This window comes from Rousettus aegyptiacus, unplaced genomic scaffold (genome assembly GCF_014176215.1).
Source record: "Rousettus aegyptiacus isolate mRouAeg1 unplaced genomic scaffold, mRouAeg1.p scaffold_m13_p_2, whole genome shotgun sequence".
NCBI lineage: Eukaryota > Metazoa > Chordata > Mammalia > Chiroptera > Pteropodidae > Rousettus > Rousettus aegyptiacus.
This window is the reverse complement of record NW_023416295.1, coordinates 36,487,823-36,551,526: the sequence shown is the minus strand read 5'-3', so window position 1 is coordinate 36,551,526 and position 63,704 is coordinate 36,487,823. Positions and strand designations below refer to the sequence as shown.

Genomic DNA, 63,704 nt, shown 5'->3' with positions numbered 1-63,704 from the left:
CTAAAATCTTGAAATAGTAAATATTTGACATTGTAATACCAGCGGCTCCCATTTTGTTGAATACTTACAATGTAGCAAACACTGTGCTAAGCATTTTACATGTGTGCTCTCATTTACCTTCACTATCATTTCACAAAGAAGAGAAGATTAAGGATGCCAAGGATGACTGAGCTCAAATCCAACTTGATCTGAAGCCATATCCTGTGTTCTTTATTATCATATTTATTTATGCGTTTTGTTTTATTCTTCCACAACCCTTAAAAGTTCTTTGTATCTGACAGTTTATTGACTGCCAGTACAGGTAAGAAAAGCTGTGAAATGTACTGGATTTGAAGATTTTCTTCCTAATTAAATGATCTTGTGTGTGTGTGTGTGTGTGTGTGTAGCTTGTAAAAGAAAAATAAAAGGAATATGCAAAAATAAAAAAAAAATTCCTAATATGTTTTTAGCTTTACAATTTTAAAGACATTCTTACTAAACAGTGGCAGATATTTTGAGTAAAAAAAGGATAATTGTTAATTTCATCTCTGGAGTAGCAGTATCTCGGTGAGATGGATCATTTAGGTAGCTCATAGCTGTTCACATTTTGAAACTCTGGCGATTTCCCTAGAGCGATTTACAAATTTTGTGGAACATTCTGTTGAGAGTGGTGAACATGTTTAAAAAAAAAAAAGTAAGATTATTGGAAAGTCAAAATTTTTGCTTTCTGTTTCCAAAAATTTACTAAGAGGAAGGAAGGAGCAGTTTCCTTTGGCTTCTAACTTGAGAGAACCTGCGGCTTTAAAAAGAGAGTTTAATAATTAGAATTATACCATTTGTGAAAATCCAAATTAAATGTGGACAACAACCCAGAAGACACTCTGGTTCATAAGTCACTTAACCAATGTTATCTCATAGTGAGTAAAGCAAATCATCAGTGATGTTGGCAGGAATAGATTGATTTAGGATACTAAGGATTTGCTTGAAACTTATTAGAATGAATTATAGAATGAAAGAAAAGATTTTGGTACTAGAAATAATTTATCCCTTACTAAATTTTGCTATCTCTATCAAGAATAATTTAAAAAGAGGTGGAAGACTTTCGAAATTGTTTCAAAACTTTTCATGAGTTTGAAATGCTTTGGTGACAGTGTAAACCAGAAGTACGTGTATTATTTTTCTCTAGAATATGTGTAATATTGAGGGAAGCAAAACCCAAATTTTAAGGCATATAAAATCGCCCAAAGTGAATGGGGCCCCTTACAAAGTATTAACTTGGAACTTCTGATGTTTGGGAATTAGGCACTGAAGAAGGAAATCTGTTACAGCTGTGGTCAGCTTGGATATTGCAAGCTGCATCAACAGAGGATAGATTGGAAGGAATGTAACAGACCACTGAAAATGACCACTTTATGCTACGAGGGACATGGTTATTACCAAGTGAAGAGCCTAGCCAATATTGATTTTTGTTTTTCAATCACAAAATATCTTTACATTTTTTGGCTTACCCTATATTGTTATTTGTTGCTTTTAACCAAAGAGCATTCTCATCTGCCAAAACTGTAAGAATTCTTCTAGGCAGTCTAGTCAAAACACTCATTCTAAATATAAGTAAATGTGGATCCAAAGAAATTAGATGACAAGTTCATCCACCAAGCAGTCTCAGTATTGATACATGAAACAATATCTCTTAACTCACACTCCAGAACTATTCTCTAATACCTGTGATGGAAACTGAAAGCGTTAAATATTTTATATAATTTTAATTATTATATTTTAGCAAAGCACTACAGTCACATAATTGAAAGCTCAATTAGCACTGAAGGCTTATAATAAGTAAATAGCTATTCTCCATTTCTTAGACTTCCGCGTTCAACTTTATTCTGGCTTTTTCCATTCTTGCCATTGAGACAATTCCATTTTTATTTTTATTCGTGGTATGTGACTTGTTCATCTGCACTCTTCCCTGTCGTTTACGAATTTTCTTTTCATCACTAGTATTTAAAAGTGCATGTGTGTGTGTGTGTGCGTGCATGTAGAGGATATATTGAGTAAGTTTTCCTTCATTGGGTGCAATATGCCATTTCAATAAACTTATATCTGTAGTTATGTCTTAAGTTCTATTAAATCTCCCTCCCTTCTCTTTTATTTCTTCTATTTTTTTGGACCATCTATTATTTCAGAGTTTGGCTCCTAAACTGATTGCCTCATTTTCTTATTTTTTTTTCCCACCCCAGTTTTTTCCCCTGTGGCTTTTTGTTTCAATAGCTTAAAGGCTTCTTCAGTTTTTCTTTTACTTTTTCATTTAAAAAAAAGTTTATTTTATAACATCTGTTTTCCTCTGTCTAGTGTACTTGTTTTTTTTCTCTGTAAATACTAATTATAAGGGTTACAATAATTTTTTAAAAACTGAATTCTTTTTAAGTCTCAAGAGTAAAAATGAGAAATTTTCTTCATTATGGATTTTGCTTTATTTCTGATATAAAAAAAATAGTACTGTACAATATTACCTCAATTATTCAGATTTTTTATGTCCCCTCAAATTTTGTGCCCAAGGCAAATACCTCACTTGCCTCACTCTAGTCCCAGCCCAGCCAGTTTACAAATTTCAGACAGTGCTTATACTAACTGTGTATCTGGGAATGTACTTGTGAATCAAACTGGTCAATCCAAAAGTCACATTTCTCAAAACATGATGTTTGGGTCACCTATATTGAGATCAGGATTTTTTTAAAAAAAATTATAACAATTTTTTTAGAGCAGTTTAGGTTCATAGTAAATTGAAGAGAAAGAATGGATTTTTCCCATATATCCTCTAACATTACACATATGTATAGCCTCTCTCCTTATCAACATCTCCCACTAGAGTGCTACAATTGCTACAGTTGATAAACATACATTGACACATCATGATCACACAAAGTTTACATTAGAGTTCACTTTGGTGTTGTACACTCTATGGGTCTGGAAAAGTATGACATTTATCCAGCAACATAGTATGATGTTGAGTATTTTCACTGCCCCTGAAACTCTTTTGTGTTTCACTTATTTATTCCCTCCACCCAAGTCCTTGGCAATTACTGGTCTTTTATTGTCTCCATAGCTTTGCCTTTTCTAGAATGTCATATAGTTGAAATCATACAATATGTAGCCTTTCCAAATTGGCTCCTTTCAGTTAGTAATGTGCATTAAGATTCTATGTCTTTTCATGGCTTGGTAGCTCATTTCTTTTTGGCACTGAATAATATTCCATTGTCTAGATATATCAGTTTATTTACTCATTCACTCACCGAAGGACATTTGGCTTGCTTCCAAGTTTTGGCAACTATGAATAAAGTTGCTATAAACATTCAGGTTTTTGTGTAGACATGAACTTTCAAATCTTTCAGATAAATACCAAGGAGTGTGATTGCTGGATGGTATAGTAAGGGTATATTTAGTTTTGCTAGAGACTGCCAAAGCGTCTTCCGAAGTGGCTGTACCATTTCGCATTCCCACCAGCAATAAATGAGTTGCTCTTGCTTCACATTTTCATCAGCATTTGTGGTGTCAGTGTACCTGATTTTAAACATTCTAATAGGTGTGTGGTAGCAGCAGCACTGGTTGTTTTAATTTGCATTTTCCTGTTGACAAATGATGTGGTTGGAGCATCTTTTCATACGCTTATTTGCCATCTGTGTATCTTCTTTGGTGAGGTGCCTGTTAAGGACTTTAACACACTTTTTAATAGCTTTGTTTTTTTTTTTTTTATTATTGACTTTTAAGTGTTTTTTTTTTCTTGTATATTTTGGATAATAGTCCTTTATAAGATGTGTCTTTTGCAAATATTCTCTCCCCACCTGTGGCTTGTCTTCCAATCTTTTGATATTGCCTTTTGCAGAGCAGAAGTTTTTAATGAAGTCCTGCCAATCAATTATTTCTGTCATGGATTATGGATTATGCCTGAGGCCAGGTCTTCAATTCTTGGAGGTAAGAAAGTACAACCTTTTCTAGAAAACATTCCCCTGAAAGGAAGTGTGCCTTAAATTCAAGAAGTATCTTGAAACCTCGTGAAATTAATAAAAGCAGAAAATGTTGGGAAACAGAATCAAGGGTGAAGATAAAATGAGTTTTGGTGACAATATGAGATCCTGAATCTATTCACACTGAAGTTGAAAACCTCTGGCCTTTTCAAATTCTGTGATCAAATATATCCCTATTTTGTTTTAGACTGTTTGAGTCTGATATTTTCTCATCTGTGGGCAAACTGATGATGAAATTATATTCACTGTCATAATGCTCTATTTCAAAGTATTTCATATGATTAAATGCTTGCAAACTCCTCCCTTTTCTCTCCTTCCTCTTCCCTCTCCCTCGTGAAATGGATTACAAGATATCACTACGTCCTTTAAAAGTGGTCTGAATAATTCTAGTTAAGACACCAGCTATTTAGAGTAGTTCAGACAGTGGGCCTGAAACTGATAAGATCAGTTTCCTGTTCTGGATAGCAGAATACAGGAAAAACAATTAAGGTGAACCTATGCTAAAGTTCTTGAGAAAGAACTGAAATTCAAAAGTTGAAAAAGCTAAATATGAATGCGAATTTCATAAAAATCATATGAAAGCAACTAGTTAAAAAAAATTCAATAAGTCCCCTAAATAGGGCTACTTTAGTGTCATTTTCTTCTTTTTTTTTGGTATGGAGATGAGCCAGGCTCACTTCAATAGTCAGGATTGAAAGTCTTTTATATAAGGTATAGTTATGTGATATATATTTAATACGTATGTCATATTTATACAATTATATAAGAGATGACTGGTAGAATTGCATAAGAAATAGAGTTAATGTAGAATATATATATGTAATATATAATAATAAGACTACACTAATTTGACTAATAAGAAATCATAATACGTGGACGCACATTTGTAATTGAATGGGGATTATTAGCAAATTTAATTAAAGAAGGTACAAGTTGTGTTTGGACTTTTTATCTGTATGATAACTAAAGAACAGTAAATTTTTCTGAAGTATGAGAAATTTCATAGGTACAATAATCATATTTTATTATTCAACATAAAATCATATAAAATCATTTGAGCAGTTTTCAGCATGATATTTTAACTTTGAATAGAAAATAAACAAAGTTAAATAAATACATATATGTGCTGTAATGTAATTCTATATAATTTTACAGCTAGATGTATTCGAGTATGCAAAACAAAGCAAGACAATACCACCAGAGGGATTATTATTTAAAAACACAGTGAAAATAATATTCACATGCATTAAACATTGTAAACCATCTCAAAGTATGTCTTATTGACTAATTAGTGAACCTATAATGGTCATTTGGGAAAACAATTAATTAGTAAATTCACCAATGTCCTGTTTTTACATCCTTGATGACACCTTGTCTCTCAATCTTAGGAGACCTTTCTGTTACTTAAAGCCATTGCCATCCATGTATACATGGCAAGAGAACATAGTTCACAAGGGATTTTATTTCCAAAAGTTTCAAGTTCCAGAGCAAAGATGCAATTTACTATTTGAAATCAAGATGTAAAATTTTTCTTAAGTGAACAAGTTAACACTATTTTGTAATGATATAATTTTTATGCCATAGGATGGAAAGAATTAGTAACTGTCTGTAAGGACTTTTCATATTTTATCTTAAGGCATAGTGATCATGTTACTCACATCAGCTGGACCCTGACTTCAGATGAATGGTCTGGAGGAGATCAGATTTTTAAATAGGAGATCAACATGAATAAGTTTAGTAATTAAAGATATGGTCAATGAATAGTGAATACCCTTTAACCAAATTTAAAAAGTCATGAAAGAGGGTGGTGTAGGTAAGTCCAAATACTCCAAATATATATGAAATTATAGGGAGCAAGGTGGGGTTAAGTATCAAATAGTCCTTGAAGGATTTCGAGTGGTAGAGAAATATACTGAATTAATTCTTAGGAATTATCAATACTGAAGTGAAGACTGCAGTAGAAACAACAAGCCTGGGAGTTGGACGAACTTCACGTAAAATGAAGCAATAGTGTTTGGAGACTGATTAGACGTAGTATATGAGGGAACAAGGAGAATTTTAATACTGTTGCTAGAGAGAGTGTTGTTATTAAGCTAAACTAAATGGGTGCAGTGGTTAGTTGTTTCCAGATGACAAGTTTAAAATGTGAAATTTGAGGTGAACAGTATAGAAACTGAAATGTCTAGGAGGTTGTTGAATGTCAGACTGCACGTGGCTCAACTGAGAAGGAAAAATATAGATCTGGACACAGTAGATTAACTCCAGAGAAATGTTGTTTAAAAACCCTGACAGTGAACAGTGCATGAATTTTCTAGTAGAATCTTTCTTTCTGTTAATTTTATTTTCCTCTTCTATAAAAATAACGTCTTTTTCTTCTTTTTTTCCTTTTAAGCATGAATTACCAGTTGCATTGTATGCAAAGCCTAATGATAAATGAATAGATTTCAGGGGGTTTAAATAATCTTGATGTTTTTAGTAAGAGAAAATTTTGTCAAACAAAAAGATTAGAAAATATATAAACAGAATTTCCTTTAAATTGTCATGAAAAATTTCCCTTTCACACCAAGTGTTTTCTTATCATGATCTGTATTTAACACACAATTATTCAACCATCTTTATTGATATAACAGACTATTAGCAAACAAACAAAAAAGTTAAATCCAGCAAAATCAGGCAGGCATATGACACAGAATTGATTCTTTGTTCAAATATGGTTTGGCTCAAGATCCATTGAAGAACTGGTTAATGTGAAAGGAAAAACAGTGTGCCTAGGGAGGGAGGCACGTGATACAATTCCCTATTCTCAGCTCTTTCCAAATACACAATTGGGTGATCTTTATCAGAAAAAGGTGATTATCACCATTTTAGAGGTGAAATCCCCAAAGCGCTTGTTTTTAAATAGCTGTATTTTTAAATCTGGATGTAAGCTATAAAGGAGATCATCATATACGTGATCAAAAGAAGTGAGTGACTATATATTATCAAATAGATGATCACCAAATGCAAAAACAAACTGATCTGATGTGGTTAGCAGTCTGATAATTTGCAGTGAAATGGTAAATAGTTAGGAAAGGATCAAGAGAATATGTAAATTCATAGTGATCAGTTAATAAATCATAGCCCTAGAATAAGCAATTTTACTAGATTGGAAAAGGAACGTTGATGCAAATGTATTAATAGCAGGTAATATATGCATACAACATTCATGAAAATATTAATTTAAAAAATTTTAGGAAATAAAAAAATCTTGGTGAAAAGCTTCATCTAAATATTTAGTAGAATGAATGTTGTAATAATATAACACATTTATATCTTTTTAACAAAAATTTTTTCATATACTATTTTCACTGACTTCTTTTTTTTTCTTTTGGTTTTAATTAACCCTCCTTTTGATATTCTTTGGATGAAACCTGTAAAAGGAAGAGAAACAAGTTTATGCATGATAAAATGTTTTATTGTGTTATTTCATTTAAAATTTCCTTGAATTATCTTTTAATGTTTAAAATACCCCAAAAGTGATTTGTTTAAAAGCCTTTAATTTGTTTATGTCTTTGTACAGAACAACCCATTTCTAAGAAAGTCACTTTGCACATACGAGTTAGCAAAAATGATAAACATGTTGATTTTTATTATTTTCAGTAAGGAATTCATGATCATTTTTTATCAAAAACATTTGGCTGTATATGATTGGTGGAATTATAGATTATTATTTACATGTCACTATTCTGTAAACATACATAATTTTCATATTCAGAAGAAAATTAATACATAATTTAATGCATTATAAGAAAGCTTAAATATATTTTGGTATAATCTCTTAAAATGAAAGCTTAGTAAATATTAAAAGAATAAATTGATGATGTGTTTAAAATTATTTTCCTATGAAGACAAATTAAGAGGAATTGCAACTAATATATTCAGCAATATTATCTAAATGTAGTTGAAAAGGGAGCATTAATTAACTAAATTATAACACTTTGTTTCTTATAATAAAAAGAACTCATTTCATAATATTTTTCATAGATTAAAATTCATTTATAATTATAATCACTTTCTTAAACACTAGTGAATTAATGGGAAGAATGTCTTCTATACCTTTTTTACAAGCCTTAAGACATGCTTTTTTAGAAGTAAAATTGTTCTCATTCCCTCCACATCCACTGTACTTAAATGGGCGGCATTTCCCAATAACTGAATTGTAGTAGAATCTGCTCTCGTCAGCATGACATAGTCCTCTGTCTGCTGGGGTCAGACACCAGGAGGGGCCGTAATAGTCTAAGAATATAAAGAAAACATGGCAGGTCATATGTAATAGTTAATCTGAGACTTTCATATTATCGTTTATAGGTTAGTCTTGGGGTATGTTTATGTAAAACCGTAATCGGAATGAATAAAAGTAGTACATGATAAAATTTACATATTTCAGTTCCACAAAAATGCTTAACCAATCTCCAAGCATATGCTATACAGAGACCTTTCTCCAATAAATAAAAAAGCAGATACATTTGCTAAAGGAAAGTGCTATGATTACACTTTATATGAGAAAACTCGTAGGTAAAAAAAACAACCACTATTTAACAATTTAACTTCTGAAAATCTGTTAACAATATACATTAAAAAAGACTGTGGTTTACATATCATTTGTTCCTGAATGTTCAACTTTTTAAAAAAGTGCCGATGAATAAAATCCTTATTCGTTGTCCAACACAAATACTAAAGCTGAGGAAGAGTTTCTTTTCTTGACTAAAAAAGTTCTGAATGGTGTAACAGAATCACAATTTAAAGTGCAGGAATTCAAATTTAAAAAATTATAACTTTAAGCTTTAAAGAATAAGCCCAGAAAAGATAGTTAGACTTAGTAATAAAGTTTTCTCATAAATTGAAGCATGAGTTCTAGATGAGTTAGAAGTTTTTGAAAAAGAAGAAATATTACTAAAAACCAGAAAATAAAATACTTACATGTTTAAACCAGACAGGCTGGTCTATCATTAAGAGTAAATACTTTCAAAAGCAGAAGATAAAAATGCAACTAGGAAAACAAAAGGGACACCCATTTCCTTAAGGCATAACAGAAAAATAGATTCAACCCAGTGGTAGTATTTAGTGACTTTGGGAATTCTTGTCAGTGAGGGGATGCTGGTACTCTTTAGTAGCAGAGCTAAACTGCTTGATATTAGCAATCCAATATTGCAAGTACATTGGTAGCTGTTGAGGAATCAGTATAAGAAAACTTTAGTGGCTTTGCCAAAGGTTGAGATGTGGGTTAGCGAATGCAAAGAGGATTTACTAAACATTCAGCATTGACCAAAAATAGAATTTTGAGGCATACTGTAACCAATGAAGACAAATAGGCTATGCAGAAAGCAAGAAGCTATCAGATGGCAAGTGAACCCCAAATGAACAGATTGTAAAATGAAAAAATAAAATAAAACAATTTGAAAAAAAATGAAAAAAAATCTTAACTCAATATATATATTTTTATGAACTTCTGCCTTACAGATATTTAAGTAAAGATTAGAGTGTCTTGATACAATGGTTCATGTAATAGAAAAGTTCCAGAAATTATAAAAGAAAGCGTGAGAATACTATGGGAAGAATATATGAGAAGACATTTTAGAAAAGTGATATTCTGTGTCAAAATCCAAGAACTGTAATCACATAAAGAATATTAAGTTTTATTCAGGTCCTTCACTAGGTCTATAAACATTGTGAAAATATAAAAAGTCTCCCGTTACCAACAATGGTTTTATGTTAGAGGATTTTTCTAACAGTCTAGGAGAGATATATTGTAATTGAGCCCTACTATTGTGGAAACTTTTCCAATGCATGTGCTATGGATTGTCATCAACCCACAGCCTAGGATATGAAATGGTTATTAATTGTCACTGCTATCTCCATGAGCTTCCAAAGTCCTCACCTATATTCAGAAATAAAAGAAATAGCGTATAAGCAATTAGTCTTACTTGAGAACAGAAAAAAAGGCAGAAGAAATTGCTATTTTTTTTTATTCTCAGCAAGTACCTACAGATGCTTCATAGCAAATGCGTATGATGAAATAACATGATTCTTATATCTATTTCAGTTTAGTATTTTGTGCATAAAATATATTAGCCCATAGTAAGTTGTAGATAATAAATGTGGACATAATTGTAAGTTATACACTTCTTTACATATATTAGTTATGTCTTCATAAGAATGTCCTGTCTACAGTTACTTATTTCTGAACAGAGTTTTCTGATGAGAGGGAGCAAATTCATCCTTCTTTTCCTATAAAATGCAACCTATAGTAAACTTGACCCCATTACAAAATTAAGGCTTTTTCAAAGTGAGGACAAGTTAGTTTGGTACATCTGGGGCTACAGTTCCTTGACTAAAAATAACAAAGGATGAACCTCTGATATAGGTCAGGAGCCTGGAATACCAGGTAAAACCTAGAAAAAAAATGGGGCTCTCCGATACCATGGTGGGTGGCAGAGAGATGTACCTTAGATTCTGTCTTCCTTGGGCTGCCCAGTATTCTGACAATTTTGCTGCTGAACAGATCTACTCAGAACCCAAGAGAGTTTCCCTATAATGTGGAACAGGGCAAAAAGAAGGCAGGGGATTTGTTTGAGAGCAAACAGACAGTTGACAAGCACAGATGCCATCAGAGAGAATTTCACTACCAACTAAATTGTTCCAGGCATTAGACAGCTTCTACCTGAAATTGTTTTTGTGACTTTTGAATCAGAGAGTATCTGGCATGCTACTTCTGACAGCATGGGATCTGGTGCACAGACTTGTATTATCCCAGATACCTGCTTCTACTCAGAGGATGTCTATTCATGACTGTTCATCTATCTTACTTTGCCCTGATTTTAATCACTACCTACACAGATCATCAAATACAACTCACCTTTGACCCAGATCAATATCGAGGTTTCTAACACTAGAAATAATATTTCGATAGTGGGTTAAAATTTGAAATGAATTATTAAGGATGTTGTATTATATATAGTTAACATCTAAAAGGTTCTAATAAAGCAATAAATTATCATCAGTTGGAGAGTCTTTATAAGGCCATTACTCTTTAAAACATGAATTATACCACATATGTAAACTAATCCATTTCTCCTCATAGCATTTTAACTCTAAGCAAAAATACTATTATTGAGTTACTCTAGCATAAACAACAGCAGAAGTAAAATAATGAAGCAGATGGTTACTTAAGGACATTTTAACTCTAAAATTTTCTGAGTCCTTAATTATCATCTTGTCCAATCTTCAAAGGTGAGAAAATTAAAATTTTTTGCCCCTACTGAAGAGATAAGCTTAACTCTTTTCAAGTAATATATTTATTCTAGATAAACATAGGCACTCACCTATTCAAAATCCAGACTTGTATATCTACAATGAAAGAAAATATAAGGTTTGAAGTAGTTGCACATGTGAGTTTTGGGGTCTAGATTATAATTATTCACAGAAATTTAAGATAGAATAAAAAAAAAAAAAACACTAACCTGACTTCTGTTCATTTTCCAAAGGGACTTTAATAACCAAATTCATTCTGTCTTGATCTTGCCATTAATAATAAGTTGGGCAATTTCCATCTAGAGGATTTATGATGGGTTTCAAAATTCAGGATCCGCTTATTTTCTGCCCGGAACTGCCATCATCTAGTATGACTGCTAAACTGTAAGGTGGCGCTTCAAAGTCAGTTTTATATGTGAAGTGGCTTATATGAATTTTCTTTAAAACTTATACAGTAAACTTTTGAATCTTATACTCACTTTGAATCTTTACTGTGCTGTCTTAATGTTCCCATTTTACATTCTTATTTAGGTTTTTATGTTACTGATCTAATTAGGCTTTATGAACCACTTAATGACCTGGTAAGTCAATTATTTTTTGTGTTCTGAGACTATTTTAGGGAATTGAATAATAAATCTTTCCTTTAAATACCAAATTCTTTTTTTCCCATCATTTCATAGTGAAGAAAAATATAAACATTTTTATTTTATAATTATATAAATTTATATTTCTACATAGGTATTTAAAAGTGCCTAAATATTGTTTAAAAAATATGGAAGTTACTGCAATGTATATTTTTACTATTTATTGCTTTTTTTTTCTCCTACCCACAAAAGTAGAAGGGTACTATATAGAACTAGTAATTGCTCATAGCTTCTCAAATCTACAAAATACAATTTATGTAGAATCTAAATTTTACTGATTTTAAGATGCACAGTTATTTTATGCACTGCTTGTAAAGAAAGGGAAAAAATCCACATCACTGCACTATTACACACTACCAGTTGTAAGCTTCACCATGATTTAAATAATGTTAAATGTACAAAAATATGCATCTTAGAATCAATAAAATATAATAATTTATCTTTTTGTGTCAACACACCAAGCTTAAACACATGCATACACACATATCCATATACAAACACATAGATACACATACAAACACAGAAAAATAGGAATAGAAATGGTATATGCCATCTATTGGGCCAAAGTCTGAGAGGGAATACAATCAAAAGGAAAGATAATTACTATACAAGTGATTTTAGCAGGTACCAAGCTTAACAGTTTGCTGGGTTACAGCTCTACAAAATACATTATTTTATGCTGAGCTTATTCTACACCGTTAGGGATACTCCAGAAGCTACTTCCAGTCTTGCATTTTATTTACTTTGTGATGATCTAGAAAACAATAATAATAAAGAAATTTTTAAAAAGCAAATAAATAGTAAATGAATATGCTAAATTGTTGGCAGTGATCATTTCTGTGTAATGAGAGTGTGACTGATATTCTTATTTTTTCTACTTTTCTGTTTTTTTCAAATTGTATGTAATTATAATGCTCAAATTATATAATATAATGTATTATATAATATTAGAAATAATTTATTATTAATAATATATTATTAAGTAATTATGTAATACTATATAATAAAAATATTTTTATAGTGATCCCAGTGTCCAGGTGTCATAAAGGAAAGGCTGGACATTGAGATCTGTTTCTGATTGGGAATGGGTGGTAAACCTATCACCTATAAATTGACTGTTTACATGTAGTAAACCTGTACTTCAGGAAAAGCATATATCTCCATTCATTAAAAAGGGAGAAGTGGTGTTAAATGGGCAGAAACTGACATTTCACGTAGAAAAGAAAAGAGGGCAGGGAATTGAAAAATGATTACTATGGAACTTTTTGTTTGTGTATGGGGCCACTTCACTGAGTGTGACATGTAGAAAGTGGGCTACTAGGGCACACGAAACTAAAACGTCATAGGGGAATAGACCACAAGAAAAAATGCCTAGACAGGGAAGCCTTGACATATTGAAAAGAAAGAAGAAAAATTAGTAGATGTTTATTGGGTTGTTCTAAACACTAGGTTAAAATTTTTGTATATGTCATCACAATCTTCACAAATATTTTACATAACAAATGAGGAACCTGAGGCTGAGAGTTCTATAAGGCCACAGAGAGAGTCAGCCAAATAGCCGAACTGGATATTAAACTCACATCTTTCTGCCCATAAAGGCAAGAATCTTAACTACTATGATATGTCATCTGAAAACTAACTAGAAAATAAAAATAACTGAGCAAAGTTATTTTAATAATTATCAGGTAAAGTGAAGTTGTCACAATCCAATCCCTCAGTTTTCTCTTCTTTGTAGCTCAGAATGTCTTAGATGCTTCTTATACTTAGTTATATACATAAAGCTGGAATTTATCATGTTTGAACAGAAGAAAGATATGTAATCAAAATAACTCATCAAACAAGGAGGCTGGAAAGAAGTCTTAAGAGTAACAGTGCTGAGCCAAACAGTATGCAGAGAACTCAAATATTTGAAAGCAAGAATTACTGGGACAGCATTTTAAACCTAGACTGATTCTAGAAATAACAGATGAGAAAGTTCCTAGCTTTTATGCATTCTGTGGTTACATTTGTACTGGCCATTCAGGTCCATTTAATGTCATTAAGATGTGACAGAAAAGAAAGGCATCCCTAGAAAAGAAAGCGTTGGGATTTTCTTAATCAACACACTTTATAGCAATGCTTCTCAAATTTATTCTTTCAAAGATTTTCCAGTATTCCAGAAGAGAAAGGGCAGTCGTAGGATTATATACAACATAGAGTACCACACATGAGCCTTTCTAATCTATTCCTGCCTGACTGCTAAACTGCCTTGTAGTAGTCAAACCAAATTTAAATTATAATAGGAATATTTCTTTTAGCAAAAAACATGTCATCAAATTAGAATTATTAACCTATTATTTTTATTTGTATTCATTGGTGGATAATTTTTGATTTATAGTTGTATATGGCCACAGTCATAAAAGTTTATTCTTGCTATTTTACATGTTCATATAAAATTAGTCATTCAAAATAACTGGGTTTACAAATTAGAAGTCTGTGGATTTTTTTTTAAGGTACGTGTATATTATTTGAGTTTTAGAAATACTTATCTGGAGGAATCTTATGACTGGGGCAAAAAATTTACCCTTGTTAAAATCAGATATGGTCCAGGAAGGAAGAGATTAGCAAAAGTAGTCAGTGGTCACCTAGGGTGACTGTATTTGGATGGCAGCAATCTTGGCAGAAATGAAGTGCTATATTTTTGTTTCTCACCAGCTCTCCTGCCAGGAAGTAGAATGTCTGATGAATCCTCTTCACAAGTTGTTATCTATTTTTAGAAAGCCAACTTGTCAGAAAATCAGCATATGAAGTACCGGATTCACCATGCGGACATATGTAGATTATAAGGGAAGTTCCTGTGCTTGTGGTCTGAGAGCACATTATGAAAAGCAAGATACTTCTCTGGGACTATGGAAGTGGACTGTTGAGAAAGTGAGACTTTTCGGAATTGTTGACAGTGCTAGTGAATAATCGTGGCATGCACCTAACTATATATATTATATTTATTATGTATTACACATAATATCTGAGTTATTTCTGATCTCTTGATTATCTCTCTATCTGCCATCCATCCCTATGCCACCTGTTTTTCCTGAGCCAGAATTAGTTCATGCTTATTTTTTTTTTTTGGCACAACATGTCCCAACATATATATGATTTATCTAATTTTTAATATAATTTTACAAACTCAATTTCTGGCAATATATACATATATAAAGTAGATAAACAATCTGATTTTTTTTAGCATCCCTCTTTTATTTTTATTAGTGTTCCAGTTTGGATTACATATGATCATTGAGATAATCTCCACATGAAGGATTATGATCTGAACAAAACAGGTACAACTGAAAATTGAAGAGATAGAAATGGATATTTCATTGATAAAAGCAATAGAATTTAATGACTCATTAGAAGAAAAGTGATCAAAGGAGATTACCAAGTGCTCTTCTGTAATAATTTAGAAAATAGTGACAAAATTATGAAAGTTTGGAAAGCTGAAAATGTGAAGATAAAGAAAAATTATACAAATAAAACTCTTTTGGCTTTGAATCCCCATGATACCTCTGCATGCCAGTATTCTCAACTCAAATAATTTGTTTTTTTCTGCATACAAGGATATACTTAACAAAGCATTTTACAAAAATCTCTTTAAGAAAGAGGCTCAATCTTTGAGGTCACCTAAGTAGCCTATTAATATTAAAACATGGAAATAAAAGGAGAAAATTAAAATTTAGTTGTGCTTATAAGCATTCAACTATCTTGAGTCAAGAGCGCTCACTGGGAAAAAATTTCTCAAGCTCATTTGCAATATTATGGGAGTTAAGAATAAATAGCAATTAAAAAAGAATTACCAATCCATTTTCTAGTAACATTGAATAGAACTGCTAAAGACTTTTCTAGTGTCATAATAAAGAGAAACATTAAATATTTATAGATATTTCACTTACTAGTAACAAAATTTAGCTATATTTTTGGAATATTCAAATTATTCAAGTACTCTACATAAGTATTATTATTTAATGGAAAAAATTAAATGAATGCTATTCTTTTTGTATTTGGGTTGTGTTATTACTCCTGAAAACCAATCAAAACCTTAAAGGATTATATCATTCCAAAAATAACCTAATATCCACAGAGAAGCTTACACATTTACTAAAACTTAGAACAAGGTTTTACAGAAACATAGAACTGTGTATTTTTTAATTTTACTAGAACATTAATGTAATTGTACATAGTGACAGATGTAATCATTTTAGAGCTGGAATATCAAAAGTGCATTTATAGACCAAAGCCCTTCGATGAAGTAGAGGATTAATCTAGATATAGAAAGAGTGGGGGCATAATGGCCTTCCTATGTTCTGCCACTTGACAGGATTGAGAAGGCATCATCTGGGTCTTAGATAGCAGAGAATGATAGCTTCATTCCTAAATTCTGCACCTCGGATGGGGCAGACAAGGAATCCTGAAGGTTTTAGGAAGAATGGAGGCAAAGCTTTATTGTCACCTTTTACCTTCTAAACCCCCCTTCCAATCAAACTTCTCATTGAAGTTATTGCAATATTATTTCATGTTTTAAATTAGATTACAAAACAAAGGAAAATATATGCATACAGAAAAAGAGAAAAAGATTAAATTGACTAGAGGAATTTAGGTTTTAAGGCAAATATGTATAATAAAAAATAAAATAGTTCTAGACAAATAAAGGAGACCATATTTTTGATTTTATATAAAGTTACTACGAATTATCCCTTGAATGTCTATTATTTTAAATAAAAATTGTCTTAATATTATTTCCTTTTAAATTAATGTGAATTTTTACTGCTTCCTTAATCATTTACATTTATAACCATTAACTTATTTATTACACTTTTAGTGTGCATCCACATAGGAACTTAGAGGTGGCATTTATTAGTATTTAAAACTCATTTATTTTCTCACACTTATTTTATTTCCCCCTTTCTATGTTGGTAGTGCACCTGCACCAAAAATCATGATCTTTATACAATGCTTTATAAAATTTCAAGGCAAAATTATTTCCTAACCCATTCTACTCATTTTAATGATAAAGACTGAAGCTCTCCATTTGAATTAGCAAAGTAACCCAAACAAAAAATATTGAAACATAATGAAAGCTGATTTCATATTTCTTTTATTTGTAAATATACTGTATCACATGTAACTTTAAACCCATTAATATGTTTGTCATTCTGAACTTTACATCTTTCACAGCAATAAGATTTAGCATGCGTTTCAACACGTGATATTTAACCGGATAAAACAAAATGTCAATGAAAAACACAGGGCTGAAAGGACACAAAGAAACAAAGCAATGAGATTACTTAATTTTATAGATAAATAAAAACTACAAAGATACTTATTAATAATAATAATTATTATTATTACAAACAAAGTCATGTTTAAAAATTAAAGTCAAATTCATCTGGCATTGAATTAACTGCCCTCATTATAGATTCTAAGGACCTCAAGACATTTTGAATATGCTATATTGTTCAACTCCCACTGAAATTTTGCATGCCCTTTATAACATCTCGAGTGCTATTCGAACACTGCTTAAACAACTACAATTTAGAGTATTTAATCCCTGAGGCACCCATTCATTTTTTAAGATCTCGCATTAAAAATAAATACTTTAAAGAAAGAAATTTATACTTTAGATAACATGCATTAATCCTGATTCTTAGGCTGAGCTGGGGAAGAGAAGAAAGGATTGAGATGCAGGGTGCGGTCAGGGTTGAGATGGAGATGACTGAGGGTGATAACATTAGAAGTGAAGTCTATACAGAACTTAATTCTCCTTACATGACAACATTTGAAGTACCGAGAGCATATACGATGTTTGCTCTTGATTGTCATGTCTCCTTACACTTTCCAGTCATTCTATAAACATGTTTCCAGTTCTCTGTGTGACTTCTAAGCTATGGCTTTCAGGACTGACGCAAATCTTACTGACACAATCAGGTCAGTGTGGGACTGAGCTGGACATTTACATCCCTCATTTAAGAATAAGTCATAGTCAACGATTGGCAGTACTTTAGATCCACCTGGGCAGAGGTTTGTTTTGTTTTCTGTTTGTTTGCTTGCTTATTTGCTGCTTGTAAAGAGAAATGCTCAAAGACATTTTGATTCTGAACCCCATCTCATTCTAACACGTGGCTAGGGTGAGAACCTCTAGCCTGGACACTATGTCTTTTTTTACCCACAGATTGCAATTTTAATAGCCACAGAAAGCTTTCAACTCATGCCAAGTTTACTTCTAACACTTTCACATGGTCTACTTCTAAGCAAAATCACCAATTCCTGAAAGAAAATACATGATTTTTTTTTTTAATTTATGTAGAACCTTACATTATCCTGTTAACTTTTAGTTTTTCAGGTTGTTTTTAACTGCCAGGATATTTGTGGTTTCTGCTTATATTTTCCAGTATTTTTACTATTTTCCCTGAGCTGTAATTTTGTGGGCATATTTTCTATGTGATTGTTAAAATTTGAATAATATGTTACAAAGTCAAGCCCAGAAAAGAGTTCTACAGAAGTCCAAAAGAAAATTCTCTTCAGAGTGAAATAACTTCTGGAGATGGTTATTCAACAAATTTCTAATTGTCTTGTAACTAACATCAGAGACCTTGTCCAATGCCGTGCTCAATTTAAGAGCACTTCAGACTGCCTTTGACAAACTGCTGCCATTATAGTGATTTACTCTCAGACATTGAGGCTGAGAGTAAATTCATAGCATTATTTTATAAAATAAATTTGGCATAGAGTTAAATATCACATTAAATATCTCATGTGATATGTAATCAAAAACCTACTTCAAAGCATACTTTAAAATAGATTAGGAAAACTATTTTATGGGATTAAATGTCTTACACTTTTTGAATCTTAGTATTTCAGCACATCTATTATTAAATAACAAAACAGATAGAATTTCTTTGAAGCATAGTTCTAATATACATTCTACTTCTATTGTTTCCCTGATAATATTTTTCTGGAAGCAATTTTTTAAAAATGAGACTCTTACCCAAAAAGCTGGGAAGTTTGGTAGGCTGGAGAGTCAAGGAGTCATTATTCACAGGATCAAGCTGGGTTCTGTAATCATCCACCTGGAAATCATTCACTGAAAATATGCAGCCAAGTAAAATATGAGACACTGTCCCAAGCTCATAATTACATACAAAAGCAAAGCATAGTCGTTTGGTTAAGACAAGTAGACTTCTAGAAATTTTATTCACATTACTATGTTAAATTAGCGAACAGCAACTACATATGCGCATACACACATATATGTGTGTGTAATATTTCCATGAGTAACTTTGTGGTTTTTAATCAATAAAAGGATTATGGTTAATGTTTAAGTCACTCCTTTAATAAATTTTATGGTCAGATAAAACCGATTGATTTTAGGTGGTATGTTCCCAAAAACTATTTGCCTGCAAATTGTTATAAACTTAAGGATTTCAGTAGTCCTACTCTTGTACCTAAATTATACTACAGTGTTCTCAGGAAGGAATATTAAATAATGGAACCTGAAAAATACAGTGTCAGATCTATGGAAACAATTTTCACTATAGTTAGATTTCTTAAATATCTGCTTTTTAAAAACACAGTGACTAATTTCTATCAGATTTAATAAATACAAACGTACCTTCATTTGTATGTCTAAAACAAAATGTATGTAAACCTGACCATCCTTTAAGATGCCTTATTTTTTAAAAAATGCCTATAAATGAAGTAAAATGAGAAGAGAAATAAACTTACATGTATCCTCACAGGTGTTCTTACATTCATCCAATGATTCAAAGTTGTTTAGATTGCCAAGACACCCACCGTACTTGAAATGTTCACACTGCCTTGACTGATTGTTATAAAAATACCTAGTAATATAACCTCTACAGATTCCAGGATCTTCTTCCAAAAAGCAGAAATCTGGCTTTTCTAGAAATTATAAAAGTGTTAGAAAGCAATATTCTTTTTTGTAAATAGCTTCATTATTTTTATTAAATTTATAAATGGTTATTTAAGAAGTAAACATGAAAAAGTTAAAGGTAAAAGGTAAAAATACATCTTTATCCACAGCCGTATGATATTAAAATTATTTATTATATCTATCATAACATTTAGAATAGGAAAGATGCAATTATCACACACCATTGCTATGGAATTTCAAGTTCTAGATTTCTTGTAATAAATTAGGGCATTGACTGGTTCATGATTTGAGAGAATAAAAGACATTGGGTTATTTTACCCTAGGTTTGGAAGGATAAAATATTATGACAAAAATCTGACTTAATTATTTTTATTAAGCTACGTGCATCTACAGTTAGGAAAGATTTACAAATATTTCATATTTTTAGGTGTGGGGGGTCTCATTAGGGGAAAAGTGTAATTAATGTATTCTATCAATAAGAATAATTTCAATGAAAAAAAAATTGGAGAAACTTTGAGGGGTATAGAAGCTTTTCATGGCTATTCTTAGAAGTTCCTGAATTCTTATGCTGGAACTAGTATCTGTGTAAGGTATGACATCCCCACCACTGTGTTTCTTATTTTTCTTTCAGTTATTGGAGTGATTCCAACAGTGCAAAGCCTGAAAGGAAATACATATTCAGGGATCGGAGAGACTTTTGAGAAAGTCTAATACTCATTCTTTGTTAGTGGTCCAAACAAGGCTAAACACAGCTGTCACAGAAGTTGTGCCACTGTGATCCACATTACAAGCTTCATCTACTCTGTAAATAAGAGAATTAAACTTATTTTTAAAACATTATGATCTCAAGACTTTGAGCTTAGATTTTGGGGGCCAGGGGGGAAGCTTCAGTTTCTTCATTTTTCTCCCAGCAACTATGGTACCATAGTGGCAAAAATGATCCGTAGTATCCTTTTACATCTTAAAGTAATTGGCTGTTCTATCTCGAGTGTTTTACTATAAAAAATAAAAGCATGTACTTAATAATGATAATTTCTGCAACAATTATAAATCTGCAGAAAAAATGATGAAAAATCGTTATCAAATAAAACAACCCACTTTAATATAGTGTAAAATATCTATTTTCTATAACTTCTCAAAGTACCGATTTGAAAGTTAATTTATTATGAATGTTACTATTATTCCCATAATAACAATTTGTAGATAAACTTATTATTGGAACAAGAAAAAAAAAACAAGTATTTAATTTGTATAATACTCTTATAAGAGAAAAAATATATTCAGTTATTATCACTTGGATTTGTTTTGGTCTTAGTACATACTTCTTATGAAATTTTAAATCATCTTAAAGGATATAAGAATTCTACATTCAACAAAAGGGAGTAGGTAAAAATCTTGCACATAGACAATATAAAACAGTAAGAAATTATGCTGAAAAGTACAATTAAAAATTCTACGTCTGGAAGTTGCTATTATTTATATGAGACCCCATTCTAGGACATAAATTTATTTTGAGACAAAGTTGAAATTGCACACTTGCAAAATATTTCTGCTTAGGCCGATAGTTTAAAATATTTAGGGTTACAAATCAAGAAATTCATGCCCCATATTCCTCAATAAATAAATAAAGTAAATTCGTATTGAATGTGCATACACAATCCTTGCTCTAAATTGATGCCCAGTTAAAACTAAGTAATATAGAATGCATACTTTAGCTGCACTCTAATTTACACAAGCTACATGATTTTCACTACTCACTTATTTGGGGCTGCATATTTAAGCAATTACCTTAAACTAAACTTACAAAACAACAAAACAAAATAAAACAAAGCCCATGACCCTTATTCCTCAGATAAAGTAACATTCGTATTGAATCTGATTTAAAACACTAAATAATATTGACAAAAGCAATTGCTTATTGTTAAATACCTCTGCTTTTGCTCATGATTGTTGATAGCTCAAAGACATGTACCTATTCAGGGTAATATTGGATGAAATTTGCTAAAGCCACACAATGCTGAGCTTTTCAAGGGATTAGAGATCAGAGAACTAAAGACAAGCAATGTCTAAATTACTATTTGGGAGATGTTAAAGTAGCACGTGTGTGGCCCTGGGTTGTTACTGATCTAATGCAAGATAGAATGAGAGTTAATATAGCACTTGAAACCTTCACTACCAAACATTATACATGTTTTTTCTAATTTGTCATTACATCTACAGAAACCATTTCAAAGGTCACATGGATTGATAATGAATCCCATATCAAAAAAACCTGAGAATTAAATTTGTAAGTGCCTTACATGAATTTTACTAATGAGCACACAAATAAATGTTCACCTTTTTGCAATGTTGTCTTTTTCCTACCAGTCTTCTTTGGATAATCTGCAAGGAAAACAATATATGTTTATGTTTTACATCAATTTATAAAATAATGCTATGAATTTCAATTTTACAAACTAGGGTAATGTATTTATTATTATTAAAATTATTTTTATAAGAATGTCAATAGCTACATTTTTTAATTTTCTCTAAACATTAGAGTATTTTAATTTTAATTATGAAGCCATTTCATTTTAACATAATAATGTATCAAAAACTATGTTAAAAGTTCTAACATACTTACAAAAATAAGAATTCATGGTAAACTAAGTTTGCTGTTCAAAATACTTGTGTTCAAAACAGTTATTTATAAAATAATGCGAAAGATGAAAGTAACTCAAACAGCTTACTTTGCCTATAGAAACAGACAACTTCTACAGGGAATTAGGAATAGGGATGGAAAGAACCAGAACTATTTCTTTTCCTGATTCTTTTCCCTGCCTCATTGTCTCAACCCAATTACAAGCATCACTATTTCCAAGTACAGAAGAGAAATAAAGCAAAAGCCATCTGGGTTTAACTTACTCTTCTTTTTCTAGTTCCTTGAGGATGACTCTTAAAAATTCATCTTAAACTTTTAATTTTTCCAATAAATATTTATAGTTAGAAATTTATCTCTAAGCACTGCTTTAGCTATATCTCACAGATTTTACCCTGTTTTTATTTTTATTCAGCTCACAATATTTTTCATAATTCAAGTATTTCTGGTTTATAAAGTATTTTAAGTTGGTAGATAATGTCTTTTGGGTCTTCTCTATCCATACTGATTTTCTGAATACTTGTTTTATTAATTACTAAAAAATATGGGTCAAAATATGTAACCTACACTGAGGAATTATCTGTTTCTCTTTTCATTTCTGTCAGTTTTTTTTCTTTGAAAATTTTGAAGTTTTATATTTGAAGCATATATTTATTTAGACATTGGGGTTTGTTATGTCTTTTTGATCAATGAGCCCTTATTCTTATACAATATTTTTTCTTTCTCCTGTTAGTATTTCTTATCCTACAATATATTTTTACTAATCATTCTTATTAGTGTTTGCACGGTATAACTTTTTTTATTCCTTCACTTTTAACACGTGTCTTTATTTTTAAAATGTTTTTCCTGTAGACAACATGCAGTTAGTTCTTAATTTTTTTTATATGAAGTCTATTATCTGACTTTTAATTGGAGTGAGTACATCATTAAATAGTAATGTAATTATTATAGGTCAGTAAAAATCCCCAGCTATTTGTTTTCTGCTTTTCATCTGCTCTTTGTTCCTGTTTCTCTCTTTCCCAATCCTCTTTAAGATTATTTAAATGAGGATTTCATTTTCATTAATTATCTATTTCCTATACTTCCTCTTTTTTTTTAATTTTTTTATTTTTAGCAGGTGTCCTGGGCATCTTTAATTCATGACACCCTAGCTTCAGGTAATTTACAGAACTTTCACCTATAGGATCTAGAGCCTTATACACTAATATCATATTTTTCCACTCCTTTCTTGTGCATTAGTTTTAAATCTTTTAGTATTACTTCCAGTGCAAGTCTGCTAGCAATACATTTTCTCAGGTATGTTTTTAATCTAAAAAGGTATTTATTTTATTTCCATTTTAAAGATATTTTTAATATATCTAGATTACTAATCAGAAGTTTATTTTTTCCTTCAGCTCTTTAAATAAGATATTCCATTTTCTCCTGTGAATTATTTCTTGATGAGAAATTTGTGATTCTGTTGATCTTTGTTCCCTTATACCTAATGTATCTTTTTTCTAAATCTTTAAAATTTACTTTTTAATCCTGATTTTTAGCAATTTGATCATTATATTCATTTATGTAGTTTTTCTTTCTTGTGCATTAATTGTGTTTTAAATTTGTCAAGGCTCTTGGTTTTATAAGTTAGTTTTTATGAAATGTAGATAAGTTTTTCACCATGATTTATTCACATATTTTTTCTGCTCTACCCCTAGGATGTCAATTACACAGTTTGGTGGATCTCGATAGTATGTTATTGGTTACTGGGTTATATTTTGTTTGTTTGTTTGCTTATTAAGTCTCCCCCCACCCCCATTATGCTTCATTTTGCTCTGCCTATATTGCTCTGTCTTTAAGTTTACTGATCTTTTCTTTCATAATGTCTAATCTGCTCTTAAATACATCTGGTGAATTTCTTATTTTATATATTGTATTTAGTTCTTGTCTACTAATTCTATACTCTCTCATTTCTGGGTCTGTTAGAATTTAGTAATTTTTCTCCAAGTTGTGGAACACAATTTGCTTTTTCTTTGAATATTTAGTATTTCTGAGGAATTGTGAATATTTTTAAATATCATGCTGTTGGCTGCTAGATTTTATTGTCTTCCTTTAAAGAATGTTGAAGTCCCTTTTGACAGGTAGTTAAGCTACTTGTGGGTCAGCTAGATCTTTTAATGTTTTCTGTAAGCTTTATTATGGCAAATCTAAAATAACCTTTTAGGTTTAATTCAGTACTATTACTGAATTAAGTGCTAAATTTCTTTTAGTAATGTGAGAGCTCTGGAATTGCTTCACTTACAAAGCCCTAATAATTATTTTTTTAAACTCATAGAAATTCACCAAATACATGCAGTTTTATTATTTGGTAACAAACTCAAAAGAATTTCTATCCAGGTTTTTCTAATTTTTTCCTACATAAGCCCATCCTCTCCCTCATATTTTTTCTAAAACCCCAGTCACCTCAACCTCCTAATCTCCAATCTCCATATCCTCCACCATAGGGACCTTCATGCTGTGCATGGGTGTCTGCCCCTTAACTGTGGTCTAGAAGTGCCAGCATACAGAAATTGGTGGGGATTAGATGGCTTGCCTCACATTTTTTCTTCCTCTCAGAAATCAAATCCTGTACTGTCTTTTGATCAATGTCTGAAAACAGTTGCTTCACATACTTTGTCCAGTTTTGTAGCTATTTATATTGGAAGAGAGGATTCAAATCCAATTGCTTATGGCCAATGATGAAATTCTCCTTCCAGGTGTTTTTTTTTTTTTTTTAAAGAGCCTAGCCATATTTTTTTTCTGTATGTGAGCTATATCTTTAACAGTAGCTTACTGTATAACACTCAAATATACAAACAATAACGCCAGGTGGCTTTTGGAGAGAGAATGAGATGGGGACATGACTCTTACATGCTAGGCAGTAATGATCTTTTAGAAGACATTATAAGCGGGGCAGTCGCTGAAAAACAATGATTATAGTTGATTAATTCCAAAAGAAAAAGGGTAACTTTTGCACAATGGTGAAATAAAAGATTTGTAAATTATTAAAAAAGAAAAAAAACAGGTATGTAATTCAGGGAAGAGATAAGTTGATGAAAATAAGTAGGCTGCTAAACAGGAAAGTGAGGCTTACAAAGAATAAGGCCACCAGGCCTCTAGCCAAGGTGCTGAACCTGAGTGATATTCAACTCAACACAAAACGATACTTGGCCCAGTACAGAAGAGAACAGCTTATAGAAATCTGTAATGAATGGAAAATGACCAGGCAATCACAGAAACTAAAGGCACCACAGAAGACCACTGAACTGGCTAATCTGTGTTAGTAACATTTTTAGCACATCTATGGAGAGGAAGTAGGGAAATTAGTGCTCTGAGGACAAAGAAATACAATGACATTTCTTTTCTGTCAGCTCTGAGCATACAACAAAACATTTCAGAGTCACAGAGGAGAAAAATCCTCTCTTCACCACATAGAGATTTTCCCACACGCCTAGATCATCATGGTGCCAAGGCTGTTTTGTAAAGCTACTTCAGAAAGCCTTATCAAAGTGAGAATGCAGAGCTGCCTGCTTGAAAAAAAAAAAAAAAAAGACACCTAGTATTACAAGCTAAAAATACCATCTTTATAGTATTATAATTCAGTTCAACTAGCTCTAAGAATATGCCATGGGGAAATTTGGAGGTATAAACTGGTGAAATGAAGACAGCTCAGCTTCTTCCATCCCTCAAGATGCTCACAATTCGGAAGACTAAAACTGAAATAAAAACATTCAAAATTTTGACCATTAATTATTTGGAATTTATCTCAATAAGAAAAGGTAAAGCCACGTACAATATTGCAATATGTAAAATATGCAAAAAGACTTAATTAGATCAAAGCAGAATAAAGTGTTTGGTAAAGTTGAATAACAATATATGATGCACTTTTAAACCTTATTACTTAGTAAAAATATGAAAAGAAAAGTTGAAGTCATTGATGTCTACATGGGTTAGTATGGATGATATTTTCTACAGTATTTCAAGTTTTCAATGGGAATGCTTTAACTTTATATGCATGTCTTTGGTTTCTGATGCAGCAAGGAATTTTGTAATTGGTAGCTAGTGAGAGCCTCAAAGTAGATTCTCAGACTCGTTGCCTCCACAGGGGACAGCAGTGAGATCATTGTGTTAATAAAGTCTAAGTCACTGACTAACAATGTCTTTCTTGCCAACTAATAGCTACCGAATTACGCTCACTTCATTGCAGATATAAAACCTGTTGTGCCAACTTAAAGTGTACAGGGTGATAAATGAGGCTTAATATACTTTATAAAGACTGATATGAAAAAAATAAAAAATAAATAGTTGGAAACAAACACCAAAAATGTGGGAAAATGTGAAAGAAAGATGCCTTCAAGTATAAAAATAATTTGCACTTATGTTTTTCTTAAAATTATCAAGTCTATGATTAGTTCTAATAGCCCTAAAGGCTCCTGGGAGATAAATGCCGCCAGAAATGTACCTCTTGCACATTTTTCTTTGCACTCTTCCAGGCTTTCAAATCGATTCTGATTTCCTTCACATCCTCCATATATAAATTCCTCACACTGTTGAGTGTGAATGTTGAAAAAAAATCTCTTTAGCATTGCTTTGCATGGGCCATCATCTGCTTTAAATCCACAAAATGGATGTTTAAGTTTCAGTGGCGGCAACTCAGCAACTACAAAGTAAAAATAAAAAATGTGATATATCATCTTTCATCAACATTGTAATAATGTCCTGTATTTCCTTTTTATTTCATTTTTAATATATCCCAGAATTAAGAAAAAGTACAAAAACCTATAAAAAGTTATTTGACGCTATCAAAAAAGGTAAATAAATTTTATAAATTCACCAAAAGACAGGTCTTATCAACTATTAGACTTGAATAGTTGATTATTTGTAGAGATTAAAGAAAAATATAGGTTAACTTTTATAGACTTGTGATAGATATTGCTTAAATCTGTACCAGTTGACCGATATGGCATTGAGCAGTAGTTGCAAGGTAACCTTTTTGTTGACATTACAAATAAGTAAAGACCTCTTTTTTAATTCAGCATTTCTTAAGGGAAAATGTTAATTTGAGTTTCTCTCCCTAATCCATAATCGTGTCACTTTTACACATAAAATAAATCTTTAAAAGCAGCAGTGTATTCATATATATATATAGATATGTATATATCTATATATATATCATATATATATGTATATATATATCATGCTGCATTAAACTATTCCCTAATTATAAAAATGTAAGTGTTTGATCCATCTATCTCATCATAAATTCTTTTACTTACCATGATTATTTTTTTAAAATATCGAAAAAATTAAATGCTTTTTATGTTTAAAAAGAATGAGGCTATTCTCTTGACCTGGAATTATAACTTTTCCCCTAAATAGTCAATCATTTATTTTAGTTACAGGAGAATTTTCTATCTTGGGGAGGAGGGACTTGTACATACAGAAAACTCAAATAAAATTTTTAAATTTGATTTTTATTAAGTCTAATAATAATGGAAGCCTAATTTTAAATAAATTACATTTGCTTACAGAATCTACCAATAAGATATACACTGAAAATTGTGATTGGTACAACCAAAATAATAATGATCAAAGAATGCCATATAATGCTGCCTTTTCTATACCATTCAATATTCACTGTGATCCCTTATGGGGCTATTGAAACTTCAAATTAAATCAATTTGCCCTATAGGGTGAAGAGATATCCTATTAAATTAAAACTGGTAAGTATAAATATCTTTTAAAAAGTGTTTTAATGGACTATAAAATAATTTACTTTTTTAAAAAAGGCATGAATAAATGTCACTTTAATATTTTTACATAAAATATTAAAAAACATAAAAGATAAATTAGTAAAAGTATGATATTCTAGAAGACAAAGCAATGATAAATTTTTCTGTAGCTTCAAAACTTCTGTGAATTTTTGAAAGAGAAAGTATCATAAAAATTGGATTAGGTAATTTTACCAAGACTCCTATATCCTTCATATTTTGTTATCCTAATGATCTATAGAATTAATTTCAAGTATTAGTCATATTTCAATAATGTTAAAACTATAACAAAATAATTTAAATGTTATTTTTAATTTTCTATATGAGTCTTAAAGTGATAAGTAGGCCTTGCAATCTTGGAATGGTTAAAAATATGGCTTTCTACACATATCTTGGTATTATTACACTATTCAATTCATTCGACACTTTGCATGAACATGTCAATTTTATCTCAACCACTAATTCAGCTTAAAATATATATATATAATTTGCAGAATAGCATATCACCATTTTGATTTCTTTGATAACTAAATTAACCAATTTTTCAATCGATATAAATTTAGATAACAGAAATAATAGAACAGTAAACTTGCAAACCTAAAATTTAATAAGGTAGAATAAAAGAGATTTGTTATTATACATACATCTTTATCTATAAAAGGCAGCACCAAATCCAAGTTGCCACATCAGGAAAACTATTTCTTATAAATAAATAATTTATATAAGATTCTTTCTCATTGATGATTCCTCTACTTTTTACTCTTGACATATTTCATAGTTCTTATCATCATGCCAAATTTTTTATTTTACATTTTCTGTATTGACATATTCACCCCAAGTTCAACCTGCTATTTTGAAGTTTTGCCACCAGGTGGAGGCAGTGCATCACAAAAATGAAAGCCAGACCACCAGTTGTAGTTATAATAGTAATAACAGCTAATGTTCTTCACTGAGTAATTACTATGCCTCAGGCATTTTGTAATTATATCATTTAATTATCACAACTAACTTCTGAGTTATGCATTAATATTTCCATTTTACAAATTATAAAATGGCATTTCTGAAATTAATTGCTCAATTCACACTGTAAGTGATGACTTTAAAATTGACCCCCACATGGTTTTATAGTTGATATCTTGCACATTCTTAGTGCTATTGTTACAGATCTATGTGACTAAAATTTCTAAAGTGGCACTTAGGTGAAGCATACGAACTAATTATATAATTTCCACTCAATTATTTTCTAAAATTCACTTTATAGAAACTAAAAAGCTTTTGATGAAGAAAACAGGTAATAGTTTTACACCAATTTCCTAAGAATTAACTTAGGAAATGTTTCTAAGAAAAACATTAACTTTTTAAAACTATATTTTATTAATTATTAGCTAATTATTCAACTTTACCATTTAACATCATATATTGCTTCCATGAATCCTTAATTTTGTGCGGTGAACTTGAGTCACACTTGAACATAGCATCCCTGAAGAAGGAAAGTGATCAGGTGTGCCCTGGTGGACACCACGCCATGCAAATTCATCCAAAAGGGATGGAAGTCTATCTTATTTTCATTTCTTACTTTGGATAAAACTTTTTGAAAGTCAGCAGTCGTGTGTGATCATTTGTCAGGTACTGTTCTGTCATGGCAGATATGATAGTAGTACATGAGGTGGCAGCCGTCCCTCCTCTTTCATAGTGCAGGTAGGCACTCAAGACTTATAAATATTCAGGAATTCAGGGTGCCGTGCGACTGTGTAATAAGACACTTGAGGTTGTCTAAGGGTGTCAGGGATAACTTCCTGAGACTTGCTACTGAGACTTGAAGAGAGGCTTGACTATTATAAGGATCGAGCTAAGGCCATGAAATTGGAAAACACATACAGGGCAGTGTAATAGGAATTCAATGTGAGGCAGCTAGATAAATAGATGTATGGTTTATAGTTAGCCATTTTTGTCATTGATTTCTTGTATTTTATGTCTCACATGCTGAGGATTACCATCTCCCTCTCCCCTCTTCCTGTCCTAGGATGTCGGATGGTAGCTCGTGATAATATTTGGAGATGTGTCATGTCCTTGTTTGTTAGAATCCTCATTCTCCTGGAATGTGTTTGGGAACCTAGAGCTTTAAGGCAGCTTACTACCTAAGTCTACATATTGCTTCACTCGCTGACCAAAAGATTGAATTTCTCTGGAAGAAAGAACACTGTCATGTACTCTTCACTTTCTCTGTGTCAGAAAATGTATCAGATGCTTTTTGCAGTTGCTGTATAAACCACATGAACACAGTTATTTATATCACTTATTTATAGGTTAGGACACTGGGAGTCACAGAGTTTACATAACTCATCTGATTTTGCAAGGCTACTGTGTGGCAAACCATACATGCAAACTTAAGTCTGTCTGGTTCTACATCTTTAAAAGATACTTGCCTCTCTCTGAATGTTGCCTCTCTCCCAGTCCAAAGGAATCTTTAAAAAGCTTATCATCACTGTTTTTTATTATTCATTTTGTCTTTTCAGGAAGCTTATTGTATTTCATCCTACCTGCAGGTTGGACTGATTTTTTAAAAAGTTGACTATTGACTTGTGAGAGAAGCAATAAAATCTTGTATGTTTTTCTATAAAATGATAGTACACTATTTCAATGATAAGGTATAATTCTATAAAATGGTGGCATGACTCTGCCATAATGTGATAAATGGTATCTCCAAAACTGAGTAGATTCAGAGGTGGAATCATACTATTGCAAAATTAATTAAAAATAAAACAAAACCAAAATTGGATAAGACTTCACCTAAGTCTAGCTTGAAAATCAAAATTTTTTCTTATCCAGCTGGTTTTGGTCTGGATTTCCACAGAGATTTGAAACTCTGGCTTAGTTCATGATAGGTTAATTCTGGTTTCTTGGCTGACTGTAGCAGCAGCAACAATTTCAAGACTTCCTGGTTAACTGGCATGCATTTTCTCAGCCTAACCGGGGGAGAATGGACTAGGTGAATATTGAGAACACTTGGACCCTTTCTCCTTCCAGTTCCCAAGATGGGGTTTCCTGCTTTTCAGCTGTTGGGATTTATTTCATTCATCACATCCTGTCTCTACCCAACTTCAGAATATTAGATCTTTAGCCATCCTTTTTGAGAAATGAACCAAATGAAGGATTATTTGCCTAAATTTTATAAGGCATATTATAGTTTTTACTTCATTAAATGTTTCATCTTTAATAAATTGTAACTATATAGAGATATAGATATATGTGTAACTATCTCTAGATATAGATGTAGATATAGACATAGAGAGAGATAGAGATGGAGATAGAGATAGAAATATATGAAAAATAACAATGTCTTTATTTTTTACTATAGGTAGGATGCGAGTGGCCCTGTTGCTCCTAGCTGGGTTTGCTTCTTGTCTGCTGGTTCCTGGGCTTCATCTAGGCTTGGCCTTTGTAGGTGGCTGCTCTATAAGCTGTGGGTCTGGCTGGTGCAGATCTTTAGCTCTGCTCAAAGTTTCTCATTTGGGACTACAGGCTGAAGTGATATAGCATTTAGCACTTGGCCACCGCCCTATGCACAGTTTTCAGATCACCAAGCTTAGATGCGTCCCCTTCCTCTTTGCATCAACAGCAGCACTTATACATGCCTCTGTCACTTTATTTACTATATTATATTGAATAACCTGTCTACAATTCAGTCTCCCATGTGAAACTGAGATTATTGAAAACCCAGAGTCAGTCATCACTGCTTCCTAGAACCTACCACAATTTCAGACACATAAGATATATTCATTCAATCTTTATTAAAGGGAACAAAGTCACTTTAAAGAACTGTTAGAGATATGAATAAGAATGTGTTTATGGAAATCTTTGGTACCTCATAAACATACATACAAATAGAAGCTGTTACTGTGTTCATATTCTCTCACCATTATCAATGGCAAGATTTTTATCAATCATCTACTAATTTGCCACAAAATATTACTTTTAAGAAAGAAAGAAATCTACAATAATAATCGCTGTACAGTCTTCTCCTTGTTCTATTGTTTTATTGTTAATATTTTATTTTTGGATTTCTTTTGGACTAAGGGTTTTGTTTTGTTTTGTTTTGTTTTTTTACACATCACATTTTATATATAAGACACTTTGCTGAAAACTAATTTTCCTATACAATGGAGAAAAAACTGTTAACTTTTTGGATTAAAATTAAGAGTTTTGACTAGCTACAAAAGTCAAATGCTTCTATTATTTTACCTGTAACATTATGTCCTTCATTATCCTCAGGAACAGCATTGAGAGGGACAGAGGCACAACTAAGCAACAGACATACAGATGCCCAAAATATCTGTGCTTTCTTCATTGCATAAATCATCTGTAAAATACAGAACCCAGATATAGTTAATAAAGAGTGTTAATGTGGAAATATCTATAGACTAGTAAAAATCATATGCATGCCTCCAAATGCAAATTTTTATGACCTCATACACCTCTGTCCACAAATTCCATCAGATACACATTCAGTGACTATATCTAAAAACATTAAAGTATACAGACCATATTTCAACCTTGAAAATATAGATTAAAATGGAACTAATTGATCAGCTAATTGAACTAGCTGATCAAAATGGCTAGGTATGTATTAAGATCCATTTTCATATGCTGTTCTATTTACCACATATTTCTCATAGCTATTATTTTTTCTCAGCACTATGTTTCAATATATTTTTCTTGCTTTATTCTATTATTTCATTAATGCAACATTCAATTCCTGATTTATCTTTCCCTTCACTCTGGTCTTTCTTTTAAAAAGAAACACATTATACAAATTTTCATCTTTGTTTCCTTTAAAATATATCTCTGTTTTTATAACCAAGTTCCTAACCAGGTAGTCTATGAAATAATAGAACTACTGAAAAAAGAAATGTCTGACATTCTAGCCAGTCCTTTTTCCCAGTCTTCCACTCTCAAGTTAGGGAGTTATCTAATTCAAAAGAGTTTCACAAAAAAGTGACTTTAAGTGATAAACCAATACATTTACATTCTAAAGGAAATGGATTTCAGCAGGAGAGTGATGTTTCCTGTTTCAAATGGTTTAAAGATCCATAGCAGAAAAAAAAAAAAATGGAAAAGCACATTTAAAATCTTTTTAAAGGGCCATTTTTACTTTAGATCAAAAGTGGAAGGAAATGTGTAATGTTCACGTAGCATTATGGGAAGAAGAAAAGAAAGGAACATATGCACATGTTCAGCCACTGATGATATCACAGTCAGGAAGAAAAGGGAAAGCTTATCAGGAAACATTCACAAATGCAGGAACAGATATCCCATCAAAAACAAGTTGAAGAATTCTGTTTTTGTATGTAGTGAATGCAGCTGCAATATACACCATTCAGGTGTGGGTAGCCTAATAATAAATAATAAAGTAATAAATGCCATTTTGCTTTAAGCTTCATTAAAATAACTAATGAAATGTATGACCTGTTTCCTCAGTGCTTTGGAATGTTAATACATATTTGATTTTTAGTCGGTAACAGTGTCATATTCCTTCTAAATCATACCATAAACTACTTGAATTCACAAATATATATGTATATATGTGCATACATATATACAATTTTGAAGAGTCTTTATCTTATTTTTGAGAAGTATTTTTCAGAGACTCTTCCATTTGATTCTTTGAGATATACAACTCTGTTATACCTTAGTTGTAAAATACAGCATGTTTAGGGCAGCAGGCTGAGGTTGGGTGCCTGCCGAAAAACATGATGAGAATGTGAGCTCTAAATTCATATTTACTTTCTTTAAAAATGGTGGCCTAGAATGTTGTCTAATTTTAGTCATTTTAAACTTTCCTTGATTGCAAGGATCAGATGCCAACTCAGACAGTTTAAGTCAAAAGGTCATCCGCTCATTCATTCTAGAGAAGGTGAAACAATCTCGGACTAGAAAGGCAGGTTTGAAGCTGGATCTCAGAAATGTCTTGAGTCAGGATGCTGAGCACCACCATGAGTCTCTCACTGCTGTTACACCCCTTAGACAGTAATAACTGAAATGATAGCACTTGGTTGATGTTTTTGGTGGCTACTGTTTTGGTCTTATATCTCATCATGATGATGTGCTTGGAAATACACTAACTTTGAAACACATTGTCTGGGTGTAACCAATAGGTCAATATCTCAGTGTCTACCTGTTTAAAAGAATAAGTGGAATATTTTCATTACTGTTCGACCTATATTTTCCTGTATTAAAATATATTTACTACATTCTTTTTTCTACAGAATCATAATTTTTACTATTTCACTTTCTTTCCATTTGGTTGATGCTTTATTGCTCTGACAACTATACTATCCTTGGCAAAAATTGGACAATCTAGAAAAAAATAGATAAATTTCTAAAAAAATACAATCTACCAAGACTGAATCATGGTGAAATAGAAAATATGAACAAACTAATTACTAGTGAGGGGATTGAATCAGTATTCAAAAACCTCCCAAAAAACAAAATTCCAGAACCAGATTGTTTCACTGGTAAATTCTATCAAACATTCAAAAGGAATTAAAACCATTTCTTCTCATCCTATTCCAAAAATTAGAAGAGAATGGAACTCTTCCAAATTCATTTTATGACACCAATATCACTGATGACTATAGATGTAAAAATCCTCAACAAAATATTAGCCAACTGAATTCAACAATACATTACAAGGATTATACACCATAATCAAGGGGGATTTATTCCAGGAATGCAAAGATAATTCAATATCTACAAATCAGTCAATATAATATATACATTAACAAAATAAAAGATTAAAAAATCATATGATTATCTTAATAGATGCAGAAAAGTCATTTAAAAAAATTCAACATCCATTTATAATTAGAAGCTCTCAACAAAGTAGAAGGAACACATCTCAACATAATAAAGGCCATCTATGACAAGCCCACAGCTAACATCATACTCAATGGTAAAAAGGCAAAAGGCTTTTTTTTCTTAGATCAAGAACAATACAAGTGCCCAATCTTGCCACTTCTATTCAGCATAGTATTGGAAGATCTAGCCAGAGCAGTTAGGTAAAAAAAAAGAAAAGGCATTTATATTGAAAAAGAAAAAAAGTAAAACTATCATATTTTGCAGATGACATATTATATATAGATAACACTAGAGATTCCATCAAAAAACTGTAAGAACTAATAAATTCAGCAATGGTGCAAAATGCAAAATTGATGCGCAAAAATTGGTAGTACTTCTACACACTAATAACGAGCTATCAGAAAGAAAAACAGCAATCCCATTTATAATTTCATCAAAAAGAATAAAGTATCTAGAAATAAACTTAACCAAAGATGCAAAAGGCCTATCTATTGGGAACTATGACATTAATGAAAGAAAGTGAAGAAGACACACATAAATGGCAAGATATTCTGTGCTCATTGATTGGAAGAATCAATATTGCTAAAATGTCCATACTTCCAAAAGCAATCTATACATTCAGTGCAATTACTAGCAAAATTCTAGTATAATTTTTAAAAGAAATTAAACAAATAATCATACAATTTATGTGGAACCATGAAAATCCCGAAATAGCTAAAGCAATCTTGAGAAAGAAGAACAAAGTTGGAGGTGTCATGCTCCCTGATTTCAAACTATATTACAGATCTATAATAATTAAAACACTATGATATTGGCATAAAAACAGCCACATAGATTGATGGAATAGAATAGAGATTCCAGAAATAAATTCACACATATATGGCCAATTAATTTTTAATAAAAAAGCCAAGACTATACCATGAGGAAAGGACAATCTTCAATAAATGACATTCGAAAAACTGGACCACTGTCTTACACCACACACAGAAATTAACTTAAAATTGATTAAAGACTTGAACAGAAACCATAAACCATAAAACCTAAAACTATAATCCTTCTAGAAGAAAACATAAGTGGTAATTTTCTTGACATAGGTCTTGGCAATCGATTCTTTGAGTCTGACACTAAAAGCAAAAGCAACAAAACAAAATAAATGAGATTACATCATACTAACAAGCTTCTGCACAGCAAAAGAAACCAACAAAATGAAAATGTAACCTATGGAATGAGAGAAAATATTTGCAAATCATGTATCTGATAAGGGGCTAATATCCAAAATACATAAAGAACTCATACAACTCAATAGCTAAAAAACAAATTATCTGATTAGAAAAATGGGCAGAAGATCTGAACAGACATTTTTCCAAAGAAGACATACAGTTAGCTAACCGGTACATGAAATTGATACTCAATATCGTTAATCATCAGGAAAATGCAAATTAAAACCACAATGAGATATCACCTCATACCTGTTAGAATGGCTTAAATTAAAAAAAGATGGTCTCAGGAATGGTGAGCACAGGGAACGCAGTCAACAATAATGTAATGGCTATGTGTAGAGCCAGAGGAAGACAGAGTAATCAGGGGGATCATTACATAAACTATATAAATGTCTAATAAATGTACTGGATACTTGAAACTACTAATAACATTTTTAAAAAGACAAGAAAAAATACAGATCGGAAAGGATGTGGAAAAAAGGGCACCTTTGTGCACTGTTGGTGAAAATGTGAATTGATGAAGCCACTATAGAAATAGTATGGAGGTCCCTCAAAAAAAAATCGAACTACCATGTGATCCAGAAATATAACTTTTTAGTATTTACTGAAGAAAATAAAAATGTTAACTTGAAAAGATATATGTGCCCCCATGTTCATTGCAGCATTATTTAAAATAGACAAAATATAGAAATAACTTAATTGTCCACTGATAGATAAATAGATAAAGAAAAAGTGGCGTGTGTGTGTGTGTGCGTGTGTGTGTGTGTGTGTGTGTGTATAATTAGTTTTATTCAACCATGAAAAAGAATGAAATCTTGCCATTTGTGACAACATAGCTGGACTTGAGGACATTATTATAAGTGAAATAAGTCAGACAAAGACAATGTCATATGATCTCACCTATATGTAAAATCAAAAAAAAAAATTAAGCTCATAGATATAGAAAACAGATTGATAGTTGTCAGAGGTAGGGAGTTAGGGGTTGAGAAAATGGGTGAAGAGGGTATAAATTTATTTTTTTTAAATATGCATTTAGTGGAGTTTTGGGGAGGTAGAGGTTAGGAAGAATTTGAAATATGGTTCAGAGGGGAAAAAAAACAAAGATTATTTTCACCTAGAAAATTCTGTAGTTTTGAGTCTGGAGATGGGATAAGGGAAAATTTATGTCAGATCAGAGAGTTATTTTTTCTCTCTCTAATTAGTATTTAGCAGGGTTAATGATCTGAAAACGTTTCAACGATTATGAAAGCAAGAAAGAAGGATACATAACAGAGTGTGAATTGCCTATTAACACAATCATGTGGTACTTACTATGCTCACAATAACAATTATTCACATTTTTATACTTTCACCTGTTTTTCATGTTTCAAAATAGCAATTTATTTCTCTGGCGAGATGTGTGCTTTGGTCAATATAAATATTAACATAAGATAGAAATAAAGTAAATATGCTAAGCATGGGTTCCCAGAAATTAAAATAAAGGCAGCTTCTTATATGGCTGACAAGCATTTTAAATGAATTTCTAATAAAAAGGCATTATTTACTATTTTACTATTTATTTATGACATTAATATTCTCAAGGGAATTTGTGAAAGAAAGAGAATTGGTCTATATGATCCTAGAAAGTCAGGAACCCAAGATAGAAAATGGATGCAGGTCCATTGGAGCTAGCAATATTTTGGTAATTTCACAGGTGACTGGAAGAGAACTCCTAAGGAATGAAAATGGATATTGATATCAATGAGAATTTATGGCAGAATCCAGCTAGCAAAAAGCTCTTAGAGAATGGAAGAGACAAGTATTAGGCTGGAAATACAGCATTAGATTACTAGTACATCATTTTAGGAAAGGCATGATATAACTATTAGACAGTTATTGATCTATTCTATCCTTAGTTTTAGGGTACACTCATTATTTTATCTTTAATGTGGAATTATCACATATTGTGTTAACATATATATTATCAGCATAGTGCTTATATAATTTAAATTTCCTAGTTCAGATTTTCTTTATTTATAACATATTGTTAAACTTTTTTAAAGTTTTACTATTAATCTCTAAGCAAAATGAATACTTTACCATGTCTAAAAGAAATAAATTTCATTTGGGCTGCTTCTTTATTTATGGTATACTAAGGAAAAACAGGAGAGACAAAACCTGACATTCAGAAAAAGAGAAAAAAATATAACTTAAAGAATAATTCCAATTTTCTGCTCAGCAGTGGCTAACGTTATTCTCTTGGCATTTATTACTTCCATCCACTCAATTTGGCTGATCCCCAGGAGGCCTACCCTTCTGCCCACTGAAACCCAAAGCCTGTTTTTATCTCTCACCAATGTGCTTTCTTGGCCATTTCTCATTTTGGGTGAGTTTGCAGCACGCTAATACCAAAGATAAAGAATGAAGAAAGGGAACGTTAGAATAAAACTATGGTAGAAGGAGAGAGACAAAATAGCCTATAAGGATTCTAATAGTTTTCTATTTTCTTTTTATGTTTTGAGGTTTACTTTTTATAAATGGTATTTTCAACTAAAAATTTCAAAATATTCTGAACGACTAGGGCCTGGAAATAGTTTTTTTTTGTTAAAAACATTTCTTACTAGACTTCATACCTGCTTCTGGATGGAGACTTACTTAACTTGCATAACCTTAGTAAGAGGTTTGAGAGCCCGATTTTTCTCAGGAAAAGATTATTTTCTGAATAAATACATTATGAGAATGCAAATGTTTGGGCAGTTTCCCAAGAGAGGTCTAAGGCTGTGAAACTGCATGTTTGCAACATACCAAATTCTAACATGTCATTACAGAGCCCTCTTTATCTCTTTATTAATGTCCCTCCCCTGGGTCCCACATTCCTGGGTCACGGAGTCATCACTATAAGCATTATTTTGACATTAGGATTATTTATCTAGAACATAACATTAAAATTAAGTTCAAATACGAGATTCTGGCTTTACAGTATATAAACCGCATTTATATTAAGAAATTATACAGAAAGTACAAAGATATATCATTATAAAACATGGTTTTTTGTAATGACCTTATTTTTGAAGTGGCTACTTATCTATTAGGTTACTGAACCTTTACAATAATGCTGTGCAGTCAGCGAAGCAGGTATATCAAACTGATGTTAGAGATACATGATTTATATTCCAACATTATATGCCTACATGGCTAGTTAGGGATAGGCAGGACTAGATCCTGGATTTTCCCAAAGCATCCTCTAAATAAACAAGACTTATGAAATAGAGACAAAATCTAACTCAGGAAAATATAATTAAATATATTAATTACTTATGTCATTCAATATTTATTTCTCTTTGAAATATTACCTTTATTGTGACTTAAAGAAAATGATTAGGCAACATCACTAAAGGAACTACAGGGTAAAAATTCATTTCTCTAGTTGGCTAATCCTACGAGTACAACTCATTAACTAATATAACTTTTTAACATGATCATTATAATTTTTTATTCACCAAATTGCCAAATTTTTTTTTTTATTCCTGCCTTAAACTCTATACTTCATTAGTGGTTATATTTATTACTGTGTAAGTAGTTCTATATTCCATATATAGAGAAAGAATATTCTTTCTCTATATATGGGAAGTTAATTTTTGGCCCAAGCCTTAACAAACTATATTAGAGAAAGGCATATCTTATAAGCATTAGAAAATCTGGGTTTTACCTCTTACATTTGGGAATAGGACACAGAAGTTCAATCATCAGTCAAAGCCTGAATGAATAGATTAAAACAAGCCTATACAAAGAAACATCTTTAAAAGTGATACTTGAAAATCTAAGTATCATGTTTTCTTTTTTTCCCCAAACATTAGCGGAAATAGAAATCCCATATACCCACATTAAACCAAACCAAACAAACCAAAAAGCAAAAACAAAAAAACAAAAAAACCTTGGCTAAAGACCAGAATTGAAAAGAGCAAATTCCTATTTCATAAAAGTCCCATTTCAAATGTCATTATAGCCAACTCTTAAATTACTTGGAGTTAATTTTCATATTGTAGATTAAGTTTTTGTTTAGATTTTCTCTCTGGATGCCTGCTTTTAAGACATTTTTCTTACCATGGGGTGGTTAAATTAGAGTTTGTTATTTTAATAATAATAAATCATAATGCAAATGGCAGTTTCCATTAATGAAACTTCATTATTTTTTTCTCATTTGTATTTCACACTCATCCTAAAATAACATTATCTATCATTTGATAGATGAGGATAAGTGGTTCAAAATGATAAAATAACTTTTTCAAGAAAACAGCTTATAAGTGGCAACATATGTATACCTGACTCTGAAGCAAATTACTTTAATCATTGTTTCATATTGTCAGATTAAAAAAAAAATAATGTTAGTGAAAGCAAATTTAAATATTATTAAAACATATTTACACATTGATTGTGGATTGATTAGTATGATTCCTTTATATAAAAATTATAAATAAAGATTTGAAAAAAGCACTATATATTTAAAGCATTCACCATCTTACAATGGAATTATGTACTCAGCCCTGCTGATAGGGTAAGGTTTCTGGAACTCTGAGCATACAATAATATAAATGACATTTATATTGATAGGCCAGCTGGTAAAAAAAAAAAAAAAAAAGCCACAATGTTTAAGATAGGCAAACTTCAATGAACTAAGGTTTAAGGTTTGGTGAGAAGGATGAATTAGACCCAGTCAAAGGTGGCTTTTCTTTTCCTTTACGTCAAATCAGCCAAGAAGGCTTAAAATGGAGTTTCACTAGGTAAAGATAAAAGTGATTTTGTGAATGAAGCTCACAGAAACTATCTTAGTCTACTAGGGATACCATAACAAAATATCACAGGTTGGGTGGCTTCAAAAAAAAAAATTCATTTCTCATAGTTTTGGAGCCTGAGAACTCCAAGACTGAGGCGCTGGCTGATTCAGTTCCTAGTGAGAGCTCTCTTGCTGGCTTCTTCTATCTCCTCACATGGCCTTTCCTCAGTGTGTGTGGATGGATAGATGATAGATGATAGATAGATAGATAGATAGGTAGATAGATAGATAGATAGATAGATAGATAGATAGATAGATAGATAGATCTCTCTTCCTTTTATTATGAGGCCACCAATCCTATCAGATTAGGACATCACCCTTATGACCTTGTTTACCCTTAATTACCTCCTAACAGCCCTAGGTCCACATACAATCACACTGGGGGTTTAGGCTTAAACATGAATTTGAGGGGATATGATTCAATCTACAGTAGGAACTAGTTTTTAAAGAAAATGTCTTCAAACTTGGTTAGTAAATATGTCTCAGAAGCAAAGGTTACTTCCCTTTCATCTTTATGCTGTGGGAGGATATATGTGAGCTCTAGAGTCTATTTTTAATATGTAAGCTAATTATTTCCTTTCTGCACAGCTACAGGCTTCCATGTTCTATGTTTTTTTGCATTATTAAGCTTGAGGAAAGACTGGCCATTGTCTACCACATTCCTATAGGAAATGTAGTTATCACTAATCTAAGAAGGACACTTAGCATCAGTTCTCCAAAATTAAGTATTTCTGTTCTGTTGTTGCTGTTGTTTCCTAAGAGAGAATATCTATTCTTAGAAAATAATTGTTTTCTATAAGTCTCTTCTAAGAAGAAAGTTTCCTTTTTAAGTTTACAATAAGAAGAAAAGTTTTGGCAAGTAAAACAGGCCCTCACTGCCTAATCCTTTCTCTTCCCTAATTCTTCAACCGTAATCACAAATCATATGTTAGAGTGCAGAAGGCACTTCCCTATATGTCAATTCTTGTACTTGAAATTGGGGAATAATTTTCTCTCAGCTAGTTTGTCGTGTGGGTTAACTATGAAATTGCTCAGAAGTTTCATTTTAAAATTGGAGATTTTTTTTTCATAATTTTGCATAATAAAGTTTGTTTCAAAACATTTCTAAGGTCCCACATCTTAAGTACGTAATATTTGCCACAAGATTTTAGGAAAATGAGCAGTCATTTTCACTATTATGGAAAAGATGTAGAGACATCTCAATGGCAGCAGAGAGGAAGTTCTTTGATAAATCTCTACTCTTACGGTCCTTTTTACTGCACCATTCCTGGAATCACACTCTAACTCAATCTCCTAAACACTATGGAAAATTGTTCTTGTATCAAATATCTGCTAAAATGATGTCTTTTCAGTATCCTTCCTTGAGCGCACCCTAGACAAAATAACTCAATAATTATGTTCTATTCCTTCTCATGCTTTCTTTTTTTAATTCACTATACTTATTCCTACATAACACATTATATATTTATTTGCTTACTATCTTCTCTGTCCTTAAATGCAGGAAGTATCTCTGTTCTCTCTGATACCTAACAGGAGTTCAATAAATGTTTGTGAAATAATACAATGAATTAAGGGATCTGTAAAAATAAATAAATAAATAGATAGATAGATAGATAAATAGATAGATAAATAAATAAATAAATAAATAAATAAATAAATAGTGCATTGCTACAGAAAATAAAAACTCACTGGAGAAATTTAAAATACATATAGACACTAAAATTATTTAAAACTGCATTAATGAAAGTGAACATAATAGACTTTGATGATGAATTAATCCCGTATCAGAGAATACAATAATTATTCAAGTAATTATTTATTCCTTCCTCCATTCTCACTTCTCAGAAAACCTGCTCATATTCTCTACTCATAAAAATTTGCTCCCAAAATCCTATGGAATGGATAAAGTTAAGTCATTGACTTTGAAGATTTGACAGGTGTAGAAACCTGTGTAGAGACAGGTCAATTGCTGATCCGCAGGAAGAGGTGTGGTGCAGATGTCCTGAGAGGGCCAAATAATGAGTTCAGTAGAGTCTGCACTGGGGATCTTAGGTGTTTACATTTCAATCTCTGGCCTAACTCATGATTGTATGTTCTCTAAAGTACTCCATATTCTATCAAGGAATTCTAAATTGTGCCCTCAAGTTCCTATTATATGTGTTGTTTAGTGTATCTAAATTAATCCTGCCCCATGACACATAATTAAAGTGTGATATATGTTACCAACATCTTATTGACAGTGGTCAGTTTCTTTTAATAATTGTTGTAAAAAATGTCAGTAACAGGTAAATGTATTTGTAGAAATGATTTTTAAAAATTTATATAATTTGATTTAAAAAATTTTATTCAAAAATATGTGTGATATTGCTCTTTCAATATAACTTCTATGACTATAATAAGCTTATAGGTTCTAGGTCAACCAGAAATTTTATTTTTTCTAACCTCTGTAATGAAAAAAATAAAAAATTTAATAACAAACTATCTAGAAATTGTCCATTTTATTTGTATTTAATGCCATTTAGGGAAAAAATGTAGCTTAGTTTTCATCTAAGTGCTATATCTGTATAAATCTAAAGTAAGCATTCTTTGTGCTTAGCAGAGGCCAATGGCGTGAGGGTGGGGGTCCGGTAAGAGAATTGGGCAGATGTTGTTAAAGGGTACAAACTTGCAACCAGTAGATAAATGAGTTTTGGAGATCTAAAGCAAAGGATAATGATTATAAGACAATAGTACTGTATTGTAAAGTTGCTAAGAGACTAGATCTTAATTGTTCCCATCACTAAATAGAAAAGATAATTATGTGAGGTGATAGAAGTGTTAACTAACACTACAATGGTAATCAAACTGAATAATATAAATGTATTAAATCAGCACATTGCACAACTTAAACTTACACATGGTTTATGTCAATCACATGTCAATAAAAATGAAAGTAAGCATTGTCCTTGGTATTGTTGAAATAATATGGATCATGGGCAAAATTTTGCTTTGACTATTATTATTAATTATAATAGGTTTAAATAAATATTTTCATCCAAAGGTGGAGAAAGGTATTAATTGATTGGTGATTTTCTAACTAACTGCTCTTATTTCTTAAATTAAATTTCACTGATACTGAATTTCATTTATTTCCATGCCATGTATTTATGATGTCATTCATTTAACATTATAAAATTAAAATAGCCTTCTTAAGTTGGGAAAGTAATATATATTTATTTCTAAGAAATCATAAAACCTAAAGAAGCAGAATAAATTATAGAAAAATCATCAACATACCCATTCAGAAAAATTACTGCTGCATATGATTTTATACGTATGTGAATATTTGTATATGTAAGTGTCTGTATGTGTGTGATAATATTTATATGAGCATATGGGAGTAATCAAAGTATATATGTAGTTTGGTAACTTCCTTTGTCATTGAACGTAAGAATATAGATATCTCTCTGAAAAGGCCCACATAACCTCATTTAATGGTTCATAATATTTTACCTTTTGAATGTTTTATAATTTATTTTACCTACGGGAAAAATATTTCTATTTTTTGCAGCTACAAACATCAGTATAATAAATATATTTGTAGTTTAATATTTCAAAATTTCCACAAGTATTTTTATAACAAATTCACAGAAGAGGAATCATTGGGCCAAAGTCTGTACATTTTTAAGAATATTGATATGTCCTGAAAATTGTCATTCAGCAATATAGCTAATATACACATTTTTATAAGCATATAAGTGTTTATTTCTTTGTACCTCTGCCTAAATTTTGTGTGTGGCCACAAATGTGTGTGCAAGAGTGTGCATATTCTTTTAAAATTTTTCAATTGTTCATTTTAATTTCAGTAAAAATGAAGTGAGTGATATTGTAGAGGATATAATGTCTGTGAATTATAGAAGTTGGGGAAATATTTTACAGAGAGAGTAAGGATGCAAAGTAAGAATCAGCAATATTAAGTTCTGGATTTACTCTTGTATGCTATTTTTTCTTTCAAAATAATTTAAGGATTAAAAAGAGATGAGATAGAACAATCAAATACACTGATGTTATTTTATACATAGGGCAAGATAGCATAGTAAAATGTAATGAAAAGGATGGACATAGGAAGGAATAAGAAAGATATAGTTTGACCATCAGTCTGGTGCTTTCTACTTGTTTACTAGAAAAAAGCTTTAAATATCTATAAGATTCAAGTTAAATGAGGCTATTGATGATGAGTAAAGATAATATGTGTAAATCATGGAGCAGTTAGAAGGCAACCTTAGAGGATTTTTCTTAGCAAAATTTAATCTACTCCTGCAAACTCCAATATTTGTGATTTTCTACAGAAGTAGCAACTGTCTCTAGTATAGAGCCTAAAGTTTGGAGAGAGTAATTAAAGAACTTAAAATACAACAACAACAAAAAATGTCCCATTCGTTTTCAGAATGATAAATGTGACTTATCCCAAATCAGGCAACAGGGGAAAAAATGGAAGAGGATTGGGATTAAGTGTGAAAACATTTTAGATTATCCTCAAACTAAATAATCATGTTTTGAATAATTGATTCTTTTCAGAGAATTCCTGATATTTTCAACATTATCAATGCTACCCCATCATCATCTTCCTCACTTCTAACCCTTAATAGTTTGAGTTTAATTTGATGCTAAACAAAAAGAGTTAGATAAGGGCTCTTCTTTGAAAAAGAAAAAAAGCATATTAAAATAGACAAACACTGTCTATTACACTATAATCAAAATCAGAGGTTGAGCTATATATTCAGTATAAGATGATTAATGCTCTTAATAATATGAGCATTGTAAACTAGAATGGGTTAAAATCTGGAAGAGACCTAGGAAGGGGTTAATATCTGGAAGATACATCCTAGGATATATAAAAACCTTTGAAATTGGGGGGGCATGGGGAACGGAATTGGGCCAAAGAGGAAGCAAAATGTGTGAGAAATTTTATATTTGTAAACTGCGTGAAGGAAAACTGCTTTACTTATATAATAAATTATTTTAGCAGGAAAGAATAGATCTTTCATGAAGAAATAAAATAAGAGACAGAGATAAGTGATGGATTATTCAATATTCTTCAGATTTTAAAGCATAAAGTGACCCAACCAAGCAATATACTTTCATATATTTAAAAATCATAAAAAATATATACCTTCCATATTTCTTGTCATAACATCATAAATATTTAGTATGCATACACACAACATAAAACTAAAATTCCTCCAAACATATACATGAAAGTTTTTACGTTGAATTTGAAATATATTCTGGAATATCGGAAAACCAGAAACGGAATGATATTTTGAGATGCCTATGACATATAATATAATATTGGAAGTGGGGTTGGAGAAAGGTGGCTAGATTTGTGAGAAAATTAAAAATTAAACTTAAGAGAATTGGGTGATTTAAAATATGATACTGCAGGTAAGAAAGACAGAAGATTCAAGGACATCTACTGTTTCTGACTTAAGCAAAAGGGTCAAAAGCAGTGAGGTAGGGAACGTAAGAAATATAACAAGTTGCCTTAGAATGGTGATGAATTCAATGTGAGGCCATTTGAATTTGAAGTATTTGTGAGACATTCATTGGAGCCATGAAAAAAAGAAGCCTAATATGTAGACATAGAGCTCAGCATAGACTACTCTGCTGGAGACAGAGATGTGAAAATGAATATTTGAATGAGAATTATGTCTGTGGAGTAGATAATATCGATTTGTTTAGCATAGTTATGTAGCACTTGATATGGAGTAGGCATTTTTCTAAGTGCTTTACAAATATTAATTCATGTAATCCTTATAGTATAGTGACTCTATGTCATGAGTCTGAAGATTGGGAAGGAAAACCCTAGAAGTGAACTCAGCAGAACGAGAATGAGGAAAACAGGTCAGAGAAGTCAAAAATAGAGAAGCAGAAGAAACCTGGGAGACTGTACTGACACAGACGCTGAAGAAAGTAAGTACTTAAATTGTTGCAAGTTGACATTATCTAAAGCATAGAAGCTTCGTGTAAGGCAAAGCTAAAAATCATGCATGGGGTTTAGTGACAATGGCATCATCAAAATTGCAGAAGATTTGGTACAGTGGTAGGACAGCAACAAGTAAGCTGAGGAACTAGAACAGAAGCTGTGAAAACAGCAATTTAGGATGTCATTTTATAAATCTATAATGAAAAGTAATAGAGAACATTTGAAGGGAAACTCTTGTGGAAGGTATAGTTTAATGTGTTTCTGCTGCTAGAGAGAGAGACAAAAGAAAAGTACAATGAATAGAGGATAAGATCCTGGGAGCAGGTGAAGAGAGCCTAGAGCCTAACTTTGGCCTGAAGAAAAGGATATCTTCTATTAAAATGAGAGATTTTCTTTGGTGGGCATTGGGGTGAGGGCATGAGGCACATTTTTAGATGTGTATGTAAGTGCTTTGTGAGGGAGTTATTAAATAGCAGGTACAAAGGTGAAGCTTTTCTTGCCGTGATTCAATTTTCTCTGTTAAGAAGAGGTTGAGATTATCTGTTCGAAATGTCAAGAAACTGTGGATTTTTTTTAAAAGTGAGAATTTGACATTTTCTCTAGGTAAAATATACATGATATTGAAGATTTCTTATTAAAGCGCTTCTGGGCTACTAGAAGGCTAAATTATAAACTCATAGTAATTTGTACCTTCAAATACAGTGCCCCCTCCCTTCATATACAAAAATTAAACTTTCAAAGGATTCAGAGCAGGAATTTATCAACTGCATAGAAAAAAAAAAACATAAAAAGATGCAGGACTTTGAAGAATGTTGGCATAAAGAAATATATAAATGGTTTATTGTCAACTAATAATTTTTCCTACATGTGTACATTCTTAGTTCAAAAGTATAGATGAAATTTTAAGATAGTGATTGCACACTTGAGAATTTAAAAGCATAAAAATCGCTAAATGAATATTTGTTTATTTTAGCATAAAAATACTATATTTTTAAACAATGTAGGTGTGCAACATTATGACAATTATTAGATATGGCAGCATATTGACCTGCTAGACATAATATTCAAAAAATTAAATTGGTAATGATAATGACTATATGATAAAATAGAGAATAATAATGGTAATATGAAATGTACAAGCTGTATACAAAAACATATCTTTAAAGAGCAACTAAGCAAAAATTCGTATTCATAAAGAAAAATGTTTTAATAAGAAAAAAAACATTAGGTCAGTGAGATTACGGATGTATTTTTGTCATATTTTTCAACTTTTTATTTCAGTCATCTTGTTTTATGCAACAACCATTCATTCTCTGCCACTTTTCATTGATAGCAGATGAGATGAAAATATTCATAATCCAGTTTTCAGGGAAGGATAGCCTACGACCAGCTAAGAAATAAAAAGAGTTTGTAAATAACAAACTTTATGTCAGCCCACATAATCATGGTGATTCCATTTTATTTCAGTGATTGGTTTAGCTATTTTTACATAATAAGTCTTTGGCCAAAGAGATGAAAGAGAAAGTATGCTATCTTCCAAGGATAGAGATATGATACTTTTGAAAAAGATTCTTTTTGAGGAGAACTACCCTGAGAAAAGATGACCTGCTGTGAATGAAAGAAATAAAATGATGGAGAAACCTTGATTCATATTGACCAACTCAATTAGTCTTGAAACATCCTACCTCTGTACTTTGTATAAGATAAATGGCCTCAGTATTTAAGCTACTATAGCGCTACAGTTTTGTCCCACAAGTAGCCAAATATAACCTAAGAGTTATTTTTCTCTTTTTGCTTAAACTGATTATTAACCAATGTTTTTCAACATTTTTGATTCAGGGATGCTTGAAAGATGGGGAAGTAGCATCAGTACTACAAAGCCCAGGTCAGAACCTCTTTTTCTTATCATTAAAGCTGTTTTCGCATTAAAATAATGCCTGATGTTTTCCTATAAAAGAGTCACATTTTCAGATTACACTTTAAAATTACACTTAAAGATAAAATATGACAAACAATGAAGTAAAACATTCTGTACTTGATAAATAAATTAATATTAGAAACACAGACTGGTTTAAAAGTAAAACCAAAAAAACAACAACAACGACAACAAAAACCAAACCTCCCCAAATAATTACAGACTATTAACTGCAGTTATGTTTATTAAAAGATTGGCAAATCCACTAGGCAAACATCTATTGGATTTGGCTCTTGGTGGAAGAAGTCACACTTCTGGGGAATTACGCAATGTGAAATTCCTTACTGCTAGTTCATAGATCATATCATAACATTTTTTTGATTGTGACAATTTCATTGATAAAAACATTGGTTACCCTCTTTTAGATACAGAAGTAGTTGTCATTTATGATTTTATAAAGCACCAGAATTTTCTCTAGGAATATGTTAAAAGCTGTTCACTGCATAGGCCTAACTTCTTATAATTCATAATGTGAAAAATACAAGTGAAAAACAATCTCACAGAAGAAAATGGCAATACCAGGGAGAAAGAGTGAATGTCTTCATGTTACAATCAAATAGCATACAACATGTGTAAGCTAAATTTATTTAATAAATACAAAAACTGAAATGGAGGGCAAGGTTTACAGTCGTATACTGCTGGAGAGAAAAGAAACTATAAGGATAAGTATCTGGAATCGCCTAACTTTTTTAATGAGGAAACTGAAGTCCAGAAATGGATTTTTTTTCCCCAAAGTCTTACCATTTACTTCACCTCAAACACAGGAATTGTGACACCACTAAAAAAAAAAAGGGCAACTTCAAGCCTTGAAGACCCACGTAGGGCAAAAAAGAGACGGGAAGGAAGGAAGGATACGGAAGGAAGGACGGAAGGAAGGAGGAAGGAAGGAGGAAGGGAAGGAAGGAAGGAAGGAAGGCCAGGGAAGGAGGAGGGAAGGAGGGGGAAGAAAGGAAAGAAAGAGAGGAGGGATGAGGGAGGGGAGGGAGGGCGGGCGGTAGGGCGGTATGGTGGCTGGAGGTGATGTGATCGGGGGGTGATGTGGGGCTGGAGGTGGGGGATTTCTTGGGCTTTCTTCTTTCTTCTTTTTTCTTCTTTTGTTTCTTTCTTTCTTTCTTTCTTTCTTCCTCATTCTCTCTTTCTTTCTTTTCTTTCTTTTTCCCCTCCCCCTTTCCTCCTCCTCCTTCCTCTTTTTTTTTAAAAGTGAACTTAAGATTACTTACAAGCTCTAGAAATGAGCATTTCATCAAATCATAATTATAGAGAATTTTTATTCTCTGTTTTGAGCCAAAGTCCTATTAGTCAAATAAGGCAGGAAACTCATCAACTTAAACAATTATTTTTTAAATTATTTATGTTTGTACTCTTGAAGTGGAAAAGTAATCTCTCTCTAAATAATAACAGGAAATATTCTTATTGCTAGTTAAGAGAGAAGAGTGGAGGCCTGGGATATAGAGAAGAAAATTACGAAATAAGTGCGTATGGGGGAGATAAGTAGATAATTAAGAATTTGAGAATAGGAAAAATGTAAATATGTAGACATATTTAAAAAATGTATAGGTCCAAAGAGAATATGATGTACATAAAATTACAGTGAACAAAAGGAAATAAACTAGAAATACATAACAAAGAAAATAATTTCAAAGATTCTTTCTTATACAATTGCCCATAATTAGCAAAATTTTTTTTAGAAAAACAGTGTAATTATTTGGTGATTTTACAGTTAAATTTGTAAGACATTTTTTCAAAAGAAGGTGGCATTTATTGCTTCGAATAATTTCATTTTTCCTCATCACAATGATCCTGATTCCCATACTAATCCAGTTTGTTTAAAAAGTAAAGCTCTTCATAGCATGCTTTTTTTTCATTTATTTTCTTTAAGGTGGGGAACAAAACAAATAAAAGGTGGTATTATATATCTAAATGGAAATGAAATTTCCTAAGAATCCAGTTCTGCTCAACTACTAATGCCAATAATTCCAAATGAAAGGAAATGAAAAAATACAAATGAAAACAATAAATTTTGGTGAGAGGAGAAAGAAAAGAATGGACTATATTAACTGTATCTTTCTCTATTATCTTTACTATCCATATTAAGAAAGATAATAATATAGAAAGATCTATGGCTGCTTCTATTTTCCCTGCTTTTTGTATATGCTTTTCTTAAGCACCCATTATAAAGTAAGATAGGAAAATGGTATTAGAGGACCAGTTCTTCTCTAATTGTATGTCTATCTGTCTGTCTGTCTATCATCTATCTACTATCTATTAATCTATCTCTTGGTAATATAATTAATCTATTAATTATAATTAATCTATTAATTCATACTGAGAGTGATATCTATGGACAGGAAGTATATAAACTTTGGAAAGAAGTGGAAAGACAGTTGATATCTTCCTAACAGAGTTCAAATTAGAACTTTGATTCATAGCTAATATAATTCAGATCAATAATACCTTTTTTATCTCAAGGATCGATAGCTAAAGTCAGGTCAGTTTCTTCATTTTCTCTCAAAGTCTGTTGCTGTTCCAGATATCGTTTCTGCTTAAACAAATCTATTAGAGACTTCTCAAATTTCTGTTTCTGATTATCTTAGCTTGTGTGAGAAAAGGAGAACAAAATGTCAGCTCATGGATGGGAATTTTCCACAAAATATTTTTTTTTTCCTCACGGAAAAAGGAGACAAAATCTGTCCTCAATATATCTAACAATATTTTGGCATGAGATATATTATAAAGCAGTTAACTTTCTTTCTAACTAGAAAAGTGTTATGGTTCCAAATATTAGCTAACATACCATAAACATGATGAACCAATAATGATTAATTTTCTCATTCCTCAGGGAAAGTAATTCTGCTGGTGAAATAAGTTCTAACATGAAAACCTTGGAATTTCTGATTGTACTCTAATTAAAAGTATCTGGGAAGGGGTATGAACTTAGTTCAAGATCGGAATTGCAGCTGTTGGTGACTATACGCATATGTTTAAATGATATCATGAGTTCAACTTCTCTGAATCATCACTGTGAAGGAACAGGGAGCCCCAGGCAGCTGAGTCAGTCTTCCAGGAACCATGAAATGTTGATCTTCACCCACTTCCATTTAGAATGTAAAATGTCAGACTCATGAAAAAATAACTGTTGGCCCAGAGAATGAAAGGCAAATGGTACCTTCTTTATTTATAGCATCCAATAAATAATTTTCTTTTTCTCTCCATTCTTCACATTGAATGCTCATTAGTTTACATTTTTATGAAGACCAATTAGTTTGTCCAAATTCCCATTCCTTTTCTTCTGTCCTAACTCTACCGAACACATAATCATATAATGAGCAATCAGATAACATCTCCTTGTTAAATGCCTTACTCAATTCCCTTAATTATAATTTTCTGAGAATGGAGATCAGAGTTCTGATTTTTTTGTAAGCTATTTCAAATCCTAATAATTAGGTTAATTTAGAAGTGATTAAAATTTATTACACAGTACACTCTCTAATGATCTAATTGTAAAAAGCACATAGTTAATGCTTATCTTTGAAGATATTAAAAATTGAGTCTGCTTATTCAAGTGTAATGATAGAACTAAAAGACATCTTAAAATAATTCAATCTCTTCTTTGACTTCCCTTCTCAAAAAGATCTTTTCTCTAAGATTTCTTATCTATAGGATAACTTATCTTTGCACCCTGCCCATATTAAGTTAATCTGCCTGTAAAAACTTTAGCTTGTTTTCTTTAAGACAAATTGACACTCTTTTTAATTCTAACTCTCTATATTGTTTTTAGATATTTAATCGTGTCTCAGATACATCTTTTATGGTGATATATAAGCTTCTGAGAGATCTGAGAAAAACTACGAACTCCCTCTAAAGTGCAAATTCACACATGCATAGATACTTTTTCATACACAGTTTTGAAGATCATTCATGGATGCCCACTTGATCACATTTTTCAGGTGAGTCTTCTAGTGTCTTTTAGGAAGGATAATGGGTCACTTGTATCTCTTTGGCCTCTGAATTAGATGATAATATGGAATGCAGATAAGCGGTGGTGTGGAGAGTAATGTTGATATAATAGTGATATGGAAAACACTGGTACCTCAGGAATCTTTACTTTTTAAAGAGCTATCACTAATGAATACAAATTTAAAGTAGTTTCAAAGGAATTTTATTCAAAGTTGACCACATATACAAAAAACTTCTCTTGTTATATGAATTGAGACTAATCTAAGTTCTGATTAAATATCTTTCCTCGGTTGGCATATTCTTCAGCAATTCCTTAAGAGAAAAATATGCAAAAGAAGTTTAAAAGAGAGAAGTTTGAAACCAGAATAAAATTATTGGCACTAAAAGGAGGGCCTGGGTATTTTTAAGATAAATTGCTTTTCTCACAATTTTTTGATAATCCACAGTAGCACCAGGCTGAGGATGCCAAAATGATTCCTTTATTGTGTATCCGTTCCTTTTCTCATAAACTGTACACCTATGCTACATGAAATTAATTAAAATCATGTAACATAAATAAGATACATAGAAATGTGCATAATATACACACTCTCACATAATTATAAAACCAAATTCTAGTACTAAATATAAATTTTATCTACAATATTTGTCATATGTAATTATCTGCCTCAATGGCCTAAATTGGTATAAATAATTGACCAGGAAACACCTGAAAGTAAGCTTCCTTTCATAAAAGAGAAAGTTTTAATTTGTGTTATTAATTCATTTCCCCAAGCTGTCAATATATAAAAGTAGCCAGGAAAAAATGAAAGAAAGATAATTATGGGAAATTGTAAGAAGAAACTATATCAGGAAGGGTGGTCTTTACTTCATTTAAACTCCAGAGGCTCTGTTGAACAAGTGACAACTTGATTGGTTTTGAACTTGTAAGGTTCATTTGTTATCTAAAATAGAAGAGAGTAAGATATTGGCTGCACAAACAGCTACTATTATAAGGAAACAAATAAGTTGCTTATCTGAGATAAAATACTTATTTTGTAGAAATAGTAATTTCTTTAATTGTATAAACATGTAAATATATTTATGCATCTAACATAATTTCTGAGATACACCAGGCAAAAATATGTTTATCTTATCCAGGCAAACTAATGAATTGCAGTTTATACGCCCTTAAATTTTCTCTATTTATGGTAATTTTTTTACTTTTTAGGATGTCGTTAAAATACTGTTTTAAATAATAACCCTTCCTCTTCCAGCCACAGTGGACTAATACAAACCAGATTTATCCTCACACATGAAACAACTTAAAAAAACAACACTGTCAAACTATATGAAATGATGGTTTTCAACTAATTAAATATTGGTCAGTGAAGAACAGTGATCACTTAAGGATGGGGAGTACGAGTTCAGTCCTACCTTCTGAACTCGTACATTTGTTCCAGTGGACTGAAGAGAGAGTTTCCACACTAATGTTCAGGGAGGGGGAGCTCTGGAATTGCCAGTAGTCAGTCTCCCTTCGTTGAGGTGACAAAGCAGGGAGTCTAAAGAGGCAGAGGTGGCTAGAATGTGCAGAGCAGAGCGCTAAAGTGTAAAGAGCTATACAGCAAGAGAGATCTGGAAATGTTCAGAAGGCTTAAGTCTTCAGCTTTATACTGATTAGCGCATGCCTGAGAAAAAATTACCCAAATTTGAGTAAATAACCAACCACCTGAAAGGGCTAGAGGGGATAACACTTAGTACACATGTACGGCTGGGAATATTTTTTGTCCTTAGTTGCAAAAAACCTCACTGGAGTAGGGCATTTAATGAGAAAATGTTATCTGAGTCCTGATTATATGATTATGTAGTCAGAAGATTGTTTTTCTTAGTACTGGGGAAAAAAATTAACCATAGAATAAACATTTTTCTGCTTTGCCTAACAAAGCTTAACAGCAAGAAAACAAAATACCAAATCATTTCCAAGCATTTAAACTGCACCCACAACAAAGCTCAAGAATATTTACACATATATAACATTTTCAGAAGTCAAGAAGATAAAATTCATATCAGACATTCAAACAAAAATCACGAGGCATGCAAATAACAATAAAATACAATGAGAAGAGTCAAAATGACAAAGAAATGAGACAGAAAATCACATTAGCACACAAGGAGATTAAAACTGTAAGTTTAATTGCATTTCATATGTTCAAGAACCTAGAAAAAATAAGTGTATTAAGTAATGAAAGGAGATAGAGACCCCAACTGAATTTCTAGTAATGAAAATGACAATATCTAAGATGAAAAATTCACTAAATGGGATTATAAACAGATTAGACATAGCAGAAGAATTTTAAAAAAAAAGACATAATGATAGAAACTATGCAAATTAAAACAGGAAAAAAGGGACTAAAAACCATGAATGGAGAATGAGTGAGCTGTGAGGTTAACTTTAAGCATCCTCCTTTTTATACACGTAATTGGAGTACTGGAAAGAGAGGACAGTGCCTGAAGAAGGAAAATGGCACCAGATGGAAATGTGGATTCATACAAGGCATGAAGATGCCAGAGCAATAACTACATGGGCAAATACAAAAGACTTTTTTAAACACTTAAATCTCTTTAAAAGATAATTAGTTCATCAATTTTGACAAATGTACCCTACTAATTAAAACAAGATGCTAATAAAATGGGTCTGGGCTGTACAGTGACTTTCTAGCTCAAAAATTTTCTGTAAATCACAATTTTCCTATAAATCTAAATGTTTTCTAAGTGAACAGTTTACCTAAAAACAGATAATTAGCCATTTGAATCCAAAATAATGATATTGTATGGTATTATTTAAAACATATGTAGAAACAAAATGTGTGACAGCAATAGCACAAAGGCCAGGAAAGGAGAAGTGGAAGTATACTGAAGTTTCCTAGGTAATTAGTTTTCCTAAGATAACTAAGTTAATATCACTTGAAAGCAGACTAGGATAAATCAAAGATATATAACCTAAGTTCCAAAGCAATCATGAAAATAACAAAATAAAATGATAGCAAATAAAGAAGGAAATCAAATATCATCATGCATAATACTAAATCCAAAAGAAGACCCCAATAGAACAACAACAGGGGTAGATTTAAACTGAAATATATCAATTATCACATCAAATGTATGTTCCAAACACCTCAATTTAAAGGAATATGTTGTCTACTTGAATAAAACAACAAGACCCAACTGTCCATTGCTTAATAATAATTTAAAAAAACCCTTTATATATGAATACACAAAAATGAAAAATATACAAATTTTATACCAATTAAAGAAACCTAAGGTGGCTATATTAATATTGAGTTACATTTTACAGCAAAGGATATTAACAGTGACTAAGAGGGTCATTTAATTATAAAAAGGGGATGATTCATTAAGAGGATAAAACAATCCTAGAAGTTTATGCACAGCTCCAAATTAGATGAAACAAAAACTGACAGAACTGGAAAGGGAAGTAGACAAATCCAGAATTATAGCCAGGTAGTTCAACAATCATGACCCAATATTCAATAAAAAAAAGTAGATAGAAGTATTTCTAAAAGATTTGATATATACTATGAACCAACCTGATTAATTTGCATTTATAAAATATTCTATTCCACACATGCTTTTCAAAAGCATATGGAACACTCCAAGTTAGACCAAACTCAGGGCCATAAAATAAATTTCAATAAATTAGAAATTATTTCATTCATATAAAATATTTATTCTAACCCTAATGAAATTAAATTGGAAATAAATAAAAGAAAGATATTTGAAAAATCTCACATATTTGGAAATTAATATTCTTCTAAAAAACTCATGGGTCAGTGTTAAAATCATAAGAAAATTAGGGGATATTTAGAACTGAATAAAAGAGAAGACTCAGCATATCAAAAATAGCATAACTATTACATAGCCAAGTAATATTTAGAGATAAATTTATAGCAAGAAAAAAATTTTAAATCAGAATTGATATAAATAAAATAAAAATACAAAAGCAGTAGAGAAAGTAAATTAAACCAATGATTGGGTCTTTTACAAAATACATAAAATTGATGAACCTCGATATAGACTGATAAGAAAAAAAAAGAAGAGGTGTAAATTAGTAATTTTAAGAACCAGAAGTTTTACATCATTACAGATTCTAGTAAGGAAATATTATTAAGAACTTTATGCCAACATATTTGACAGCTTAGATGAAATAGATCAATTTCTTGAAACACACAAACTACCAAAGCTCATTCAAGAAGAAATAGATAGCCTAAATAGACTTATAATTTTTTAAATTGAATTTTATATTAACAAACCGTCCCACAAAGAAAGCTTCAGTTCCAAATGATTTCACTGGTGAATTCTACCAAGTACTTAAATAAGAAATAATATAAATTTTATATTAACTTTTTCAGAACATTTAACAGAGGGGAAGGGATTCCTGCCATCTCATTCTGTGAATCCTAAATTCACAAAATACTAAAACCAAAAAAAAAAAAAAAAAGAATAAAATACATTAGCCTCCAATAGAGCAATATCAGGTAAAAATATGATCCAATTTTCATCAGGAAACAGGAAGATCCTGTTTTTCTTTTTAAAAATTCAAAAACAGGAAGATCTTGTTTTTCTTTTTAAAAATTCAGCTTTCCCAATATTATAATACTTTAATTTTTATTCTATTAATTGAGAAAATATAGAGAATATCACTGTAATTCTAGAATTCTTCAAACTAAATTTTAATGAATAGTTTTATTTTACTTTTTTATTATGGTAAAATAGATATACCATGAAATTTGCTACTTTAATTATTTTTAAGTGTACAACTCAGGGCATTAATTACATTCACAATGTTGTGTAGTCATCACCACTATTTCCAAATGTTTTCATAGCCCCAAACAGAAATTCTGTATTCATTAGGTAATAACTCACCATTCGTTCCTTTCTCTGGACTCTGATAACCTCTAATCTACTTTCTGTCTCTATTAATTTGCCTATTCTAGATATTCTATGTATGTGGAAAGATATGCTACTTTTTTTTGGGGGGGGGGAGTCTGGCTTATTTCACTTACTATAATGTTTTCAAGGTTCACTTATGTAGCATGTATCAGAAATTCATTTTGTATTCATGCATATTTGAAATTAGTTACACAAAGAGCAAGAGTAGGCATCTGATATTTTGATATAATCATTTTGATTCATTTTTGAGGCTTTATTTGAATTTTCCTACGTGACTTTTTAAAATATTATCAAAATTTTTCAATGAGCCCTGTTATTCTGAGGACTCACTTCACTGCAGAAATTTACTACATTTGTAAGCCTTGCGAAATGAGAAATGAAGTGATGCTTAGAGATGGGTTATTATGGAATTCAAAGATGGGATATTGATAAGAATCACGAAAAGGAAATACAGAATGAGGTTGGCAGCAGAGTGGTGGTGATGCTGAGGGTGTGATACGGTTGAAGGATGTCAGTGGCATACTATGCTTGGAAATTTTAAAACACTACATTTTCTCAGTGCCATATTGATGGATATTTTTTATATTCCTGATGTTTAAATAATCTAATCAACAACATATGATTTTTTATTCAGTCTAAAGAGAATGCTACCATCACATTTTGATTGAGGAATTCCTTGCAATAAGTCCATGCCTCACCAGAGACCTGTGTTCCATCAGATGGAACAACTGGGATAGAAATATTGCAGCACTGGGACTTTTACTATGGATCATGATGTTCATTTACTCTTGTTTTTAAAGTAATTTGAATGTGGTTGTTCCAACTGAGGGAGAACATAGAATCCCAAAGGGAGGCTTGAAGAGAGATGAACATAATATTCTTGACAAAGGTCCAGGGCTTTGTATTAGTGGTTCTAGAAAGAAAAGTGGAAACGATTTGGTCACCCTCAGCCATTTGGTAGTTGAAAATCTTAGGCTCTGGGTTCTACATGGCACCTGCCACTTAGAGAAGTAAAGACAGGGAAGGTCTTTACAGTCAGTAAAGAAGGGTAGTGGGATGATTGGGCTCCTGGACTTGATATATTCAAGAAAGCAGTCATTGAGGATCTTAGAGACCCAAGAAAAATAATCTAGCATAGAAAGAATTCTCTGGAATAACTTGTACCTTGTCTTCATTTTGGTGTGATTTAACATCCAGAAACAACTACTTCAATAGTCATTCCATGTTTTTAATTCAGATCTCTCTTAAGGTACATGGTAACAATCAGAAAGAATTATATATTTATGTAAAAGGTATAATGCATTTAACAATATTTTTGTTTTTAAAAAGACAACTCTGCAAATTAAATTCTTAGTTAAATGTTTTAGATGGTTAATATGAAAAGGGAATCTGAAGACAGCCTTTATTGAGAACAGATGAGTTGGATTGTCATTTTAATCAATATTATTATTTAACTTATTTAATTTATACTAATAAATAAGAATTTTTTAAAAAATGTATTCTGAGTACTTTCTTTCCCTTTTCATATTGTCTCTCCTACCTTTATTTATTTTTATTTCTCGGATATTTGCTTTGCATTTTTACCCCTTCTATTAGGTAGACATTATCAGTTGAAGTCTGTCTTAAAAGTTAGTGACACTGAATTTCTGAAGAATCTATAGCGCATTTACTATTTTGTTAAATTGATAGATATTCTGAGAATAAAAAAAAGCCTTTTGAGCTTGGCCTTTTTCCTCCAGGAGTTTGTCATACTGTCCAATTATCTTTCGAATTTGAATAATGTAGATAACTAAGATCAGAAAACTAATTCTTAAGGAAGGTGTAAATTAATATTATGAAAACCACAGTTTAATATAAAAATAATTTTTCATTTCAAAGACTATTATTATTTTCAAATTTACCAACAATAGACAATTCTAGTCCAAATAGTTGTAAAACCAAAACAAACAAACAAAGCCTATACTGATGGACAATCAATCAGACCAGCAAACACCAAGTGATAACAATTCATTTGAACATTTGGAGCCATATTTTTCAAAGGGTTTTGGATCTCATCACCGGATATAAAATAAATGCTTAAAGATATCAGACTGCACCTATAAAAATATATACTTGTCTAAATCAGTATTCCTAATAGAGAGAGGAACCAAATAAATATATAAACTTCCAAGATGATTCTATAGTCATCTGGAGAAGACAAATTTGGTTTCCTAATATAACTATTTAAATTGCTAAATGTAAATACTTTAAAGTTCTATTTATATATCTATAATTTTAATTATATGTATTTACATTAATATTTTTAACCTGTTGATACCTATGAATATTTAATATCATTTTATTAATCTATATGCCCAAATTAAAATTTCGTATTCTAATACATTTTCAAAGAGATTATTCACTCTTTAAGGACAAGATGAGATATAGATAACATGTCTTAGAATAATCACACACTACAATGATGAATTTAAAAGAATCCTAAATATGTTTTATGAAAGGATTTTGTTAGTATCAAAAAACTTTGCAATAACTCTAAATTGACACAACCTTTCCCCTAGATGTAAATATTATGCTTTTACACATAAAACATGACTCTCTGGGCTATATGTTTCCTGCTTGGGTTCTGCCCTTTGTGTTTATGTTATCATATATTACACAAAGTCATTTCGTGACTAACTTCCAGAGCTCTGAGTCACAGTGTGGGTGTTGCTTATCTTTTCTTTTTTTCTACATGGAACTGCTTTTGGAACTAATGTTTTGGTAATACTCTCATACAGATGAGCTTTTTTCATAATTAAATAGTTTTTGTCTCATTATAGTTCTGTGGTGGTGTACTTCTATGTTATCGGTTTTATTTTGCTACCAGAAGGAAAGTTTAATATCATTTTATAACCAACAAGAATATGACAATACATCGTATAGGTATATAATCTATTGCTTAATTTATGTAATTGCAATATAGACTTGACCAAATACATTCTTATTTAAGTATCTTAGAATATAAGCTTTGGTCTTTGGAGACTTGTAAAATATTTTTATAGAGCGATCTGTTAATGCCAGCATAAAATATTTATTTTAGATTATAAGAATTCTGTTTATATCTTAAGTATCACTAATTAATAACAATGAAAGTAGTTTCTTTAAACATAAGGCTCTCAGTTAGTCTCTTTGTTCTTTTTTTTTACAAATTACTAAATAGTATTTAAAGGTAAACCACATCTTTAGAAAATTCCAATAAGACACAATTAGTAAAGAATTGCTACTACAAGCTTAAAATTATTTTTTAAAAGGCTACATCTGACCAACTTCTTGCTAAATTGTTTATAATCTTAAAGGCAGAAACATATATTGCATATATATTTGCTTAAGAACTAAATGCAAAGTGCTGAGAACCTAATTTTGCAGTGCATTATGAGTTTACTTTGTTTACAGACAAGAGTCGATTTTCATTTTAGGGTTACAGACAATGTTTCTTTCCTACCCCTCTTTACCTCTCAGTACCATGCTTTTTTCCCCCACAGATGAAATAAAGTTTATTTCTTATGGGCTAGAAAGTATATTGCCAAGTACTCACATGTAAAATCTCTGAAGAAAGTTCTTGTAAAGATTTTTTTCAAAGCGAAGTTGAGTTAATTTTGTTTTCCCTTCCAGGCACTGAAGAGAGGATTTGTCTTTTCTACTTCTTTTAAACAGATCAAGAAACTGGGGAGTGGAGAAAGATGAAGGAAATGCAATCTGATCCTGCTAGCTGTGAAAGGGTGAGGTAAAAATCTGACGATTATCCAGCCCAAAGTCGCTCCTGTCTGTTGGAGCAAAGAGGGAGCCTCAGAGCCAGTTTCAGAGATCACTGACAGTTGGGAATAGCCAGGCTTCCTGTTTAAGTCAGTCCAACTCTCTTTAGGCTAGTTTCGCCAAACTCTTCAAAAGCCTTTTCTATTATGGAGGAAGCAGACAAAGGAAACAGCTTACACCAAGATTTCAGAATAACATTTTTTGAATGACTATTTCTTTTGCTTTCTAGAATTCTTTTTGTAATCATTTAAAAAAAAAAAAAACACTTCTTCCAGAGTTATACATATTTTAGAATATTATATATTTATTATTACATTGTTACCTAAAATAAACTTTTTTTTCCGCAGTTTATCTTCAAATGATTTCATCCACATTGTCAGTATATTTATGAAAAAATTCAAGGGATACTGAATTTCCCTCTAATTAGAGAGACAGTATGTTGTATTACCTTTTGTAAAATGTCAGGCTGTGAAGCCTGCCTCAGCTACTTGAGAGCTTTGCAACTTGTCAATTATTTAAATTCTGTGTCTTAGTTTCTGTTTTCCTAAATAATGATAATAAAATTTTCTAGGACTGATTTAAATAAATGGTTGATATATACAAATATATGTATACATATTAACATACATTAGACACTTAAGAGAGGCCCTTCACCTTCAATATGTTAAATATCATGTTTATTGCTGTTGCTTATGTTTTATATTATTATTATTATTGCTATTATTCTGTACAATGTGTAAATACTTCAAGATGTCACTCTGATTTCCTCTGCATAGGTTGTTATATTGAGGTTAACCCTTAGTATTTTCATATGGAATTACAGTCTATCAGACTAAGATCACTAGAGATTGCATCAGCTGTCAGAATCTACTTTGCCATGAAGACTAAAGTCATTTGATCAGAACATCCATTAGTTTCTTGTTTTTTTCCATCTCAGATTCTCTTTGTGACTTCAACTTTTCTTGCTTTTTTCTTTTGGTCTCTGTGTAAGGGTAACCTTTCTTTTTTTTTTTTTTTAACATTTTTTGAATAATTATTAACTCTGGTGCACAAATTATATCGTTTAATTCTCATAACTAGCTTATGAAGAAGGTCATCTCTATATGCTCATCTGACAGGTTTTGGGAGGGTGAGTGTGGTTTATGGAGCTGTGATTCAAGTCCTGTAGATTGACTTTAGGGTGCAGATGCTTGAATACTCCTCCATGCTTTTTCTCATTCATGTTCTAGATTTCATATCATATTAACAAAAAAATTTTGCTGCATAATTATTCCCTCACATCCCACAACTCAAGCACATTCAATGTTCCCATCTTGCTCAGATTGTTTAGAAAAATGCCTGTTTTGGGACTGATTAAAGTTTTGGCCAATCTACAGACTCTGTTCAGGTAGAAGTAAACTCAGCCAATCAGATTTCCTTTTTGGAAACTTGAAGTATGAGCTGTAGAAAAAGGAACACAGTAAATGCCAGCCTCTTAACTAAAAAGCCAAGCTAGAGAAAGGGTTTATGGGGAGAAAGTTAGTTGGGAGAAGCAGATGAAAAGAATAAATGAAAGAGGATGTGTAACCCCTGAGAGAGGACGCAGGAAAAGAACAAACACAAAAGCAAGACTGAGAGCAGGAGAAATGAGAGAACAGTGACAGTTCTTCCTCAGGCCTAGTTCCGGTTTTCCTAAGTACTCAAGAACATGTACATTTATAATAAAACCCCTTTCCACCTAAAGTCATTTAAGAAATCTTTTTCTTATTATGTAAAAACCCTATGTGAAAGAGCCAAAGCTGAGCTGAAATTATTTTCTCCAAGATTATTGATTTCATATTTAAGCTGCACTTGGCAATAATGAAAACTTTTCACCATTTTGTTAAAATGTAACTTACACACATTTAGACATTCT

At 31.4% G+C, this 63,704-nt stretch overlaps 1 protein-coding gene across 1 annotated transcript; it reads right to left on the bottom strand.

The window, feature by feature from the left end:
- Positions 1 to 5,063: 5,063 nt before the first annotated feature.
- Positions 5,064 to 61,883, bottom strand: TFPI (tissue factor pathway inhibitor). Its single transcript, XM_016150548.2, has 8 exons — positions 61,593 to 61,883; positions 32,526 to 32,643; positions 26,975 to 27,172; positions 22,197 to 22,241; positions 19,691 to 19,867; positions 18,954 to 19,049; positions 8,097 to 8,276; positions 5,064 to 7,411 (listed from the first exon to the last, which is right to left on the bottom strand). Exons 2-8 carry the CDS (start codon positions 32,641 to 32,643, stop codon positions 7,308 to 7,310), a joined length of 918 nt encoding a protein of 305 aa, XP_016006034.1. The 5' UTR covers positions 61,593 to 61,883; the 3' UTR covers positions 5,064 to 7,307.
- Positions 61,884 to 63,704: the final 1,821 nt, after the last annotated feature.

Excerpts from the sequence above, each read along its gene's own strand:
- TFPI (XM_016150548.2), bottom strand. The coding sequence starts at position 32,643 with ATGATTTATGCAATGAAGAAAGCACAGATATTTTGGGCATCTGTATGT. Across the intron at positions 27,173-32,525 it reads TGAAGGACATAATGTTACAG|TTGCTGAGTTGCCGCCACTG; the intron begins GTAAAATAATAG and ends TTTACTTTGTAG. Across the intron at positions 22,242-26,974 it reads CAAAGAAAAATGTGCAAGAG|ATTATCCAAAGAAGACTGGT; the intron begins GTACATTTCTGG and ends TTTTCCTTGCAG.